The sequence below is a fragment of the Electrophorus electricus genome, chromosome 4 (genome assembly GCF_013358815.1).
Source record: "Electrophorus electricus isolate fEleEle1 chromosome 4, fEleEle1.pri, whole genome shotgun sequence".
In the NCBI taxonomy this organism is placed as follows: Eukaryota; Metazoa; Chordata; class Actinopteri; order Gymnotiformes; family Gymnotidae; genus Electrophorus; species Electrophorus electricus.
Genome location: NC_049538.1, coordinates 6641428 through 6712639, shown reverse-complemented (window position 1 = coordinate 6712639; position 71212 = coordinate 6641428). Strand labels below are relative to the sequence as shown.

The 71212-nt window shown below is 44.8% G+C and overlaps 5 protein-coding genes across 7 annotated transcripts in view; 1 reads left to right on the top strand and 4 right to left on the bottom strand.

Moving 5' to 3' along the window:
• Window positions 1–17588: 17588 nt before the first annotated feature.
• twist1a (twist family bHLH transcription factor 1a) lies at window positions 17589–19087 on the bottom strand. Its single transcript, XM_027001399.2, has 2 exons — window positions 18443–19087; window positions 17589–18186 (listed from the first exon to the last, which is right to left on the bottom strand). Exon 1 carries the CDS (start codon window positions 18977–18979, stop codon window positions 18479–18481), a length of 501 nt encoding a protein of 166 aa, XP_026857200.1. The 5' UTR covers window positions 18980–19087; the 3' UTR covers window positions 17589–18186; window positions 18443–18478.
• A 2035-nt stretch (window positions 19088–21122) lies between these two features.
• Window positions 21123–22076, bottom strand: LOC113572053 (pancreas transcription factor 1 subunit alpha). The gene has a single exon (XM_027001307.2). The coding sequence runs from the start codon at window positions 21603–21605 to the stop codon at window positions 21123–21125; it is 483 nt and encodes a 160-aa protein (XP_026857108.1). The 5' UTR covers window positions 21606–22076.
• Window positions 22077–39488: 17412 nt separating this feature from the next.
• Window positions 39489–42699, bottom strand: polr1f (RNA polymerase I subunit F). The gene is made up of 4 exons (XM_027001294.2): window positions 42377–42699; window positions 41646–41787; window positions 41008–41216; window positions 39489–40297 (listed from the first exon to the last, which is right to left on the bottom strand). The coding sequence occupies exons 1-4, from the start codon at window positions 42670–42672 to the stop codon at window positions 39841–39843; spliced, it is 1104 nt and encodes a 367-aa protein (XP_026857095.2). The 5' UTR covers window positions 42673–42699; the 3' UTR covers window positions 39489–39840.
• Window positions 42700–44496: 1797 nt separating this feature from the next.
• On the bottom strand, window positions 44497–49092 carry LOC113572111 (transmembrane protein 196). 2 transcript variants are annotated; one of them, XM_035525571.1, is made up of 4 exons: window positions 48634–49092; window positions 47662–47718; window positions 45310–45567; window positions 44497–45075 (listed from the first exon to the last, which is right to left on the bottom strand). In XM_035525571.1, exons 1-4 carry the CDS (start codon window positions 48796–48798, stop codon window positions 45007–45009), a joined length of 549 nt encoding a protein of 182 aa, XP_035381464.1. In that variant the 5' UTR covers window positions 48799–49092; the 3' UTR covers window positions 44497–45006. The 2 variants fall into 2 exon arrangements, with proteins under 2 accessions (XP_035381464.1, XP_026857212.2); XM_027001411.2 differs by having other exon boundaries at window positions 48652–49092.
• An 18803-nt stretch (window positions 49093–67895) lies between these two features.
• itgb8 (integrin, beta 8) overlaps window positions 67896–71212 on the top strand; it is a 14173-nt gene continuing 10856 nt past the window's right edge. Inside the window, exons 1-4 of one of the 2 annotated variants that reach the window (XM_035525356.1) lie at window positions 67896–68532; window positions 69070–69152; window positions 70374–70545; window positions 70770–71016. In XM_035525356.1, coding sequence (XP_035381249.1) covers window positions 68445–68532; window positions 69070–69152; window positions 70374–70545; window positions 70770–71016 — 590 coding nt within the window. In that variant the 5' untranslated portion in view covers window positions 67896–68444. Of the gene's footprint in view, window positions 68533–69066; window positions 69153–70373; window positions 70546–70769; window positions 71017–71212 lie in introns of both variants that reach the window. The other variant, XM_035525355.1, reaches the window with a different exon arrangement.

The following is a 71212-nucleotide window of genomic DNA, read 5'->3' as shown; positions in this document are numbered from 1 at the left end:
TCTCCTCTCTCCTCTCTCCCTCTCAACTCTCTCCCTCTCTTCCTCTCTCCTCTTTCGCTCTCCTCTCCCTCTCTTCCTCTCTTCCTCACTTCCTCTCTCCCTCTCTTCCTCTCTCCTCTCTCCCTCTCAACTCTCTCCCTCTCTTCCTCTCTCCCTCTCTCCTCTCTCCTCTCTCCCTCTCTCCTCTCTTCCTCTCTCCTCTCTCTCCCTCTCTCCTCTCTTCCTCTCTCCTCTCTCCCTCTCTCCTCTCTCCCTCTCTCCTCTCTTCCTCACTCCTTCTCTCCTCCTTCTCTCTCCTTTCTTTTTCTCCTACTTTTTCATTCCCTCTCTCCATCTCTCTTTTCTCTCTTTGTTTTCATGAGGTGATCATGTGATCTGATTACATTTTAAATGAAGTTTGGGGTGCTGTTGTTTTGGATGGACCATGATATCACTGCTCTCACATGTAAAGAGGTTCACGGCACACATTCCCACACATGCACCTCGCATGCACAAAGTTATTTTTAAAGTACATTTTTTTGTTTTGTTTTACAAGTGTTCGCTATGTGACTTTGTGACTGTATAATGTATTTTTATATATGTTTTAGTTTTATCTTAGTAACTTGTCACAGAATATGAACAAATCTATTTGGATTTGTTTCATGGTCCTGAAAATTCATTGTTTTAAATACTACATGTTTAGGCCTCATACTGCTCATTTTTTTTGCTTCAGGAAATTTTAATGGAAACAGTGAATGCTTTTTACATTTTTTACATTTCAGTTCAAAAAAATGTTTTTGATGAGTGTAGGTTTGGTTCACCTGAAGCAGGGATGGGTCGACACCATTGTTTTTTACCTGATTTTGCTGGGCCTACTCGCCAATATCCATACTTATACCAAAATGATTTAACTCATGAAGTGTCAAGCAATCAGAGGCACAATGGAACAGTAACGTTGTTAACATAAATTAATGCAGTATACCAGTGTATCAGATAAATAAAAAACAAATCTAAAACATTTAAAAAATCAGTGAGCCTTACATATAATTTGCCTGTTTACTTGCTGTTTTTATCTCTCAATTAAATGGGTGTTCTGCAGCTGACCAGTGAAATGTGGGGTACTGACTCAGATGAAGTTCAGGCCATGTGCCTTGCATTCAGCAAAATCATTACAACAGAGTCCAAGTCCAAATTCCAGGGTCTGGCATTTTAATTAGCCAAACCATTAAGTCTCCCCTGTACCATCTTGCTCCTGAGTAGGGTGGACAGACGTCTGGAATTAGGCCGGACAGTTCGTTCCTTCAGCTCCCTGTTCTCAGTCTAGCAGAACGCCTGGACAGACCCCCATTAGTCGTCCTTCTGGAGGGAGCTGGTAGATGCTTTGAAACAATATTATTTTACTGTGCCACTGTGTCACATACAAGTCAAAGCAATCACATTGTATTTAATTGGTTTAACAGATCACCTCACCTACTGGGTAACTGCAGAAACTCCCTGCTCTAATTGCTAGTCAGTCAGGATATTTGCAATGGTGTAAAAATAGCTAGAAGAAAAATGACTGAGTGATCAGCACATCCTTTCCTTTTAAAGAGAAGAAAAGATTAATTTCATGCCTTCTGTACCCTACGACACACTTAAATTGGCCAAGGCTGGTCTCTAGACATTTATCCTCACGTAGCTAGTTCATGCCAACTGCTGTTGTGTGCTGCGTTTGGTTTCACTTTAAGGTGTTTTATCAGGTCATCCGTATTGTTGGTTATTTGTATTACCTCCTCTTGATATTTGTCACGAGCACAGTTTGCCATTTGCTTTACTGCCATCATTGATTGTAAAAAAAAAAAACAAACAAAAAAAAACCTTCCAATTTTCTGTTTGTGAGTGTGGCAACATCTGTTTATATCATCCGGCATTACGTGGTATTGGTTGTTAACATTTTTACGAGGGAGTCACTGCATAAACGAGCACAGTATCGGACCATTTCTTGATATTAGTATTGGCATCAATGTGTCCCTGAACTTTTGAGTACCCCGCTGTGTTCAAATGGAGACTGAAGACCTTATGTCCCCAGTACTAACCCTGCATATACACACTTTAATAAGAGGTGTCCTCTTTAGAGTCTAGCCTATTCATACAAATGAAGGAGATAGCAGAACACTTCTGTAAGTCACTGGATACGAGCTGCTAGCAAATGTTGTAAGTGTAATATAAACACAAGTCTCTGTTCAGCTGTAATAACCCCAGTGAGCAACTAATGGTGTTAATTTCCCCTTTTCATAATTAGTGCTAGCTAAGCTTTGTACGGGATGGTTGACACAAAGGAAGTTCTCTGCAGGAAAGAAAACATACTTCCACCGCTCAGCAGCGCCTGTGACACTTTTGGTCACACACAAAGCAAATATATTGGTTTTATAGGCACATTTCCAAGAGAGATAATGAGAGAGAGAGAGAGAGAGAGAGAGAGAGAGAGAGAGAGAGAGAGAGAGAGAGAGAGAGAGAGAGAGAGAGAGAGAGAGAGAGAGAGAGAGAGCTGCACACCTGCAGAGTTTATTCGTTCTTACCCAGAGTCCCCTTGGACACAGTAAGGTGGTGGAGCCAGATTGTGTGATGAAGCGGTGACAGGAAATGAAGTCAGGCAGTGAGCAGGACCTTCCACACCTGGAACCAATCAGCTCTGTTCTTCAGATGGTGGCAGAGGTTGCAAACATGAAACACCCACCCCCCCAAATTATACAGGCACTTCAGGATGTAGCCCATAAAAAAAAAGATGCATTGTGGAAAAGGTGTTGGAGGTACAATGTTGGAGAGGGTATTTCAAGTAGTATGGCCTTTATAGTTTTTTGGTCTCACATTGTGAGCAAGGGACAACTCATGACATTATGAATTTGTCAAACAACTCCATCCAATTAAAAGTAATTCGAGTACTTGAGACAAAGGAAATTTCAAATACTGTTCCCATTACCGGATCCACGCACTTTCCAGGGCGCAATCTTTTCTCATTGCACTTCATAGAACCGAATTAACAATAGCTCATAGAAAAGTTGCCCTCGCGTCGCACTGATGGAGTGTAGGAGTCCGCGTGTTAACCACGACTAATCAAGCCGTTCAAGATTCCAACCGACCTCTTCAGGGAATGCGGTTCAGCCGAAAGTTTAGCACATCTGTCATGTAGTCGTGGGGTTATTTTTTTTCTCTGCGCTGCCTCGGTGCTCGGTGACGAAGGAAATCGCGGCCTTTCCCAAGGTTAACAAAAGAGAGGCAAGCGCACTCGCTGTCCTTCCCGGTGGCTCCGTGTCACGGAGGCCGCTGTTGCTTGCGCGGTGTTTACGTTAGACGTTTCCTTGCTGCCGCTTGGCTTTGGGGCAAATTAGACGTAGCGTTTCCCCCGGTTAAGAACGGTCCGATTGTGACACAGTTCATTAGGCAGGATTAGGATACTTCGCGCGCGTCCGGTAGGTTTGAGGAGCCGGACTCTTTGTTTGTTTTCGCCTGTCTCCTTCGTTCCCCTCATTCGTCTTGGCCCGCATAGCTCGCACGGTCCGAAGGGCGGGATGTGGGTCTGAGACACGGGAGGGCACGGTTGATTTAGCGGATCTGGTTATGAACTGTTGGCAGCTAATAAAGCAGCGAGTTCTCCAGTGAAAAAGAGGGGAAAGAATTAGAGGGAGAGGGAGAGAGAGAGAGATGTACAGAGTGTGCACTGAGTATGGGGTCCTTGCAGGGCAAGGATGTTTTGGGGGAAGATGAGAAGACCAGAGGGACTGAGAAGCGTGAAGGAGGGAGAGCAACAGGAGAGTGGGAAGAGAGATGATGTGTGTGAAAAAGAGGAAATAATGCTGTATTTATGTGATGGTGCGTGGGGGGGGGGGGGGTTGGGTTTGGATTGTGTGTGTGTGTTTGTGATGACCTAGATTTTAATATTTTAATCCTGCGGCTCTCCCCCATTCAAACTGTCCAATTTCTAACATGCTTTGGCTGATTTAATTAATATTAAAACCAGTGTAAGCAGCTTTTAGTGCCTTTTAGTGACCAAAGAAAATACTATTACTACATTCTAATACATGCGTACATGTCAGATATTATTACTATATTCTAATAAATGCGTACATGTCAGATACTATTACTACAGTCTAATAAATGCATACATGTCAGATATTATTACTATAATAAATGCGTACATGTCAGATATTATTACTATGTTCTAATACGTGCGTTCATGTCCTGCAGCATTAGTCCATATGTAACACTTCTGGGAAGTCACAGGAGAGAAGCTGTTTTCCATACAGATTCACTGATACTGGACCAAAACTAAATTCCAGCCCTTTCACCAAGGTACAAGAAGGGAAGAAAGACTTACAAAACAGTATGGACACTGTCTTTAATATGAGCCCTGCAAACCTGCTTGAACAAGCTGATGTACTGAATATGAATGAAGTTCATCCTCTGAATTTCCTTGTGCTGAGAATGCCACTGCCCCTAAGGACTAGAATGGAAATGAGAGGTGGTTTATGTATATGCATGAGTACGCTTTATGTATATGCACATATATCCATTCTCTGAGGCTGTCCTTTCCAGAGTCTATGTTTATGCACGTGTGTGTGTGTGCATGCATATGTGCATGTGCGTTGTGGAGGAGGACACCTCGTATATGCCTACAGTAGTGTGTGTGATTGGAGTGTAGATATGCATGTATTATTGGTGTGCATGTGTGTGTGTGTGTGTGTGTATGTGTACATGTGTGTACTTAAGTTTTTTTGCAGTGGGCATGTATGTGTTTTTGTCTGCATGCCCAAGACTATATGTTCTCTCTCTCTCTCTCTCTCTCTCTCTCTCTCTCTATCTATCTATCTATCTATCTATCTATCTATCTATCTATCTATCTATCTATCTATCTATATTTTATACGTATGTACATATACACAACTATAGGCTGCAGTGTGTTAGCGTGAGTGTGGACCTCAGCCCTCCTGGGTCTGTCCTGAGATGAAACAGATAAGATAATTGGCTCTAATGAAACCCAGATCTTATGGTCCAAAAACCACCTCCTCCTTTCGCCTCCCTTTCTCTCTCTCTCTCTCTCTCTCTCTCTCTCTCTCTCTCTCTCTCTCTCTCCCTCTCTCCCCTTCCCTCACACAGAGAGAGACATGAGCTCTCTAATTCAAACCAGGTCCTCGGTACTGAGGCTCAGCCCACTCTGAGGGTGCCCTGCCCTGCCCCGCTCCGCCCCCCTGGTCTTGCTCCTGTACTTCTGTTTGAAGTTGCAAGTTGAGCGCACTAGCAGTACCGCCGGCCTTCTCAGCCTGTCGCCATGGTTACCCTAATTGCCTCTGGTGATGTGGCTTTAGAGCACAGGAAGAGAGCCATTATGGCTTCTGTACATGTTCCTTGAGTTAAAAAAAGAGAGGCGGAGCTGTTGAGGTGGAAGGTCACCTGAGGTGGCCCGAAAAAGAGTCGCCTCATGTTAAGTCACCTTTAACCTTTCATGTTTTGCGTTCATGTTTGGGACGGAGGCCGTGCCAAGGCTGTGTACCAAATGTAAAGGGAAAAAATGGGCACAGGCATTTGCAAGCCAGTGAGCTTTTCTGAACACTTTTGGTGGAATAATTCCTCTAAGACCTGGCTCTGTTGAAGCTGTTTGGGTTTGGCACAGTCTGAACCAGAACAGGGAATAAAACATTGGCCCTCTTATAATTAGTGGATGATTATAATAAATGCATTTGGCGCTGTAATTTCTCTAAAATATTGCCATTAGAAGACAGTAGTGATACACGTACATATGTACATGATGCTGATGGTTTTTACAGTGGACATCACAGACAAGACCTTAAATCACAGATAAAATAACAAATGACTCAAGTAAATACATTCATAGATAATCTATCACCATAAATACTATAGTTAGTATTGTATTTATTTATAAGGATGATATGTGTCACAATGGGGAGAATGATCTTAGCATTAGTCTCTTATCATAGCAAACCTGTGGCCTACATTTGAAGGAATGGATTGTGAATGGATTTCGTTTTGAAATGAACGCCAAAGACCCCTAATTGCGCAGCGTCTGCCACTAAACATGACCTTTAGCGCTAGAAACGGACGTCTGGGAAGCAAAAAGGGCAAAACCGCAGTGGGAATGAGAGAGGACTTACTACACCCCCCACAGAGACGCAAAAGAGCGCGGCGGCTTTTAGCGCCCCTTATCTCTACCTGGCTCTTAAAAATCAGTCTTCACCCTTAGCGGGCTTCAGTCCGGCACCCTGCAGAGAGGGTGAGAGTGGAAGCGATGGGGGTCCCGGGGGGGTAAGGGCTCCTGGAAGCCCCCGCAGGGGCCGGGGAATGGGGTGTCGTTAGTCTTAGCTGCATGAGGTGGTGGCGCATCTGGTCCTTGGTTCGCTGTCTTACCTACTTAAGTCGCTCTCCCGCTCTCTCAGCAGGTACTACCTGCCTGCGACCCAGCGGACTTCAAGCTGTAAAACATCCATGGTCTAAGGATTTATGTGCCTGTAGATAAGCTTTATGAGGGAGTTGCTTCTGAACAGGTTAAGCATGCATTGTGGCAGGGAACAGTGACGCAAAAATCAAATGGCTTGGCTCATTGTAGCTGCTGTTGACTGTGGAAAACGCCTGCTTTTCAGTGATGATGAGAGGACCTGACCTATTTCAAAGGGAAGGAGAGAGAGAGAGAGAGAGTTAGAGAGAGAGAGAGAGAAACAGAGAGAGAGAGAGAGACAGAGACAGAGAAGGGATAATTTTATTTACACAATTCAAGCAGGATTACTCAAGCAACCAAGACTCCCATCTGTGGAATCTGCCCACTACTGTCATGCTTGGGAGCGTGTGTGCGTGCGTGTGCATTTCCCTTCATTAACTGCTCCCCCTTTAACTACCAGTGTGGCGAGCAGCACAAAGAGTGCACAAGCCTCCATTTGGTCCCAGGGCCAAGGAACTAAACGCTGAGATTGGAGGAGCCAAAAGCCACGGGGGGTGGGATCAGCTTAGCACTTCAGGAGACTCGCAGTGGAGGCTGGGAGGTCATCGCAATGAAGGATCAGCCTTCCCAACAAGCAACAGGGGCAAAAGATGCTTCAGAGGTGAAATATCCTCAAAGGGAGAGCAGCACACGAACGTTAGCATGGCCACGGGGAGAGCAATAAAACCTTAAGGCTGAAAGCAGAACTCTGGCTCCTGAATCATTCACGACAAGAAGTTGCTCTCCTCCTGTGTGCATGAATTCATCTGCGGGGAAAACGCATATTGTTTATGATTATGTACCAAACACTGTATAAGAAAGGCTACTCTGCTTAGTTTTTTGGTCATAAAAAACCAAAACAAGTCCACCGAGGTTTCCAGGAATGAAGAGTACTATGTTTGATTTGCCTGTTCCCAGTACAGTGTGAGTGCAACAGGGTGCCTCTTCGCTACCATTACTTGTCATGGTGCATCAGACCAGAGAACAAGCACATTTTCTAGAGAATTTCACCTCTTTGTGTGTGCATCTGTATGTCTCAATCTTTGTTCTGTCATGCTCTTTGGACTCTCCTTAGAAGCATGTCTAATCTTCTGAGTTCAAAACTGCCTTTCTGTGTGCATGCAGCTGCCAACAATCGTGCACACCAATTCCCATAACAAGCATATGAGACCTTTTCAGCACACACAAACACACACACACAACACCATATGCCCAAAGACCAATATGCTGACGAGCCAAAGAGCCATGAGGTGAGTCTCAGCCGAGTGTGTATTTATAAAAGTCACACATGTGTGTGTGTGTGTACTGTTTATGCTTGCTGTCAAGTGAGACACTAGTCAAAAAAACCCCAAAAACCTTAATTAAGGCTCAAGGCCGGACCACAGAGGGTAAAAGAGTGTTTGCAGGGTGTCACCAAAGGCTAATTACCCCCCCGGGGGATAGAGGCCTGGATTTACCCCCCACAGATACCCTCTGGGAGAGCCTGACAAAGATGCATTAACCAGTGCTGTACAAACCCTCCTTCTCACAGTGCTGAGCCTTGGCTTGGATCTCTGCTGGAACGGAGGTGATGCTTTCAACCTTTGCCTTGTCAGACGGCGTAATGCATTGCGGAGGAGTGGCGTTAGCTACAGGGAACGGGTCCATGTTCCAAGAAGGTACAGCCGCACTGCCCCCAACGCGTGGGCGCTGTTCACCGGTCCGGACTGATCGATGAGCACCCGGCAGCACACGGAGGATGCCAAAAGAGGCAGAGGAACTGCGCAAAATTTTAACACTTCATCTCAACAACATGAACCCCATAGAAAAAAAGTACAAGCATGGAAAACAACCCAGCATTCGTACATGGCCATTTATTTCACTGAACTTGGAAGGAAAGATGTGAATTGGAAAATGATGATTCCCTAAAGGCACAGTCTAGATGATAAAAGCCCGAGGCCTTGTTCCTAGCCATACCCAGTCACCATCCTACCCATGATCTAGCATCCTGGCCAGCCCCAGTGCCTGTAGAGTCACGCATGCCACACTATCTTTGGTTGTCCCACCATCTTTTTCCAATATGACATATGAGGGTCAGTAAAGAAGTGAGTGTGAGTCATCATGGGTGTACTTTATTGGGTTCCTGCTAATGCAACGACCGTTCAAGTGAAGTGAAGCAACATTGCACAGAACGTTTTTTGCCTCACAGATCTAAAAGGTCATCTCCGCTGTGTGCGTGTACAGTACTGTGCAAATATTTTTGGCAGGTGTGAAAAAATGCTAAAAACTAAGAATCCTTTCTAAAATGGAAGTGTTAATAGTTTTCATCAATTAACAAAATGCAGTGAATGAACAGAAGAGAAATCTAAATCAAATCAATATTTGGTGTGACCATTCTTTGCATTCAAAACAGCATCAATTCGTCTAGGTACACTTGCACACAGTTTTTGAAGGAACTCGGCTGCTAGGTTGTTCCAAACATCTTGGATAACTAACGACAGATCTTCTGTGGATGTAGGTTTCCCTTTATGTAATCCCAGACAGACTTGATGATGTTGAGATCGGGGCTCTGTGGGGGCCATACCATCACTTTAAGGATGACTTGTTCTTCTTTATGCTGAAGATAGTTCTTAATGACATTGACTGTATGTTTGGGGTCATTGTCCTGCTGCAGAATAAATTTGGGGCCAGTGATACACCTCCCTGATGGTATTGCCTGATAGATAAGTATCTGCCTATATTTCTCAGCATTGAGGACACCAATAATCCTGACCAAATCTCCAACTCCATTTGCAGAAATGCAGCCCCAAACTTGCAAGGAACCTCCACCGTGCTTCACTGTTGCCTGCAGATACTCATTATTGTACCACTCTCCAGCCCTTCAGTGAACAAACTGCCTGCCTACTGCTATAGCCAAATATTTCAAATTTTGACTCATCAGTCCAGTGCACCTGCTGCCATTTTTCTGCATAGTTGAGTCCCTTGACCTTGTTTCCATGTTGAAGGTATGGCTTTTTGGCTGCAACTCTTCCATGAAGACCACTTCTGACCAGACTTCTCCGGACAGTAGATGGGCGTACCTGCGTCCCACTGGTTTCTGCCAGTTCTGAGCTGATGGCAATGCTGGATATCTGATTTCGAAGGGAAATAAGCTTGATGTGTTTTTCACCTGCTGCATTGTTTCCTTGGCCGACCACTGCATCTACCATCCTCAACGTTGCCCGTTTCTTTGTGCTTCTTCAAAAGAGCTTGAATAGCACATCTTGAAACCCCAGTCTGCTCTGAAATCTTTGTCTGGGAGAGCCCTTGCTACCTTGTGTGTTATTGCTATGCTCAGTCTTGCCATGGTGTATGACCTGTGACATGAAACTGTCTTCCATAACCTCACCTTGGTAGCAGTGTTTGTCTGTTCCTCACTGAGTTTTAAACCTCCTGTTTACACAGCTGTTTATGTTTCAGATAATCACTGTTTCAACCTACATGTGAAATTGATGATGATTAGCACCTGTTTGGTATAATTGGTTGATCATACACCTGACTATAATCATCCAACTCCCTGACTTTGTGCAAGTGTACCTATAAGAATTGATGCTGGTTTGAAGACAAAGGGTAGTAACACCAAATATTGATTTGATTTAGATTTTTCTTTTGTTTGCTAACTTTGCATTTTGTAAATTGATTTTAAAAAATTATTATTTGTATGTTTGAAAGGATTCTTAGTTTACAGCATTTTTTCACACCTACCTAAAACTTTTGCACAGTACTATATGTGTGTGCAAACCTTAGAATTACAAATATTTCAGCAGACATCACATTTGGCACTGACTCCATAAATGCTGGAAACTGCTTGTTCTTTGCCCAGTTGATCAAACAATGCAACACGCATGACCATGAAATCCAATATATCCCATTTTGCTGGCAAAGAGGCCAAAAAAACTGGCTGAATAATTCTCAGGTCCTCTCTGATTAAAACATTTCATTTCCACTTTCCAGAGAATAGACTGGACCACTGCTGAAATGCAGCCATTCACAGAAATAAATTAAGGGCAGATAGACACAACTGTTCCAATCTGCACTCTTCTCCAAGAGAGACAGTGAGAGGAAACACAATCATACATCTTAGTCCAGTGCTTTCTCTCCAACCCCTCTCCACAGCCCGGTGGAACACATCTCGCATTCCTTCTCTCACTCTCCCAAAAGCCCATCTTTCACGATAGTTAACTAATGCGGTAGTTAACTATGCAGCCGACTTGCTTTTGCAGGCTGTTCCTCGCGACTTTTACACTTGCCTTTCTGCTTACGGCTCCAGGGAGCCATCACCATGTAGAGGGCGACCAGCAACCGCAAATAAACATCGCACAGAAACAGGAGGGAAAAGGCAAACCGAGGAAAGGAAGAAAAAAGGAAAGGAAGAACGCAAAACTTCTTTCTTTGATCACACGAAGGCATGCATTGCCGCTGTGTACACTAAGCACAGAGTTATGATTGCCTGTTTATTTTCTCCGAAACTGTGCTCCAGCCAATCAGACGGCTGGCGCTTGCGAGCCTCCCTGGCCTGCTGCGTCCTGCCAGTGACGTCATCGCGCTGGGCGTTCAGAGGCACTGACCCTGACACGGGCGGTCCCTGCCGCCCTGGTGGCACGTCACCCGGAGCAAACCACCCACGCTGCTGATCACAAAAGCACCACAGGCATGTTGCGGGCACATTGGAGCACATGTATGCTGCCTACACTGTACCTGCTTGGCCATGATGGTCATATATATATATATATATATATATATATATATATATATATATATATATATATATATATATATTCAAATTGCAGTGTTAAGACAGAGGTCCTTCATCCCTTCATCAGTTGGGAAGTGCTTCTGACATTGGAGCACATGTGCACTACCCATGTTGTACCTGCTTGCCCCTACACAACAGAACGTATGTTTAAAGCTTCTTCTTGCAGTGGCCACAAATTGAATGGAGCTAATGACATTCTCTGAACGTTCTATTTCACCCCGGAGATGCTCTACAGGATTCTGATCTGTGGACTGTAGAAGGGAAGCAAGGAAAAATCACTGTCAAGTTCTTGGAACCAATCCATGATTGTATGGCCTTTGTGGCATTGTGCATTGTCCTGCTGAAAGTGTCTCTTTGCCATAGGGTAAATAGCTTCCTTAAAAGGATGACCTTGTCAGCCACAATGCTTAAGTAAGCCCTGCCGTCCAAAGGTGCATCCACAGGTATCAGGGGACCTAGTGTGTGCCAAAAAAAACATTCCCTGACACAGGGCAAGCTCATCAATTCGTGCTGCTTGTGCCAAATTTTGACCCTCCTATCAGCATGGTGCAACAGAAATCTGGATTCATCTGACCAGGCCATGTTTTTCCACTTGCTCAGTGATCCAATTTTTGTTGTATTTTGCCTACTGGAGTCTTGCCTTGTTGTTTCCTTTATACAGCATTGGCACATGTCTGTTATAACACGTCTGTACTAAAGAACGACAAGTTGTGCATTTAGACACATTAGTCGGAGTGCCAGCGTTATATGCAGCTGCAGTTTGCTAGACTGATTGCTGCCTGTTCATCAGAACGGTCCTTGACATCCTGTTCTGACCTCTTTTGTTGACAAGGTGTTTACATCCACGGTATCCCCTTTCACAGGATGTCTTTCCTTGATCGCATCGTTCTCTGTATACTCTCAACATGAGAGAAGCCCACCTGGTTGACAGTTTCTGAAATACTGGCTCTGGCTGGTCTAGCAATGATGAACATGCCTCCTGCAGAGTCGCTCCTATCGCTGAATTTCCTCATTCTAATGTGGATTCACACTGAAAACAAGCCACAGAAAACTTCCTCACCTGATTTTATGCTGCACTCCACGTGTCTAATTTCCATACAGGGAAGCTCCATTCATGAAAGGGCCCATGTCTCTAATAAATGGGCCATTCAGTGTATATGAGATATATAAGAAGTATGAGGTGCAATTAGAACTGCTTTCTGTATATGGAAACAATTACTTTGATTGGGATGTATTGGGCAATGTGGCTGATTATGCTATATTTGTTCATGCATGTATGAGAGGGAATTAACCTGCAACATCAAATTACAGTTGACTAGTCATACAGGCATCTTGCTGATGGACAGAAATGCAAACACGCCCAAATCCAAGTTAGAAGACCGGCATGTTGAATGTCCAGGAATGGACAACCCTGTTTTCCAGGCTTTCACTGATGGTGTTACACTCCAGTGCTGCAAAACCACTCAAGCGAAGTAGCAATCCTGTGTGAAGATAAATTCCAATAGAATTGCTACCATTAATCCCAGTCCAAAATCAAGAAAAATGCAGTAAGATAGAAAGTGTTTAATTAACTCTGAAGATGCATTGTGTATGGTGATCTTGCTGTGGGGATTGTGATACCACATATGACTGACACCTGCACTGCCATTTTTAGATCATACAGTTTAAAGCATATACTGTTGTAAATATCTCCGATTCTTCAACAGGAATTACTTTGGCGGCTCACAGGCAAGCAGCTATGCATCCTGCTTGCACGCACACGCCACAAGGTACATTCCCTGGACAGGATTAAAACAGCAACGATATATCTGGATTCTCAACTATCCAGATAATTTGGACGCGAGCGGAGTCCATTTCTTCAGAACAAACCCGTTGTTCCCCCTCTTCCGACCAGAGCGTCAGGGATGATGTGAAGGCCCATGTGGTTCCATTTACGGCCCTGAGTGCTGAACCCCGTAAATCAGAGATGAAAAGGGACTTCGCTCAAATGAAATCATACATGAATCCCGCCTTCTAGCCCCAGACATACTGTTTCAGGCACGAGGCTTGGTGCCTCGCGCTGTTTCCGTGCTATGCGTTTTCTAATAGAAACACGACTTCAAAGAGTTCTGATAGCACATAGCAGACGACGGCGCCGCAAAACAACGGCGAAATATTTACAATATTGAAATAGCGGAAAATGGAAAGAACAGTAATATCCCATGTGGGGGAAATGGGGGGGGGGGGGGTGGAATCTTGTTTGTTTCTACCATTTAAAATTATTTTTAATAATATATGTCTGCACGTACTAGCCCTCAACTGAGGGATCCATAGCAATATAACAATATCCACATAACTAGAAGGCATTCAACAGCAAAACTGCAAAGAAAGGTGCAGTGTCCACCTTCTGAAAACACTGGCTTACTCGAAGTTTCTAGAAAAGATCCTAAATTAATAACAAGTAGGAATGTGCCTGGGTTCCAATGAGTCGCTTCGTGAACACCTGTTAGAAAACCTACAGCATACATAAAAACGAATGGAAAATAACGTCGAAAATAAGAATACATTCCTAAGGGAAAACATATTTTTCCCCCATCAGTTTCCAGTTATTTTACAGTAAAGCTAGTTAGTTCGTCTATGTAGTTTCAGAAAAGCAAAGCAGCAAAATAGTAATAACAACAACAATAATAGTAATAATAATAACAATAACAACAACAATAATAATAACTCTCTCTCTCTATATATATACATATATATGTATATATATGTATATATATATATATATATATATATATACACACACACATATATACACACACACACACACACACACACACATATATATATATATATATATATATATATATATATATATATATATATATATATATATATATATAATTATTATCTTCATTGTGTAAATCAGTAAAAACATTCATGGGCCTATTAAAGCTAGCTCACCAAGAATATTTAAATTATCAACCTTAATCATTTTCTGCATATTGACCATTGTAGCAGGAGGACGTACAGGCTACATTTAGTTCACAAACCTTGGCCATCTTAAACTTTACCAGACAAACATGATCAGTTACTTACAAATTTTCCAGTCATGCTAAGTGCCCGTTTCCACTTGAAATAAGTGTACAAAATTAAACAAAACTACGTTTTTTTTTTCTCTGTGCTTCAGCGCACGTCGATGTTAACGAAACATTTATGTAAGATGATGCGGACAAGTTGGCATGTTATATAAAATAATGTAATGAAGATTATACTATGTAACACATCATTGGGCCTTGGGACATTTTAGGGAAGGTGCAGGCCCAGCGGACACCTGTTGGATTGTCTCTGTCATCCATCATTCTGTTCACTCTGCCTCGCGTCTTCGGTGGGGTCGCAGGTTGAAACAGATAAAGACCAATTTTACGGTTTTTCACGTTTTTACTCAGTGGTCCGTGATGCCTTCGTCTGATTTCTAAACCACGAAATTTCCATTCATTCATTAATTTATGCATTGTGTTCGTGTGTGCGTATGGTGTGTGTGTGTGTGCCTAACAAAAGTCATGTTGGCATGTAGCCTAACAGATGAGCTGTTTTAGCTCATATCCTCCTATAGGCAATCTAAATCATGACAGCACAGAGCCTACAGGTCAAACGCTTTGAGACAGATAACGCAAATCAACGCTGTTCACTTCAAAGACATTGTCATGGGTGCATGTGTTTTTTCTGCCATGCGCGCTTTATGATTTTAAAAGGTCGGCGGTGCGAAGCACTGCCTTGCAAAGGAATTTCGTCCTAATCGAGCTGCGTGAGAAGTGTTACCGACAAAGGTGACATTCTTCCTTTCCAGAACAGCAGCCTCAAGTTTAAAGATAACACGGGCACGGTCATTTGAAGATGGTGAATCGATTTCCCTTGGTGAATCATATTGCCCCTCAGGTCACACTTGATGGTTTTACATCCGCATACGTCAAATCGTTTAACTTGGGTGATCTGTGTTGTGTATAAAGGTAGACTGTAAATGAAGTTAAAAAAGAAATTCATTTGATCTGCAAATGGGTCGCATTCTCAATATACTTTTGCTTGAGATTTAAAAAAAATCTCCCTCATTATTTATTTGTATTTCATATTTACGTTTAGCCCTTAAAAAGATAATTTTTACACAAAGAAGTGGGGAACTAAAATAATTGAGTTCAAATGCTGTTTTTATTAAGATGATTAAAAACTAACGTATAGATTACATTATGCGTTTCAAAATTTGAATGTGGTCGAACTTTTGGTTTCTCGGCATTTTACTTAGTTAAAACAAATGGGAAGATAATAGTCTAACCAAATGGGCCCATGCACTTGTGTAAGATAATATGTACTGGAAAATGCAACATTTATAACCACTAACCGTCAGTTTTTATAAAAGGTTTCACACAGGAAAAGTGCAATAAAGTTCTGATACGAGTCCGTCAAAAATAAAGAGGGCTACACAAATATTTACCATTTTCTTTGCTTCATGTTTCTTCTTTGCCACGGTCAGCAAAATTCCTACATAGTCCTCATTAAATCCCCCAGCCGAAGAAAAGAGGAAGGCGGAAAGGAGAAGGCTCACGCGAGTAGCCTTTAGTCCTCGCTCGCTTTTCCGATCGAAACGAAGGTTTCGGCAACAACAACAACAAAAATTAATTCCTCCAAATTCACGCGGACATTCCATTAAAAATAATATTCAACTCCTTTCTTTAATAACGACGTTAAAAACGAATTTCTGTCAGACGGTCTATCGCTATGCATGCATTCGAAGGCGGACCCCAGCTGCAACTCAACATCTGTTCGCTTCACGTGACTTTAAAGAAAAATACTAACAACATCTGGTAAAAATAAGTTTGATTCAGGTGCCTTGGTTCTTTCTCCGTCTCCAAGTCCCCCAGCCCTTAGGAATGCACGCCTGAATGTAACTTGTTTCATATATGAAACGTGGTTGAAGAGAGGAGTAGCGCCACAAAATACAGCAGAGAAAACTCCTTACAGAGGAAAATAGGCCTCTGTAGGTTTCTTGTGCTTCTTCTCATTTGCGCGGCCTAGATCTTGTCGAACTCGTGTCTGGTAAAAAAAAATTAAAAAAAAGCAAAAAAAAGAGCAATGTGAGATATCTTATGTAAAGGACATTTGTTTTGTGGCTATTTATTGACTATTACTATCTGACACATAGCTATATAGATGGGCGCTAATTTTCCCTCGCAAGCGGACCTAGATTTAAAAGCTGAATTACGTTCTCTTCCTTTCCTGACCGTTCAACGGAAATATGCTAATAGGCTAATATATCATAATGTTCTTCCTGTCTTAATTTAAAGGCTGCATTATGCCGCCTTTTCAAAACAGAACATTCGAAGGCTCAGTTCTGGACAATAAAATGTCGCATGGCGCTTGGCCGTTTTCACCCAGCGCACCTCCCCTTGACCCGACAAGCGCGCCCTCCATTTTATTGACATCTGGGAATTCTATACATGCTTCTGATCCCAATTACACACCTTCTTCAAATGGCACCGCGCTATGATTCTTCACATGATACTAAAATGGTTTCCCAGACCTGTTTTCGATCTGCCATACGAACCTTCCTTTTCTGCGGCACCAAACTATACATTACAGATAATTCCTACGCTTCTCTCAAATTTATCCACCATCAAATCATGGCTCCTTGCTAGTCTAGTTACACATAACTTTTTGTAACATCTTCTAGGCCTAATGCGCAAATGTGCAACCCTGACTGAGGCATTATAGTATAGTATAGTATACAAACACGATTTTATGAGATAATTGAATAAAGGTCACTGCAATGAAAATAATTTAATTAATAGTTTTTGAGTCGTACCTTTAATATTAAGCGGTTGAATAGTATGATGACATATCAAGTGTATAGGATAAAATTGGCCTGTCTTATTTATACGTGACTAAAAACTATCTGCAAGCGAGCCTGTTGCTTCTGTAATGCGCAAAATAAAGCTTTGGAATTGTTGCATTTCAGCAAGTGAAGAAACGTTTGGCGTGAAAAACAAATTCATATATACAAAATAAAAGTATCGAATTCAAAAGCAACCTAAGCAGATAATCATGATCCAGGGAATGTTTTTATTATTAATATTCACAGATTTTAAACGGCCTTGCTCCCACAATTATGGATTTGCTACAGACGTAACTTTAGTCATTTCAATGTACATTTCTCTTGGCTCGCTGATATCTACACTGCGATACACGAGTAATGTTAGGAATTTTTATTGGGATACTATAAAAGTAGGTACAAGACACTGGCCTATGAATTGTCCATAATTGCAAAACCAGCCTGAATTGTTATACTGAAACCGGTTTTATTGCAAAAAAAAAGCCCCCCCCCAAAAAACCCCCCCCAAATAAACCAAAATAAAAAACAAAAAAACAAACAAAAAAACAAACAAACAAAAAAAAAACCCTGCTTATTTACAACAAGAATCAGAAATGCATGTAGACACCAGATCCATCCTGCATCACGACAAGGATCAATAAATAAATAAACTTTCAAGAACCAGACCAAAAAGAAAATGTTTACACATATATGAGCCAAGTTTCGTTCACTGACGAAATAAATATGACGACAGTCACTTCATGGCCGTGTCCACACTGTCAGCCTGAAAGTAACTGCCTCCTGATGCAGTCTTTCTGTCTTGGGATGAGATGGCTAGGCTTCGCTACATGCACGTGTAGCCTACAGAAAGGATCAAGTTCCCACATTCCTCGTCGCAATCTGCAATCACAAGAACAGATCTGGATGCGCTCCCTCTTCTACTGTAATCGTTTTCGTAAGTGCTCGCAACGGCGCCACGTTCCACCCGCTAAAGATTGTCTCCAACATCTTGTCCTTATAATCCGTGCCTGGTTCGTCTGCAGGCTGTGTTGGTTTTGGTCCCTAATTCTTCTTGTGAGCTGCCTGTGTTCTGCTCAAAGCAGCATTCTGCCGCTCAAAGTTGGAAATCTGCACAAAGAAAAGTCAGATATATTAGAATCCATAAGTATGTAAAATCAGTGACAGTAATATCTGTCCCATAGCTAAAATCCTTTTAAAATCTATATATTATGAAACTTGCTTTTCAATTGGCTACCTTCTTCAGAAAGGAAGACAAAACTGAAATAATCCATATAATGAAACTGAAAATTAGTTGTGGGAAAACTTCTGCAACCCTGCCAGCCTACTTGACCAATCCAAGATAAAATTCTGAGGTTTGCATTACCATGCTCGCTAGAGCCACGGGTCCGCGCGGACACCGTTAGTGAGATGTTGACATGGACCACGCGCCTTCCATTCTCCAAACAGAAAACGCGTAGCTCAGTCTTTCGTGTGCCACATAACTGCAGCTTGCCATTCTGGAGTCCAGCTCGTCGCTCTGCAAAACCTGGCAAAGGAAATCAATGTACCGGGCAGCCAGCTTTAACGTCTGTATTTTACTCAGTTTGTCAGAGGGTAAGGTGGGGATGATTTTCCGCAAAGACGCGAATGCCTCGTTGAGAGATTGCGTCCTCTGTCGCTCGCGAACGTTCGCCATGACCCGTTGCGTCTGAAGATCCTCGAACGACTGCGGACTGCTGCTACACTTTTTGCCTCTTTTCCCAGGGGTCGGGCTATCTGAATCCTCCCCGTTTTTCCTGCTGCTTCTTTTCCTCCCTCCTCTCTTCTGCTGCCTGTCGAACTCCTCTTCGCTGTTACCAAGGCTGTCCACTGGAGACTCCGGGGAGCTCGACTCCTCCTGCATGGTCTCTTCCTCAAACATCGCCTTTCCGCGAGCGTCGCACCCCGTGCAACAGTCCAGAGTACCAGGCGCAGTGGTTTGTATTTCCCTCTTCGAAAACTTTAGGTGTCACACTCTCGCGCTGGCTCGTGCGCCACGGAGGTGTTGCTCAACTTCAGCGAAAGTTAGGGAGCTCTTATAGCCTGGAAGGCGCAAACTATTTGGGGAGGCTTGTGATTGGGTAAGAATGTGTGCGACGTAAGACCAAGGGGTAGGAGAGGCCAAGCAACTATCAAAAAGTTTCCGTTATTCGAAAATCTATTCTTTCAGTTAATGAACTCAGTGTAGAACGAGTAATAAGCACAGTTTAAAGAAAATAAAAGATGAAAAGAAATGTATTTGCCAACTACAAACATCTAATTAGGCAACCTGAACTGATAGAAATGGTGATTTATTGAACTATATTCTGTTATTTGGAAGATAATGGATTTTTATATGCATTATTAACAGTAAAATACAATATTCCAAGTAAATTCAAACCAGATAAACAGATAAATAAACGAAACTTTAGGAAAAACGTCAGTTTGACTAATAGCAATATGACAAGTAATTAAATAATACTTAGCTTTTAAATAATAATTCATCATTCAAGTTAGTATGCCTGATCCTTTATGGGCGTGGAGTTCTAGAACAGGATAGAAGTTTCATTGGATGAGCTCCTTATCCACGAAGAAACGCGTCCTCTACTTTTCGCATCAGAAGGGAGGAGCGGACCGAGCGGATAAACTCATGTGCAGCCCTTGTTAAAATATGACCTCCTCACGTGAAACAGTGTAGCGGAAATTCTTATCACCGTATAGGAATCCTATATTGTGCATCAAGGTTGCACCTATTTATAACTTTAGTAAGTTGTTGGGTTATAGGTAATGTATGAGCTGTCTTCGTTCATTTGTTCTGAGTATGTCAAAAATTCGAGCTACATCAGAGTCTGTTATCTAATTTGCCACCGTTAAAGAGAAGAGTAGGCTACGTCTGGATTTCCTAAATAGACCTCACTGTTTATCTTTACATGCTCAGGGTAGTTCTGAAATACATGCCAATGTTAGTATTTAGTCCACAGGGAATGAGAGCGAAGGCTGAGCATTTGAAAGCCAAAGCATACTCGGGTTTCCCGCTGGACGGTTTTATGCTTATCCGCGTACACTGCAGGTCGCCTAGAGCTGAGCAGACGACTCACCGACTGTGCGACAAAAACGCAAGGCAAACATTAAACTGAACGAGATGAGTCAAAAGAAAACAGACTAAAATGTCCTTAGCTGTCACATGGATTCAAAAGCTTGTTAACGAACCCGTTTCTGCCCTTGTTTAACACTGCTTAAAGAATTCAGATTGTAAGATAAAAGTCTAAAAAGCTTGCAGAGTATGCAAAGGTTTTCATCCGACGCTGAAAGATAAATGAGAGAAGAGTGTTTCAGGTCGCCAAAGCACCGCTGAGCTCCTATGCGCTCCTAGAAAAATAGGTTATGCCGCTTTTGAACACGCCACGGGGAGGCGCACCATAGAAAGTAATCGATGAATCAAAACCGAATCATTCCTTAGACCGAGCCACTCTCTGACGTCATTGTGTTTCGTGACTCATCACAACAGTCATCACAAAGCTCAAAGCAGCATCCACAGTGACAGCGTGTGAGTCGAGCGAAACAAACGCATTCAACGAAACTGTGCAATGCATCGTTTAAAAACGCAAAACATATATAAAATTAATCTCACAAACCTTCATGGCAGGAAAAAAATTCTCAGCTAACCACCTTAGTGTGTGAAAGCTGTCTGCAGGTACCTGTAGCGTGGAAAGCTCTGTCCGTGGTCCTGAAAGACCTGACACACCTGAGTACTGGAATGTTGGTTGGGATGAGGACGCACACCTGTTCAGTGACGTTATATGTACGCAGTAACTTAAAATTAAGTCTAAATTACCTAAATTAATGAAAGTCTAAGTCAATTTCTATTCGCTGACATGAAATTAAAGTTTAGAAATCGCGAAGGAGTGGTTATAATAATAATAATAATAATAACAATAATAACAATAATAATAATAATAATAATAATAATAATAATCGCACCAACCATCAATATCATCATTACTGAATGCACCAAAAGGTCCAATAATTTTTTTCATTATGTTTTTTTATTTTTCCAATAATTCCGTCATGAAAGAGATGTATATGATCGCAAGACGCAACGTTTCAATCCTCGACAGCCTTTTCTCATACGCGAAAGTAGGAACTTTCTTGCGAAGCTCGTCGAACGCTTCGTTGAGGCTGAACATTCTTTTGCGCTCCCTAATATTGGCGGCCTGGCGTTGAACGGTGGTAATTATTCGCTTTCTCTTAGTTCTCTCGCCGTGGGAGCTCAGGCAATAGACGGACGAATTAGCCAGAACCGTCTTAGCTTTATATTCATTTCGTCGAGCACCTGAATTCTCGACTCCCCGAACGGACGCTGCGTCTTCGTTGGATCCATGAAAGTCCATATGATACAAGTCCGCGCTCAGGCCATCTGCAGGTCCAAAGACCGAACGGGGTGGCAGTTCCGTGTAGTTTGTACCACTGATGAAGTTAAACGTTGGATCTAGAAAAGGCCTTTGCGTATCCATGTTTCTTATAGCCATTTCTTATATGTACAAATCACAGAAAACCATCCATTTCACTGATGAAAAGGTCCATAAAAAGGTGAACATGGTGACTATAAAAGCAAAAACACTTTAGCTAGAGTCGTTAATACTAACGTAGCTGTGGAGTAGGGTCTACTTTTCAATGGAAGAAGACATGGCGTCTAAGCCTAATGTGAGACAACGGCCAGTGGTTCGGGTCGCGTGGATGCCAATAACGCCGTAACTCACTCTTGCAATCCTGTCAGAGCGTTAAACTTAGTTCCTTTTTGGCAAGGGTCCAGTGGGTACAGTCCTGCTGTTTTAATAAGTCTGTAAATTCGGCCCGCTTTCATGTCTTTAGATGTAGACAAAATCCATTTTAGAAATCCAGTTTAAACCCAGTTAAGAGAGAGGTCCATCAGTCCTCCTGTGCTGGTTCTGCCATTTGATCTCAGGAGTGTTCGCTGGCCCTTAATGATGTTCTAAAGAGAAGAGACCCTTGACAAAGGGTCAACCAGTCGTGTTTACTCGGTTTCCCAGTGCACTGGAGGCTAAGTAATGAGACTTCTGTTACTTAAATGGCCAATGTTAGAGAGCAAATATAACATTCCCTAACAGTCACTATACTTGAGCTGCCTTTCTTTTGCAAATTAGTGCAAATAGTTGCCTGTTACCATGGAGAACGAATAGTTTCCACTGGTGCCTCTACAAATGTTAAAACATATAAATGTGATCTAACAAGGGTTATGTTGTGAAATAAAATGGCATTGGCTGTCATCATCCATAAGTCTATTTTTCTTAGTCATCTTCCACATTACAGCACAAAACCTTTAGGAACTGTGGTTCCTTATCCATGAGTCCTTCTACATAACCCAAATCAAGCAAATAATTGACCTTCCAGCATTAATTCTATATAAGGAACTTTGGGATCCTTATGTCAGTTGTAAAAGTGCAGTCATGTTTTATACTATACTGTCAATTAACCAACCTGAGGTGTCAAATTTAAGATTTCCACTGTCACACATTCTATTCAAAGTAAGTTCTTTTCTAATTTCATGCAGGTCTGGGAGAGCCTGCCAGGCTGTGGGCATTGCACTGGAGACCATTATGCCCACAAAGGTCCCTGAGGTCATGACGGAGTAGGTAACATGCAAGTGAACAAGACTTTGTGTTGACCTGCCTATGCACTTGCAGTGTTACCGCGCTCCCTTTCTCCCCCTCTGGGTGCATGCGTGTGTGTGTGTGCGCGTGTGCGTGTGTGTGTGTCTCAGGACAGAGTGGGTGCGTGGTGATTTAAGAGAACAGCTCATTCTGTCTTCTGTATCAAGCCTTTTTGCTGGTTCTTGTGGATAAGGGGAACTCCGTCTGGTGGATATTTATGCAGAGTAATCAAAAAGGTGTGAGATGATGGTGTCAGTACAGAATGTCAGATAGGCAGTAGAATTGGAAAAGAGAACCTTTTAGCCAAAATAATGCGGGTCGGGGATACTGAAGGACCCTCCCCCAATGAGACCACACACCTGACCAAGTATGCTAAAACATATTTTAGAATAAGCATTATAAAACATATTAATAAATCACATGAACTGTATCATAGATTGGGTGTCAAATGACAAGGATATTTGATGAGTTTGCATAGATATCTACAGAAGGTTAGAGTTTTTCTTCTCTCTCACTCTCTTGTTCTCTCTCTCTTACTCTTTCTCTTTAGTTCTCTCTTGCTCTCCCTTTGTGAGTCTGACTTTTCTGTTTTCCTGGTAGCAAGATAAACATGATGTGCACATTCCTGCTGTTGTCATGGAGACACTGAGAAAGCACAGCTGGACGCGGAGAATATGAGGTAATCCAGAGCCCCTGAGCCCTGGGGGCTGCTGGGTAAATATTGATTTTAAATAAGAAATAAAATAAGTGGAAATAAAGCAGGAAAAAACAAGCACATCTCAATTCACAGACAAAAACCATTCAGCACTTTTGCAGTTACTTGGCAGAATGCAGATACTGTAGGGCACCGCAGAACTTCCTCTTTATGAATGCTGCTTTAAAGAAGTCCCTAAAAGTTCATAAGAGTTCCTTGTACTGATGCTGGCCAATGTTAATTTACTTAGACCAGACAGTTAATATTGCCAAACAGATGTAATACAGACGCACACAACTTTCACAACCTCTTTAGATAAGATCCTAACTGTAGAACAATCTCCTGACTTTGCAATCATCATATAAGCAAGACAGAATTACCAGTGAAAAGATGGGAATGGTGTTTTCTGAAGTGGGAGTTGTCTCACAAGGGATCGAGTTCAAATCATGCATCCCAGAGAAAAAAAAACACTTTAGTGCTATTAAACTGATCGAGTCCCTTGAGAACGCAGGGCTGAAGGCCGAGCGCACAACCCGGGCCAGATCCAGCTCATTTGGCCTGGGGCTTTTGGAAGTGGACCTCAGATAAGACTGGTGCATGCACAGGAATATGGCTATCTGCTTCCTCAAGTCCCAAGTCGTCCCCCCCTCCCCCCTCCCCCCAGCACCCCCTGAGTTTCCTCTCACTTTGTTGTGCAAGATCTGTGGATAAAGTCTTTTAAAAAGAAAAAGAATATGGGGCCATTACTCGACTCACCAAAACACAAAACAAACAGGCTCTTAATCGCACCCGCGGGGAAAGATCATGACTGAGATGGGCATGAATGGTGAGGTGGCGTCTCAGGGCGGCGAGAGGGGGTGAGATTGGGCACGATGAGAAAGGGAGATGGGCTCGGAAGCTGAAGTCTGGGCCTGGGGCTGATGGAAGACATACGTGACATTCTGATTCACAGGGGGCTCACCTGGCACACCTCCGCCCCGTTACTACGCCGGGTGGACCACAAAAAACATTTAACTCAAACAAACTGGGTCTCGTCTGCACTGGAAACCCTCAGGTTTAGGCTGAGTGCAGAAATCTCGGCCAGAATCATATTCTATCTTGGAGTCTCTTCCCACAGTGTAGCTGTTCCAACCAAATAACACACACCAAGCCACTCCAAGTGCTTCCGCTGCTCCAGAATAGAAGTATCACAGTGCCGATCTGGCTGCTTGCTCCTTCTGTTTACATACCCTACGTCTGACAAGAAAGGCAAAGTCTGTAGGTAAGAAACATCATGATAAAAAAAAGCCAGTGAGTGATTTGTTAAATTAATACTGTTGATCTATTTTGATCACTTAATGGTGTTTTAATATAAAACCCCACCCATGTGCCGCCGAGATTTGATCCCTAAATCTCCGATGCGTGTGCTGAATGCGGAGATATAGACGTCCTAGTCTGATCTTGACGCTCTTGCGCTAGTGCGGTTTTACAGTCTCACTTTTACTGCCTCACTTCCTGTGGGTCATAGGCATAGCATAGTCTTCCCCCTCAGCACAGATAAATCTGAAATTAAATATCTGGCCCAGCCTCTTGCCGGGTCCCATGGTTCGTTTTCTCCCCCCCACCCCTCAGTTCTTGATACCATCACTTTACAGCTATTTTATGGTCTGCTTATAAAGCTGTAACTGTTAATGAGCTGTATTCACAGAACAGAAAAAAAAACTTGAATTACCAATAACCAACCCCCTAAAGCATCGACTGTGTTACACCGACGCAGTGCTACGAGTTTGGCCCGACTTGTATGCTAGAGACATAAACAGAAATACAAAAACGCAAAAGCCAATGCATCTGACAAGAATAGCAGTTTCAGAAAGCTGGAACACGTGGTGTTGTCTTACTTTATATTCTGCGTGTGGCCACGGGATATATTACGCGTAAGATTTATGCGTAAGGTATAGGTCTCTGAGAGGTGGAAGTGCCCCTGGCCTCATGCTCGTTCTCGGAGCTGCGGTGGAATTTCCTGTGCGTGCCCGTGCAGTGAAAGATGGGCTGTGGGGCCTTTTAGCGTGTTGCTGAGGCACGGCCATTATGCGCTTTGAAAGTTTATGCTAAAACAATTAGGCTCGCCTTTACGTTCGTTGAGCGAAGGATTTATGCTTACAGCGCCGCGCCGGCGGTTTACACGACAAAGAAGACTGCCTGTTTCGCACTTTCAGAAGGGAGGAGGCCAAGAAGTGGAGGGAAAAAAAACAAAACAAAACTTAAGACTGTAGTCAGTATCTCACGTGGTCTCAGGTGTCGCGCTCGCATTGTGGAAACAGAGCCTGTATTTTTCATTTGCATTTTTAAATTCAAATCCCATTGTATCCACGCACCGATCATACCACGCGAATAGCATAGCCTTGAATTGCATACGTTGCATAGAGCTGGATCTGGTTTTTACCTCCTCTACTGTTTTCCCGCGGTCACCTTCCGTGACAAGATGAAGTCTGTATCAGAGTCTTCCTGCCTTAATGGAAAATATACATTACGCTTACGGCATTTAGCTGAAATGCCATAAACGTAATAACAATAAACACTGAGTCCTTCATTCTGACTCCCTCCAAAAGACTCCTCTACCTACCCTGCTTTCCCTAATGAATAAGGGCATTGGCTATTTTTTTTTTGTAACCACAGTGCTTTCTGTCCTGTCTGGTCTCATATATCCTTGGCACGGTGGGTGGTAAATCCACAGGCTTCGCTCTACGTGTGCCTCTGCGTGTGATCTTGTGCAGGGGCAGAAAACTGGGGCCTCCTCTTCTGCAAAACGTAAGATCACACGGAAAAACGTGAGACGTCACAGCTTGTGTCTCCTGCGTCCCCGTGAAGCAGCCTCGCCTTGTGCCATCGGCGAGTCTTGAAGACACCAAGTCCTCCCTGTTTCACCGGGATCCATAGGAGGTGCTGCGGGTGCTGATAGCTTGGACTCCCACACTCCGCTCAGGTGCAGGAGCTGTGGTGTCCACCCTCCCACTCGCAGTGTTGTTTGGGAGCTGTGCCGAGGAGCTGGCAGTAGAACACGATCAGAATGGTGGCATCTTGAGCAATTTACACACAACCCGGCAGAAAAGTGGCAAAGTTTTTGCTGTTCTCAGCTCACAAACAGCCACGGTGGGTTAGCAGACAAGGCAAATCGCTGCATTCATTCAAAATATATTTATGTCCCTAGTACACCAACTATCATCCAACAGACTCTCAAGTTACTGTGTAATATTGTATGGTGACTTTGGCGCGGGCATTCACATCGTTTTGAAAGCAACACTTTAAACTAATGCTTCCACAAATACAGTGGTCAGACCTTGTCATAGTTTGTGCACCAACACATCTAACAATTAAAATCAGCTTTCACCAGTTTTGTTTGCATTAAACTGTATTTGGAAGAACACTGAGCTGTAAACACAGTCATTCTTAATCACATTGCTAATTTGGGACTACATAAACCACTCACTGTTCTTGGATGAAACCCCCACCTTGCTGATCCAGTCATACCCATAAATTCTACGGCCAAATATAACCATGCTTGTTACGCAGAAAGCCTTCCCGGATAAAACATCAGTTCTAGTGTTTAGAGTCTAAACATTTCTAAAGCTGAATTGTCATTGTATGCATTGCATAGGCATTTTTCCTTCAAAGCGTACCGCACTAGGAGTTACAGTTGCCAAAAATGGTCGAAGAGTTCCTGAAAGCTAACGATAGCTAAAGCTATTTAAGGATATTTAAATGTAGCAATAAAGTGTGTAAAGTGTGCATGTGAAGTGGAGAAGGTGGCATGGGGGCGTGGTTAACTGTAATGAGGTGGTAAATGGTGCCGGAGCAGTCACGCGTCAATGCCTGCGCCGTTGCATTTGCCCAGGAAGAATGAACACATCCAGCGTTCGATCCCTGGGCTTTCTGGACCTTTCCTTTTCCAAAAGAACACACTGTACGCTGCCGAAGGATCTCCCTTGCGCACACAAGCCGCCGGCCGAGCCGCATCAACCCCGCGCAGGCCAGAAATGATTGCTTTAAGGAACAGAGGCCCTCCTCCGAAGACGGAGAGGCTCGCCTTTGTCCTCCAAAAGAGGGATGACGGTGGAATATGAGGACAGAGAGAGAGAGAGAGAGAGAGGGAGAGAGAGAGAGAGAGAGAGAAGTCAAAGGGAAGAGAGTTACAGCTGAGAAGGGAGAGGCAGCCTGGGGGCAGGAGGAGGAGGGGCCGCGACACTCGGGGTGTAGACTGGACCTTTCTGTAACCGTGCCAGAGCGATTCCTCTAGAGACTCGGGAATGTAGGTATGAGCCTCTGTGGCCAGAGGAAGCAGGGAGAGAGATAGAGGAAAAGAAAGAGAGATAGAGAGAGAGGGAGGGAGAGAGGGAGGGAGAGTAATGTAGGCGATTTGTGGGTCGGTGCCTTCCCTCCATGTCTCAGGCTTATTGGTCTCCATTCTCCACTATAGGCCGTCCTGTGTTTGCACAGCTGGGCGGACAGCGCAGAGAGATGGACGGAGAGATCCCATCAACCCTCCCCCCCAACCTCCCTCGCAACCCCCCAAACACCCCCCCCCAACACCACAGCACTTGCACCGGGGGTTTCCACCACTCTTAGCTCTAAGGTGCTACAGACCCTGTTTGGAGTTTGTTTGCCTTAGCAGGCTACCTCACCATGACTCCAGCCTGCTTGTATTTTTACAGAACCATCTTTCGTTTGCCACGAAGATCTAACCACTCTCTGTTTTCCTTCATTATTTCCCCTCTGTCCTATTTATTTTGTTTGTGTTGTGCTTTTTTTTTTTAAAAACTCTCCTCTATATTCCATAAAATCCCTACCGCTCTGCATGATTTCATCTACGATGCCATGATTGTCTGTGTAGTCCAAGAACTTGAGAATTCAAGTGGGGACTGTTATTACTTTGGCCGGCATCGCAAGGCTATTGTGGCCGTCATTAAAAAAACTGCTCTGTTTTCAAAACCACTTCATGCTAAGAGGCAATCCAGGCATGGCAGACCACAGTGACTGTGAGAAGCATTTGTTCGGATGAAAAATACGTACTGTAGAGTCAATCTCAAAATAGCTTGTTGAGTGCAGATTAAAATAGTAGTGGGGTCTTTAGCTGTCATCACTGGCAGTGATAATGGTATGCTATACACATATGAATTCACCTCTAATCTGTTAGTCCAGCTCACAAATGGGGAATGTTATTTATTTAGTAGAAGTTGCTATAATCAAAGTGATTTTGTAGCTTTGTGGTGTAAGATTCTAATCTTTTAGTTAAGCAGAGTGTGTGTGTTGGGGGCATGAAGCTTGTTTAATAAGACTAGATGGCTCTAAGAGCTTCCATGACGGCGCCTATTTGGTTAAAGGGCAGTGAAGTTGCTTACTGTTTGATGTGTCTGTGTTGGCCTGCCACGGTCTGCCCACGTGTTCTTATCCCACCTGTGACTGAACGGACAGTGACCACAGGTGGAACAGCTGGGCAACAGATGTGCTCGTTATCCAGCGTATGCCCCCCCTCCCCCCACCCGCTCGCAGCTCTGCTGACCATCTTCTCTCATCGGCATGTGCCTTACGATTCCCGTTTCGCAGGGGGAGGGGCCCATGGAAGCGTGTGGGAAGGAGTTCCGTGCGGCGGGAGGCTGTCCGACGCGAGGGCCGAGGTTAGTCAAGGCCTTTCAGCACTTTGGTGCTCCTCTGGATCCGTTCAGTGAGGAGCCGGCAGAAAATCCCAAACAGATGTCCGTTTCTCCCGTTTTTGGAAGCATGCATTTCCAATTAGCCGGCAGCCTCCGAAGCCATGTGGCCTTGTGCGGCCCACGCGGTCTAGTCCTGCACAGCCGCGCGCTAATGTTCAGGAAGCCTTACATCACTGAAAAATAAACTGGGCTGGGTGTAAATATGTTTGTGTGGCTAGTTAACAAACTATAAATAAACCTATTACTCCCAAACCCTCTTAAAATTCTCCCAATGACTAATGTCCGTTACGCCTAATATTGCTGCGTTTAAATTTAAGCTCTGCCAGCAAAGTGAGCACCATATATATATATATATATATATATATATATATATATATATATATATATTCATAAATGGACTATCCAAAGCAATGAAGTAAATGTAATTTAGGATTTAAGGGCCATGGGTGAAGGTGGGTATGCTATTTTGCAAGTCTGGCTTGCTAAACTGCTATTTAATACATACACAAGTGTTTTTCTGAACGAAAATAGACTGAGAGCATACGCCTGGTTATGTGGAATGAGCAACTTCCTTCTGAAGACTTGGTTCAATCAGGCCCTTAGTACACACATTCTGCAGCAAATTTTTTAAAAGCAAAATGAAGCTTTTTGATTTTAAAAGCCGAACCCTCGAGTGATTACAAAGCACTTTCTCAGCTATTGTGCATGTAGAGAATGTTATCTTCCATAATTAGCAAACCTCAGCACTAATCTGAAACGCTCGACTGCCACTCTTGCGCAGCGATGGCGGCGTTTGGTGCCGCACCGGGTTTCCGCGCGCCTTCTCCCATGAGTCCTTCCTACAGCACCACGGTGGCGAGAAAGGTCCGCCCAGTCCCCGTCCGCTAACTCCCCGGGCCCTCTGCTGTGGAAATTAAAAGTCCGCACCCGATAGCTCTGACTGAGCGGCCTCCAGTACGGGAGTGAGTCCTCGGGGTCTTAATTTTGCAAAGTGAACAGGAGGCGGGGGGCAGAGTGGGAATAGTGAATACGGACATGCACTGACTGCGGGGAACAGGGGAATAATAACTCAAGAAGAGCAGAGGGAGAGAGAAGAGACAGCGATATTTCTTCTCTCCTCCCCAGCTGTGGAACCTCACATCTGGCGCGGTGCGGGCCAGATTGATGCCAGGCCGGCAGGCAGTGGTGGCCCTACCCCGCCGGCGCTGAAATGTTGTTCTTGGACTGCAGCACTGCCCTCCGCAGGCTCGGAAAGACTCCCTCCCCACCTCAGAGACTCTCTCCCCTGCCCCCTCCACGTCTCCTTCCCCCAGCTTGCCAACACAAACCCCCAAAGCCGCAGCCGCTTCACTGCTGACGGGCAGAAATTAATCGTGAAGGCCTTACATGGAGTGATTTATCAACGGCCACTCCAGTTCACAGCCTGCGGTCAGGCAGACTGGGGCCTGGGAGCTCTGAGGAACCTGGCCACAGGGAAAGTCCGAGAGAGAAACAGCCAGACAGCCAATCAGAGAGGCAGATTTACCGTTAGCGTTCACCAGGTACCAAGAATCTTTGATTGAGTAAAGAATGGATCATGACTAAATCAATGATCCAGAAAGGAAAACCGCATGTCTTGCACGTCTGTACTACCTTTAACATGTTCTAAACATGTAAACCTGTCTCCAAGGAAACCAACTGTGACTCAGATCGAACACAAGCCTCCCCATCTGCCTCCAGCTGATCTCACTGCCCACGTAAACACCGTGCTGGCTTCTGCCCTGGAGACCGTGGGCGACATCCCAGAATAATCAGTCACTACGATCCCTGGAACAGTAAATAATAATGAAGGTCCCTGGAACACTGAAAGTTTTATCCTTTTAGGCTAGAAGGCAACACATGGACTTGGCTAGCAAAACATCCAAGTCTTTAATCAAATACTGTAACTTCAGAGGACATTGTAGTTTCCCACAGCGACACCTCGAACAGGGAAAAATTCGATAAAGAATGGTCAATCAGTATGAATGGCTTCTCTCTCTCTATCTCTCTCTCTGTCAACCTTGTATACTTCGGAGGTGCAAGAAAGGAGTCATCATTCTGGACACAGTGATGGCCTGTCCAGCATCCAGCCGGTCACATTTTGAGTTGCCTGAGCAAAGCCTGGACCCATTGTAAAGTTTCCTGGGCTGGGCTAGTCCAGCTGGGCCTCCCTGTGCTGTTCTGGCCCAGCCTGGCACCTTTGTGCTGGACTGAGCTGCAGTAGCAAGTGGGCTCCTGTGTGTTGGACACAGCTGCTGTTGCGCAGGTTTTTTTATGCAGGAATCATCTACTGTAGTACGATTGTGTGTGCTCCAGTGACCTACTGTAGCTAGCACTGTTATATGTACTGGTATTTGTGTGCTGGACTGGGCTACTGTAGCCTGGTATCTGTGTGCAAGACTGGGCTAATGTGGGCTGGTACCTGTGTGCTGGACTAGTAACTATAGCCTAGTACCTGTATACTGGATTGGATTATGTAGCTTGGTATTTGCGTGTTGGACTGGGTTACTGTACCCTTGCATCTGCGTGCTTGACTGGTCTACTGTAACCTGGAATCTTTGTTGCTGGACTGGGCTAATGTAGCTTGCAGGCTTCTCTGTGCTGAACTGAGGTTCAGTGGCCACAGTGGTCTGCCCTCTCACTCTAGACAGGATCCCCTCTGTTGCCTACACAGGACACTCGGTAGGCAGTGAGCCCATTGATCATTATTGCCAGTCTTGGGTATCTTGGAAGGAACAGTGTAGCAAAAGGAGGGTATTTACAGAGCTTTAAATGGCCCATATTAAACGGTGGCTTACCGCAGTTTAAAAGGTTCTGGTGCATTTTACGCAAGTTAGCCAGTGGTTAAGTATGTCAATATTTAGGGTAATTTAGCCTGCCTAGGCAAAACTAACGCTGTGAATAGTGGTGCAGATATGAAGGGTCTGCAGATGTGTTCATCTTCTGGCACCCCAGGTAGACACTCAGGTGTCACCTTTGTAAATCCTTCCGTGCTTGCTGTCCCGGCACATTTATAGGATGTGGACAACTGATCATATATTAAAAAAAACGTTCACTGGAGGTTATTTGCGATGCAAGGCTGCCAGGTTATGATGTGTTCACTGTGTCTGGTGATGGAGATGTATTTTTCTACCCCCTCATCTCTTTTTGTGTACTGATTTGTTCACTGTGCCTTAGTGAGGTGGTCTGAGGACCTTTTGGTCAGGTGACTTCTGTGAAGGTGTGAGAGGTTGGCTGGGCGGGGAGTGGAGTTTTCTGCATGGTGCTGGCTGTTTCCTGCATAGGTGGAGGGCCTACCTGTGACCTGTGGCCCAACCCCCTTCCCCCCACCCTGTTAAAGCACATTAAACACACTTCACCATGAGACGCACCATTTAGAAACAGGTCCAAGGAAAGGTATTAGAGAGGAGACGAGTTTTCCACTATAAATCCAGGAGGGCTGGGTTTATGTGGGGAGGCCAGGAGGGAGGGAGGGAGGGAGGGAGGGGGAGAGAGAGAGAGAGAGAGAGAGAAACAGCCAACCAGCCAGCTAGTCAGAGAGAGAGAGAGAGAGAGAGAGAGAGAGAGAGAGAGAGAGAGACAGACAGACAGACAGAGACAAGCTCAGGTTATATGAACTCAGAACTCAGTGAGATCCAGAAGCTGCAAAACAGCACTTAAAAGATGAAAGAGTCCTTTCCAAAGCATCCTAGAATAACCAGACCAATAAGAGAGAGCTGCACTGGTCTGGGCCGGCTGTTTGTGTGGTGGACAGTACAGCTCTCTTTTGGCCAGTTCTGGGACCTTTAAGTACATTTTTAAAATCAAACATTTGAACTCATCTATTCTATAAAAGCTATTAATTTCTATTAATGTGTGGTCATTAAGAACACCCATACCCACACACACTTTCTCTCTCTCTCACACACACAGGGGTGAGGGACTGTGTGTGTGAGAGATGATAATGCTTTAGATGGATGGGGTGAGGGTAAAGGTCAGAGACAGAGAAGGGCAAGGGGAGGTGCTGCTCACTTTACAGGAGCATAGGGGATCTGCTGTGGTCATTACTCCATTACACACACACACACACACACACACACACACACACAGAGGACATCAGAAAGCCTGCACCTGCAGGACTGGCCTCTCTCGGCGTCTGCTGTTGTAATCACGGCGCTGGAAGGCTGGCGGGGGTCTCTGGGGCCGCATGCCTGCTGCTGGTCTCATTCCTCGTTTCTGCCCACAGATCCATTCTCAAAACACACACAGATACATCAAGCACGCTGTCGACGAAAGCCAAACACACGTACCGCGACAGCAAACAAACGCTGGAAAGAAACGCCACTTTGTGAGAAGGTCTCCGAGAACGCTCAGAACCTTCTGTATCACTAGCTATTACCGAACTGTTAAACAAATATAAAACCTACAGGACATACTGCCAGCGAGGAAATCCTCTGAATCCCTTATGTCACGGATCAAATTCACAGCTCCACACACAAACGCTCCCAGTAAGGGAAGGAGGCCGGGAATGCTGTACCCTTGTGCTGCACTTTGGACAGTTACTCACCAGCCCAGCATACACACTCCGTCTGTGTCTCAGGACATCATCGTCTTGTTTTCTCTGACACTTTGAAATGAGGCTAAGCTAATTGTAATTTATAATGGATGTGGTGAATAGTATGTATTACGAAAACACACTTAAAACTATCAGCTATAAAATAACCAGCTAAGTAAGCATCTGTCGCTGGTAAGCATCTGTCAGGCACATATTTTGTGTGTGTGTGTGTGTATGTGTGAGGTGGTCGTGACCAGAGTCTCAGTCTCTCTCTCTGTCTGTTTCTATGAGCCTCATAGCAGCAGCTCAGTGTGTTGACATTACTTGAATACAGTTGTGTGGTATTAACCCCTTGTGGTACAGTCTCGTGGTATTAACCCTTTGCTTCCTGCTGATGCACATGGCTGGTCTCCAGTTTCCCTTCTGAGCCAGCAGGTCACTTAGGGCACACGGAGCGAGAATTCCAGCACAGCATCACTGTGACATAATGTGATGTAATCCAGCAAGAGGTCATAACTGGGACTTTTCCTTATTATCTTGTAATAATTGAAAATGCATCCTGATATTTAAAATGTGTAAAAACTGTGATTTTTCTCGCAAATGATATATAAAGAAAAAAATCCATGTTCCAGTAAAATAGAGGTTGTAGAGTGTGGAGTCAGCTGCAGTGTGTGTCTGAGCCTGGCGTAAACAGTTCTGTCCCAGACCCCAACGTGTCTCTGAACGGCCCCACATGCGGCTTATGTTACCGGGTCTGCCGGAGCCTGGCCAGTGTTGTTGGGAGTGTGTCGGCACAGTCCGTCAGCAGCATGCTGCGATGTGAGCACACACCCGAATATTATCTGGGAGACAGAAACACAACAGCATAGACGTTAACTGCAAATATAAACATAATAGTGTTTTGATCTCCATTTATCAAAACTCTTGAGAAAATATAATTTAACATATACAGGGTACGCCTATCTGAATGATACTACTAGCTTATTATCTGTGTGTGTGTGTGTGTGTGTAGCCCAAGAAGACACCTCCAGTATGTTTACATCACTGCAATAAATCATGTCATGAATTAAGGACGCGGGGCCCTTTGGCCCTGCATATATCACCCCAAGTGGGGTGGAGAGTGATGCGGCACCCTGGAGAGTGCAGGAATGCTTCTGTTCCCTCCCTGCGATCACACACACCTCCACAGACACACACGTGCAGATAAATCCCCTCCTATAGGTCTTCCTCCTCCACGGCTGGGTCTCCGGGACGTCGAGCTCCTCGTTTCTTTAGTGGTCCCGAGAAAACGCCCTCAGACAGGTCGAGGTGTTGCTGATATAATGGTGGGGGGTGGTTGTAGGGTGACAGTCCAGCCAATTTCTTCTATTAAGACATCTTTGTTTGTGTTTTTGGCTTTCGCATGTCGGAGTAAATACATTTATAAAAGAGAAAAGGCCTGAGCTCTCCAGGCTCTTGACGCAATTAAGCTTTGTCTAGACATCTTTAAAGCCTGTGCATTCCAGTAGATTAGAAAGCCCAATTAATCTAGCACAGTTTGGCCCAGGGACAGGAGGCTGAATAAGAGCTCTAAAACTGCGGTCAGGCTCTCCTGGAGAAAAACATCAACATTAAAACAGCATTGGAAGAAAGGGAAAGATCAACAAACAGTGCTGAGTGAAAAGCCAAAAATAAAAGCCATTCATGACAAACCAGAGAATTAAACTGATGTCCTGTCACTGTTTTTCATTTTTATGAAGGAGTTTGTCCCCCTCCCCCTAATCACGCTAGGTGATTGCAATGTATATCGGCGTGGTTTGAATCCTCTGTAGGGATTCTATGGGATGACACGGGGAGTGTTCGCACTTGGCGATGAGACTTTCTGGCCACGCACGGCCGGACAGAGCAGCTGGAGGAACAGACAGAAACAGCTCGGGAGGACCCGTCATAGATGCTAAAAGCCTTGGTGTGCTGATAGAGCCAGACACCTTATTAACAAGCTGAGGGACAGTATGGGACTCAGAAAATACACAAAACACTGCCATCCTCACGGCTATCTTCAGGACAGACGGCAACGTGTTGGGATCGTCTCCATCCGTGTCCAGTCCATGAAAACATACAGCCTTCTCACTTCCCCTACACACTACTATTTAGGGTTCTTTTGTAGGGATGTACGGTCAGGCACTAATGTTTCGTAAAGGTTACCATGCTTAATGGTCTTGTGGCTGAACTGGTGAATTGGAACAACAAAAAAAGCATAATTCAGTCATTATCTGGAAACTGAAGAAATAAAAACACTTTAAACTGTGCCGTCACGCAATATGGATTATCTGAAGTGGAAGAAGGAACTTTTCTTATGGAAGTCATGTGTGTGCTGTTCTTTTCTTAGGAAGTCATGTTTGTGTGTACAGACCTAATTAGTCAGTTTGCAGTTTTTCACACACTCTCACTCACAGAGCATTAACGCCCTCTTGTGAATGGACAGCACACAGTAATGTGAGCAGTCCGCTAACAGCTGGGACAGCCATGACGCTTCCCACTCAACCAGTAGAGAAAAGAACCGTTATGACCCGAAAGGTACTCTACCGCTGCATAGTCCTGTGCGAGCCCGGACTGAAAAACTAAATTTCACCGTTCATAGCTCTCTGCCAGAAACCAGTAAACTCGATAAGCGTGATAAACAACTAAGAAACAACACAAGCAAACCAATGGCTTAAGACTGATTCAGGACGGAAAAAAACATAGGAATCCAAATATGTTGGGCCAGAAGCGGCAGTACACAAAGCAACGGTAAATTTGCCTTTGGAAAAAAGAAACATAAAAAGATTTCATGGATGTCAATAACCCCCAGGAAGGGCCTTTGATATGATTCAATTCTGGCCCCTTAAGCCAAGATACAAGTCTGTGCTTTGAAGAAGAAATACAGGTCAGGCTGTTAGAGTACTTAAGGGCTTTTCCCCCGTTTTTATGGCTTTCCAGTGCTGGGAGCTCTGTGAAGGCCTGGTCAAAACTGCTTACGAATCCCTAATTAGACAGAGGTTGGGGTGACAGAGGGAATTGGTTGGGGGTGGGAAGGGGCGTGCCCGTGAGCCAGGACCTCCGCGTCAGGGCCGACGGCAGTTTCCCCATAAATTCTTGCTCCTTTGTGTGTGTGGTTCAAAGCTCGTCTGGCCTGGAAAGTCTGACACAGGAGCCGTGAGGAGAGCCAGGGCCAATTAGCGCACTCATCCTCACAGTCGGGCCAGGACAATGTGGATGCTCCACGTGAAGCCAACTAGAGAGCACACGAGCGCGAGAGAGACAAGACGATGGGGAGAGCCAGGAGCTACCAAACTCCTGAGTCTCCCGCCTAACTTATTCCAGTACGCTCGACAACTGGCCCTAAATCGCCATTTTTATTTCTCCCATGGGTCCTTGTCCCCTTAACGACTCACATCACTTCGAGCTGAAGCGGCCAGTGGTTGGGCTGCTTGAGGCTTTAATAAACCAAACAGCATTTACTTACCCCCGTCAGGCCAACCTTCCAAAAGCTGCACTCCCCCGCACGTTAAAAACGGACCGTTTGGTGAAGCGCCTTAACGTGATCACTCGCATACCAAGAAAGCCTAGAGGAACAGGTACTCAGGAGGGAGGTAACGAGTGGGCATTAATCGCCATGGGCCCTGACCACTGAAGTGCTGCCTCTAAACATCTTTTCTCCTTTAAACTTCACATAGCACAATGGCAGACAGCTGAGCCAAACTGGACAGCAGGCAGGAGGCACACACGTTCTTCCTCCAGCTCGGAAAGAATCGCTGCGAAGAGATCGGATATTCCGGCCAAGTGGAAACAAACAAACAAGTGAATCAATGGGGCATGCTCAGACCGAGTGCTGATGCCGTTTTCTCCCAGGTCCTCAAGGACATCATCTTTATGTAAACCGACATCAAAGGGCAATGCCAGATCTTTGAAGGCACGTCGATGACTATTAGTTGCTGTGTTTTTGTTAGTATGTTACCAAATAAAAAGGCCTCCCCAGGGGAATTAAACACGAGTGGTATCCAAAACAGTGCCATCTCCATGGAGACCCAAGGGGAAGAATGTTTTCTGAGCAGGATTATGGGCTGTAACGTGTTTGGATGTGGAATCCCAGGCCTCGGAGACGGAGTGGAGGGTTGCGCTGAGTGCATACGCATCGGCGGGTCACACCAGGAAAAGAGGTGCAGCGTGGGGAAGGCCTGGCGTGCGGCTGTGCGGCTGCGGATGCGCAGAGCTGGAGCTCCACTACGTACCAAGCTCCCGTCAGTTTGTCCTTTTATGCATCAAGGCAAAATTAAAGACAAGCAACGAAACGCAAGCAGCGAGTTTCCAGGGCCGAACCCACAAAGCCGTCCTAGTCTTGGATTACGTCGTCAGGGAATGGTATGAAGGTGAATATAAATTCCTTTTCGTCTATCATAACATATTTTCCACCATGGCGATCATCAATGACAAAATATTGTTAGAGATCTTACAAATCTCATACACATGTAGTACATCCAGTTTTACTCAAAGTGTGATGAACCATCTGTGGTGTGTCTGGTACAGGGACACGATGACTTGCTGAAGGTCAGCGTATCCCCCAAAAAAGTCAGAGAGGGTCTGTTGAGTGGGTGTTACGGCACAGACTCGTAATATTAAGACGTACGCCAAACCCCTCCTAGCTAAATCAGCTCAAAGAAAAATCTTTATAAATGGTAACAAGAGAGCACGGGCCACTTAGAGCTGGGGGCCCTAAAAAGCCACCAAGCGCTCAGCCTTACGACCCCCACGCTCACTTGCCACAGGTCCCAGGCAGTGGAAAAAAGAAAGCAGCGACACTTCAAAATACGAGCGCGCCTGGCCACCTTCCTGCAAAGCGACTGAGGCTGGGCGTGGGGAGTGAATGCCTCCCAAGGAGCATTCTGGCTCTGGTGCATTCAGGGAGCCAGACTACCATGAACTTATGAAACACCTCACTAAAACAAAAGCGGCAAAAGAAAAACACAATGCATCAGTCTGTGCATAATCCCCAGTGACTTGGAACAGAGTTAAGGCCAGTTTTACACACACACACACACACACACACACACTATAAAAATAGTTCAAAACTGTGACTCAGCAAAAACGTGGAGCATTTGATGGGAGAGGAGCCCAACATGCCTGACTGCTCAGACAAGAGGAACATGGACCTCAGATTTAAAGCATTGACACAGGCCTATCAGAGCACACTAGAACAACAAAGTCTGTACAAAAAGTACCACCTCTAACCACACACCCGAGTCCTCAGATGACTTACCTGTTGAAGAACAGGGGACACGGTCCATTTGGGACCATTCTGTGCAGCAACTTCTTATAGTGTCTCACTGCTACAGAACCATACCAGTCCCCAAACTGAAGGCAACATGAGTATTACACAGAAATCATACAAACATGAATCCCTGCGTGATCTTTGTCACGAGGCTCCTCGAAAGCAGACCCTCTGGCTGGTGAGGCGAAGTAGAGAGATTTCCTCCAAAGCCGCAGCAGGGAGAAGGAATGAACACCTGCCAATAAGTTTTTCCCTTTCCCCCTCCCCAAAAAACTACCCCAAGTTCCAGTCTCAGGAACCCCTTTCCCTGGGGTTTGGAATTGTCCCGCGTTTCCTGTTCACATAAAATTCTAAACTTTATAACTTCAACATGAGAGAGCAAGTGTGCTGGATTTGGCATCGCTGATCTGGCAGGGGAAAGCCCTCACAGACAGGAGCCCCACAGGGACACAGCATTGGACAACCCTACTTGTTTTCAGGATCAAGATGAATTTGACTACAAGGTGGGAGGAGTGTCAGATCAATTTTTTTTTTTACCCCATGTTGTTTATTAAAATTATTCAGTAAACACCTTATTCAAAGTTAACTTTGCAATAACAGGTGCAGAAATAAACACATTATGGTAACTTCACATCAGTTCTTAAGCAGGGCACTTTACTCATTATTGTGAAAAATCTCCAAGTCTTCTCATGCTAAATGGACATTTGAAAACATACTGCCCCCTATTGGTGAAACGACAAAATCACGTCCCGTTACATATCCTCGATTCCGTCCTCGTATCCGTGTAATCCAACACATCTTGGTTTATTAAGGCACTTTCAAATAAAACCTGGGAATTCCTCAAACACAGTAACATGGAAGCAGGGAAAATATCACTTATTTTTCTTCTTCTTGGCCACAGGCTCGTTGGAGTCATCCTGCACCTTCCTCTTCCGGCTGCTCTTATCGCTGACATAGCCACTTGAGTCACTCCCTGGGAGGTCAGCAGGTGGCGGCAGCTCCTCGGAAGACTCCTGCCATTTATCCTTCTTTTTCTTCTTCTTCTTCTTCTTCTCCTCCTTAAGCTGGCTGTCAGGACTGGAGTGCATCTCCGTTCCGTTACCATCGACTTCCTCCGCTGTGTTCCCGTTGACGTCGAGGGTCACCTCGCTGCCTGCACGCTCTCTGCTCTCGTCCTCCACACTCGTCCATTTGTCTTTTTTCTTCTTTTTCTTTTTAGGCTTCGGAACGGCGACGTCCTCTGTGCTTCCATGGACGGCGGACGAGTCCGGCTCCGTGGCTTCCTCCAGAGATCTGGCAGTGCTGAAGGCAGCAACTAGCTCCTCCACCCTGGGAAAACACCCACATGGCAGAGCACTTAAATCCAGCAGGGATCCAGTTCACAGGACTCAAGATTGACTGTTAACTGACAGCATAAACATGACAATACCTGCAACTGCGCTCAAAGATGCCTACATGTTAGAAATCACTTAAATCAGACAATTTGTATTGCGCAAATGACGCTTGGCTTAAAATACTATGCTCCAAGTCTTAAGGAAGACAAGCATCGAGACCGCGCTCTGTCCTGGCTCCTATATAGTTAAATGAACTTCTGCTCGCTGTCCGGACAGCAGAGTCCCTTGCAGTCTTCAAATGCAGACTAAAGACCCATCTATTTGTGGAATATTTAAATGACCACTGACCCTGCTTCTATGTTGATTAACAAACTAGTACTTATTGTAGGGTATTGTTTATTGCACTGATTGTTGTGAGATAGAGCTTATGTATTTTGCGCTTCTAGGCAGCATTGATTGATTTCAACAGCATTCTAGTTTATTGGTATCTTGGACTCTAACCTACTGTACTGGCTAGGACTAGGATGTATTCTATGAGTAAATGACAAAGTAAGTCACTCTTGATAAGAGCATCTGCTAAATGCTATAAATGCAAAAACCTAAGAGGAAGCTAATCAATTTTTATTCTGAACATAAACAGACCTGTCTTTGTTGGTTCTCTGCCCTCGTTTAACTTGACATGCTGACAAAGTGGACCCATCATACCTGGATCTCTCCAGTCGTCCCCTGATCAGGAGGACACCGGCCACATCCGCGTCCAACTGGAAGACTTCGAAGGTCAGGCTGCCACCCACCCTCAGCCCCGAGGCCCTCCACTGCTCGGTACTCAGCTGCGCCGGCTTCAGCACGCAGGCGTTGAAGCAGCCGTGCACCAGGCAGCCCACGTGGCCCACGCTGATTTTGTTGATCACGCCCTAAATGACACACATGATAAACATGCATCGTCTCTGCTCATCAAATAAGTCTCAAGGTGTAAATGCAGAGTGAGAGGGGTGCAGAAGGGATAACAGGGTTAAAGGTAGCTGATTTCCCCTTTTTAGCTACATGTAGAAGCATTAAACACAAAGCTGTTAGATTGTATGCACCATCTACAGCTTTCTTTGGCATAAGAAACTTTTGAATAATAAATCCAATTTAATAGTTTAATAAATCTAACCAATTTATTCTGATTGTGCCAAAAGTACAACTGTGTAGGAACAGTGGTAAATCTATTAATCCAACAAACCATTTATCGTTAATCGTCTGATAAAATGAGAACAGTGGCTATATTGTACATTAAACAATGAAGAAACCAGCTACCCTAACGCTGTGAGAAAGCAGTGGGTTTCCAGGTATGCAGTTACCAATAGTTTCTCTCCATTCCTGGGTTTGAAGACCACAAACGAAGCCTCAATGTTTAGGTGAATGTAGCCCTGGTCGTCGAATATGTCTCCGTGTCGTCCCAAAACCTTTATGCCGTCGTACGCCAGTGGGACACCTTTTAAACTTAGAAGAGACACAGGCTATTCAAACAAACTCTTTTATAATCAAGTTTCAACATCATAGTGTCAGTAGTTGCTAATGTTAGCGTTATTACGCGTAGCTCGCTAGCATAATAATTGTGAAGTATTTAAAGTAAATACCATCGTCTCATTTCACGAAACTACACTGCTCCTTGCCTAATTAACTAACCTTGGCCAAAAATATTAACCAGCTAGATAATCTGGCGAGCAGGTAACTAGTTAGCTAGCGCTAGCTTAGCTAACTAAGGTTGTACAGTACTGACACCATCAGCCAAACCTCAGTACTCGGTTATGCTGGCTAAGACACTGGTCGTCACGGCGGAGACAGCCCTGGACCCCAAGCAATGTGCGGTTTTGATGTAAATACTCAAGTTATTTAATGAAATACTTTACCCAATGATTGCATTTAGCACACTGGGCAGTGTTAGTTCGAGCTGCAATAAAGACATGTAGCTAATTAGCTAACTATCGGGGCCAGTCCGATGTTAATCTGCTATATCTTGGGTTTGACAAAACTCACAACAAGCAGTCTTGCACGCACTGATCCCTCCCCCCAAAAACCTACTAAATACCTCATAGAATACTTCAAAAGTTCAGCATTTAGCTCCTCCTGAATCCCTGTCTTTTTCTTGTTTAGGTACATTGGTGGCAAGGCAACGTGCCTACGGTGCGTCTCCATAACCAGACATGAGTACGGGGCTGCGATAAGTGTACAAGCCTGTGCGAAGCCTGGTATCAGACAGGGCGCCGCGGCAGTGTCTGTGGCGTCTTTACATGTGGCTTCGCCCGCTCCTGAAGGTAGGACAGCTGACGCAGAAGTTGCCTCTGTAACCTGCACCCCATCGTCCAACTGCTTCAGATTTGCCATCTTGCCTAGTAAGGGAACGTGGTTTATTTCCTCGAGTGTAAAAGAAAGCGTTATTTATTTATTTTTTAAGGCTTAGGAGGTTTTACCGCCACCCAGAGGAGAGGAGTATGTTCACGCAGAGAAGACTAGTAACCCCTCCCCAAATAACCAGAAAACAAATCTAATGGCTTGGCTATTTCTGTCTTCACAAATTCGTTATGTTACTGAATTTTACTTAGATCAGATGTCAAGGTGAATATGCTGCAGCCGCCCAGGGTCTCACCTAAGGCTCGGCCATTTCTAGATTACTGGCTGGTTTTCCTTTTTCTTACTGCTCCCACTTCACTACAGCATGTGCCTGGTCTGTAATGGTCATCGGTTTATTTACTTTCCCCAGAACACAGGCTCTGTGAGCTGTTAACACTTTATATTTATGATGCTTTATATTTATATTTATGACACTTTAGAAATAATTTTAGAACAAACTGCTTTAGCTGACTAACTTAATCTACAAAACTGATAAATACCAACAAATTCACACTTGCATACTGAAGGCCAAGATGGGACACTTTATGATAGCACGATCACAGCACAGACACATCCAAAAAATTTAAAAGCAGAAAGTTAGAAGTGGTCCAGTTTTGATTTTATTTTAAATATCTAATGAAATATAAAATACGGTACTATACTTCTAATTTAGTCAATGATATTACAAAGCCAAACGTTGCCATTTGAGACAAAGCTGTCAGAAATTCGGGATGCTGTTTGAATGATGTTAATTGGTAGCCATTTGGCCTACATGCAGAAGAAAAAGCAATATTCAGTCACCAAACACATTAAACTACATTTGAAATAAACAATCAATGTAACCTTTCCACTGCTCATCACACATGTAAACATGGCAGACAAAACTGATGTGACTGAGTAGTTTCCCTCTCTTGTTTGAGCTTCAATATCCCTGACCTCCTTTTCTTGACACGGCTGTGACTCACCTCTTTAGGCTGCTTCCTGACCAGGCCAGGGTGGGGTTTCAAAAAGCACTGAACCACAGAGATCATCATTAAATGGTAGCGTGAGTATCAGTCTGAACACTCTCTCTCTTCGTTAAGATGATCCTAACACTACAGTGATTTGGGGAAATGAGGACCTGATTTATAAATCTTTCATAGCAGTCTAATGTTTCTTATGTATAAGCACTTTTGCCAATGCAAACGCACTTAATCGGACAACCGCTTCCTAATCACTTTGCTCACAAGGAAATTCTTCTATGTTAAACATAAATCAGGCTATTATTGCTTTTATAGTACTTTAAATCTATTTTGCCCAAAGAAATCAAACTAGAAATATAGTCTTGTATTTTTGATTTTCTTTGGAATGTATATAGCCTTCTGCTGTTTGTCTGTTTTCCTAAGGCTCTCTGGGTAGGAATCTCTACTAAATGTCTCAGGGTACAATCTAAGTACATGGATACATTAACCCTCTTAGCCATTAGTGCCAGACTTCCTGTATCCTCAGAGGTATCACTGAAGGTCAGTTAGGCTGGTATGTGTGTAATGGCCAGAGTGAGCTCATTATTGTACTAACTGTCCTGTATGCTGGCAGGTACCACAGTGACAAGTAATGACAGTAGACTTTAGTCAACACTGACAGCCAGGGTATATTTGCTGCCTCACCCACCCACCCAACCACCCACCAGGCACCCAGTACTAACTGTACTGGCCTGCTGTCAAACTCTGGTAAGCAATCCATAGTCATATATATGAATGTTACTGTGTTTGTGTGTGTTTATATTGTTGTAATCAACAATGACAACTCCATAAAAGTTAATTTCAGTCCTTTTTTTTATTATTTAATTTTCATACGAAGCTTCTATATAAAAATACTGTAAATCAGTAAATGATTGTTTCCTTTACCAAGCATTTTAAATTGTGCATTTTGTATATTCAAGGACAGAGCATTCGATATTACAATTTCAACATTACAATTTCAGAATCTACATTCTCGTAACATTTCATCAAGAGTACTGGAGAGATGCATCATGGGATAAAAGAGCAGGTATGAGAGACAGGAATCTGAGGAACATGCTAATCCTGCACTCCCTCGTACGGCGCCCTGCGCAAGCCATCGGTGCATTGCATTCGCTAACGACCGGTCCCTGACACGGTCGGTGGGTAACTGAACTCTGATTGGTGGCCAGTCTACAGAGATGATCTCTTTTTTGTCACAGTGGTGTTACCTGACCCAGGGCCTGTAGTCTGCCAGGAGAGCTGAAAAACATCCGACTGTTGGCTGACCCCTCCGGTCGTCCCCGGTCCTGTGTGCCACTGAGGGCCAGTCCCGCTAAGCTCACGCCTGTCATGGTGAGGCACTCCGCCCATTGAAAGTGATTTGAGGCATGCCGTTGCTAGAGTTATCCAGCGTTTCCTGTTTTGAAAGAGCAGGAGTAAGAGAGATAGCAGGGCGAGAGATTGATTGTCTAAAGCACACTAAGCGATGGTGTGCGTTACAGCGAGACAGCCATACTATCTATATTTACCCACGAATATTATACATGTGAGAGTGTGAATGTGAGGATGTGAGGAATGTGAGAGTGTGAGACTTGTGTAGTATCACTACCCCCCCCCCAACCCTCACCCCTCTCCCCTGATCCCTCTTTACCTTCTCAGCCATCTCGTGCGAGTGGTGCAGCGAGTGCTCGCGCTCCAGGAACATGCGCTGCTGCTCGGTGCCCGCCAGCCGGCACGTCAGCCAGGCGGACAGCGTACAGCCGCTGATGCCCAGGCACGCCAGCGAAATGGCGGCCAGGTGCAGGGAGTGGGTGGCATCGCCAGGCCGCCTCGCCAGCGCCCGCACAAACTGCACGTTCAGGATGCCGCCGATCAGGCCGCAGATGCAGCAGGCTGAGAACAGGATCATCTTGGGGGGGGGAGAAGAGAAAGAGATGATGATGTAATGAAAAAAAACGTCTTACATCACCATTTAGTAAAGTCATAAGTCATTTCCTTTAAGCCTACTCTGGACTAAACTGCACTACCAGTAGTGATTCCTGATTAAAAAGCTTTTTTAGTGCAGTTATAGGCTTACTGGCACAAAGCATAAAAATCAATTTAGTGTTACACTAAGTACAAGCTATGGACACTGTAGACACTGGCCTGTCTCCAGCCACCACACTCCAGAGGATCTTTCAGCCTTCCAGAAGCCTGAAGTTATAAAATTGCGTATAGAGAACATTACCGTTAAAGTGTGCTCAGCAAAGTTAAAAGAGCCGAATGAATGAGACGCAGAGAGAAAAGTGGGCAGATGTGAGAGCCATTACAAATTGTGCTTGGCCATTTGTTTTTAATTGTTCACAAGGCATGCTGGGAGAGCAGTTATCTAATGTCAACAAAGCGCAATCTCATCACTTTTCCTGCAACTTCAAATTACACCGAGAGAGTCCTCTCACCCCTTGAGTTGTCTGGCCATGGTCATGACTCCCATTAGCACTTTGCCCTAGATTGCAACGACACGCTGACTCTTACTGCTGTGTCACTACTGCTGTAAACACTCTGCACACATGTGTTTAGGAGTCATGTCTCCACGTTGGAGAACTGCCCCAGCCTGGTTCCAGACAGAGAAGAACAAGGTCTGATGGGTTATGGGAAGCTCTCCTGAGAGGAGATGCTTGCATGATGCTTTCTAATGACCATACGGCAAGCTTGGATATGAACTCATGCCATTATCATCTCACCTCACCAAGATGTGCTCCACCCACTTTGATGCCACTATGGGTGTGAGCTACACAACTGGCTGAAGTTAAGCTCTCTGGATGCTGATCGTATATGCTGCCCTGCTTCTGAGGAACAAGCAGGGTCTAATGAGGCAGTGATCAGTGTGGGAGTGATTTACAGTGTACGCTAGCATGGTAGAGGGCCCTAAATGCCTTCACAAAGGGCCATTATGGAGCGAGAAGGTGGTGTCAATTGAGTTGTTTTCCATTGTGTGGAAACAGCGGATAAAATAAATTCAATCAGCGAGAAAGCGGGAAAGAGAGAGAGAGAGGGAGAGCGAGAACTGGGGAAATGGATCTATAAGATGGCCCAAATAGAAAATGATGATGAAATAGTAAAGTCAAGATGCATGGATGTTTGAAGACACAGGACGAGTGACCATGACAGAGTGAAGGGAGGACGTAGAAAAAGAGATGAAGAGGGAAAAAGTCAAGCAGTCAGCAGAGATGGAGATGTGAAGTCCTTCCAGACTGGGTTTCACGGTGCTATCGATTTGTCATTAGCAATCTCTCCTGTGGCTCCTCCAGGTGCCTAATTGAATCTCCTCCCCCATGCAGTAGCCTACAGTAGCAGGTTTATGCACACGGGCAGGCAGCTCAGGCCCCCTCTCTGTGGCTCAGGGACCGGGGAAACGCCAACGCCCTGTAAAGCACTCTAGCGTGGCACCCTAGACAAACGCTGCCAGTTAGAATGGGGTGTGTTAGGGTTGGTTATTGGCGTATTATGGACCAGATGTTTTGGTGTTGCTGCCCTGAATCGTTCTGCTCAGGTGTTTGGCTTGGTCCTTCCAGAACAGTGCGTGGAGGGAACAGTGCCACCTGCGCATGGTGTTGCGGTGTTGCATGGAGGGAAGTGGCTGGCCTATTTCCCACTCAGACTGGGACTATATGCCAGTCCACTGGCCTCGGGTTTGGGGAACGCGACCTTACCACTGATATTACACCACACTCAACTAGCACCAGCACAGCATGTCGACAAAATTCAAAATGGGAACCTGCCATCAGGTTGACCCTAAAAATGAAAAAACAAAAACTTATAGCTTAGGTTGTGTCAGGTCTGTGTCCCAATTTTTGCTATAGTACATCTGACAGCCAGTAAGGGCATCTGGTATCTGGTGGTCTGTCGGGGTCTGTGGTGGGCTGTGGTGGTCTGCGATGAGCTGTGGTGGTTTGTGGTGAGCGGTGGTGGGCTGTGGTGGGAGTAGCTGGGACAGATCGGTGGTGGGGGTGGGGGTACTCACAATCAGGCCAGTTCGTTTTTTTGCGCACAGCATCCCACATAGTCCACAGATGAGGAACTAGAAGAGGAGACAACAGGCAGGCATTACCTTGGAAAAAGTGCCCTCAGTCCCACTGTGGCTAATTGTGGCACTCAAATTGAAGGCAATTTATGTTTAAAGGACATGGCTGAACAATGGCTGGATGGTTATCTATTGCACACTCACACACTTTACAGTGTTAACACGTTGATTGACAAAGGTGTTGCACTTGCAATCGAATGTGACTGTCCAGGCGTCAATTTACAACCTAACCTGACAATTGCACTCTTTAAAGCATTTGTGATATTTTAGGCTATGAACCAATAAAAGGCTTTTATTTTGGAGAAATGCCGGACAAATGCACCTCTGAGTTTTATGCTAGAGTTTCTAGAACAGAGTTTTCAATCAGGCTACACTATTGTCTGTGCAGACTAAGAGAACCCGGGTTCCACGTCGAGTTTGTGCTGTGGGTGTCAGTGCCCCAGAGAGGTGCTGAACAGTATACACCTTTGAATTTAGCCACAGTTTGACCAAGGATGACTCTGTGAAATAATGAGGCCACTCATTCTGCAGCACAGAAGAGGAAGCAGTCCTAACCTCACTGGCTCGTGAATATGACATCCTGTTCGATATACCACAGGGTAAAGCTAAAGTAGAGATTCCCACTGATCCAACTACATTCCTGTGCTTTACAATTCTGAAACATATCAATGACATATTCTTAATACAAACAATATTACAGTATCAAGTTCAAGGAATCTTTGCAGGCTTTAAATTAGTTTACCGACATAAGCATACCTATTGGAAGTATGTGGAGCTGTTTAGGGAAAAAGATATGTGCATGTAACAAACTAATCAAAATTATTAAACTTAGAGCTGTAACTAGAACATTCGATGCTGGATTTCGCTATGATGGGAGTAGTATTTTTTTTAAAAAATGAAAGCGACACGTACACACACCCCACTCCATACCGGGGAAGCGTCGCCTTGTTGAGTCGCGTGCTGCGCTTGCGACCTGCTTAAGCCAACGGCGCCGAGAGCGATGCTGGATACGCCGAGTCCTATCTCCAGAACGGAGAGAAACAGCAAACTCCAGATGATCTTCCGGCTGGTACACATGCTCGCTTAGACATCGTTCCTGCAAGCTGCGAAGAATACTGTCCGCCTTTGACTTGGCAAGAGCGGCGCGCCTTAATCCATGCTTAAGGAGAAACTGCTCGCGTAGTTCCAGAGAAGTAGGGTGATTACTGTGTCGTTGTAAATGAAATAGTTTTCTCCAACCACTTTTCCTTTATAGTCGATGAGGGATAATGACCATAGCGAAGAGCGCGCGGCGGCGCTGTCCACGGTGCTTAAACTCCCCTGGATCGTCCCGCCTCGTGCACGACTTCAGTCCCTCCTCCGGGGCATCGAAGCCCACGTGCCAGTACTGAGCGTTGAAAAAGCGGTCGTACAGTTTGTGCGGTTTTCACGGTTTTTCCCCTTCGGTGCTGTTTACGACTTTTTCGGGCGTCCCACGTGACTTATCTGTAGTTTTTTGGTGATTCGCAAAGGCCACCCCTTTACCACCACCTTACGCAACTCCAAGCACACTTTACCGGGCAAAACAACCGTTTCCGGACACTCTTGAAATTGTCACTACAGATAAACAGACGTGGACAATGGGCGCCCAGAGCTGCAGATCGAAGGAATTAGAAAAGTGTCGTTTGTTATGACTGGGGATAGAATACGTTGCTCCTTTAGCCTCTTTGTAATTCACGGGACAATTGGACACACACACACACACACACACACACACACACACACACTCTCTCACACACACACACACACACACACACACACACACACACACACACACACACACTCTCACACACACACACACACATACACTCTCACACACACACACACACACACACTCACACACACACACACACTCACACACACACACTCCATAAATAAGGAAATAAGGAAAGGTCAGCGCTTCACATATGCACTTTTATCCGACAGTTTTGCTGCACAGAGTTACTGTGCAATGCGCAGTGAAGCTCACAAAAGCTGACCGTACCAAAATTTTACAGTCCGCAGTGGCATAAGATGTAAGACCTTACATCCTCAAACGCCGTCAACTTCGACGCGCAATAATGGCTGCTGGAGCCAATGGATTGATCGGGAACAGGTCTCATCAGTGGGTCTCAAACGAGTGCAAGAACATCTCGGGTAATTGGTGGAGTAATTGTGTCAGGAAAGATTACAGTAGGACACTTGTTTGTATAGTAAATCCATCCGGCCATTCTGTTCTGCAAGGTGCTGTTGTCGGTCATTAATAAAATCAACTGCAGAATGCGGTAGGCTGCCTGTTTTGTGAATGAGCATTTAAACGGAAGATGGTTTTAGCACAACAGATAAGAAAGAATATGGCATATATAATAGTCTAGCTGATTTACACACCACAACTAACATTTATTCATCCAGTGTAACTAGTGACTTTTTAAAATAAGACTGGTTCATGTCTTGTTTTTCACTGATTCTCATTAATTGACGAGTATGCGCTACGAGCTGAAGTGCCCGAAATGGACCACACTGCTCCTGTCTTGATGATGATAATTAGCAAGATAAGAAACATCATTAGCAAGATGCAACTGTTTTAATAGGTTTATAGTTTTTATAGGAGGGGGCATCACGTCTAGGCAAACCAACTAATCTGTTATGTAATATCATCTAAATATACACAACACAGCTAACACCCACAGCACTGGGTTCAGCAATTTCCCCCAGTATCAATAATGGATCTTATCTTATCTTATTCACCCCTAAAATGTTCAAGTTCTTCCATACACAAATTAGCATTCCACGAGTTGATTCAACTTGGATTTGTATCTTTGTCTGTGGTAAAGTCTTAGGCTATGTCACATGTCTTAAAGGCCTTCATTCAGCTGCCTTTCAAATGACAGGTTACAGTGTCTGATTGCTGACCATAGAAACAATAATACTAGCCAAAAATAGACATCACTGTCTGCCATGGAGCCTGACGTTAGCACTGTTCCCTATATTTTAGCTGAATTCACCAACAAAATATATACAATTTTAAGCCTAATTATAATTCAGGGGATGAATAAACAAAAAAACATGGAAATCAGATGAAGGAACTCCAGATTCCTGACATGTAACTGACTTCCAGTAATCAGAATCGTCGTCCTTGTATTGATCACCATGGCTGCTGATTTTATTTTTCCAATATGAATGTTTTCTGTGAACAGTACACAAGAGGTCATTCTCTGAGCTTTCACATTTACAACTACCGCAGAAATAGAAGATAATACTTTAGCAAAACCATTTCCAGTTCCAGAGCACTGACACCTTATGACATCTGACACCACTAAACCAGGGCCCAGAAATCAAGTTCAACACTTGGATATCCTGTGGTGTCATAGTCTCTCCCTACTTACCTAGCCATTTCCCACTAAGATCCATGGGAACTCTGCCTGGCTGAAATCTCATTATTGATCCCATGAAAAGGGCCAAATTTCTACTGCGTCATCAGTGGCGTTTTCGCCACTTAATGTGTTTTCACAAACCTGCAGGCTTTGTTTCCTTTCTTCTCCCATCTCTGAACTTTCTTCTCTTCTCTCCTCTCCGAAGTGTTAAAAATAAAATGAGAGGATTTGATTGCCAGCTTGAAGGGCCAGTGGTGAGCGGAGCTCTGGAAATAGCGAGAGAGGAGAAGGGGCAAGCAGTTATTTATAGAGTTCACTGCCACTCAGTGTTGCACAATGAAAGGAGCCCTGGTGGAGCCGGAAGGTGTAGTGTCGCAGATTGTTCATACAGTTCACACTGGTGTGTCGGGTGGAGGAGGACAACATTGCTTCACTCTTTTGTCCCAAGCTACCCTTCCCACACACACACACACACACACACACACACACACACACACACACACACACTCACACACACACACACACACACACACACACACACACACACACACACACACACACACACACACACTCACAGAGTATCACTTTCTGTTCACAGGGCAAAAAATTATTTCCTCCGACCTGCAGAGAGCACTGTATGTGTGTGTGTGTGTGTGTGTGTGTGTGTGTGAGTGTGTGTATGTGTGTGTGTGTGTGTGTGTGTGTGTGTGTGTGTGTGTTTATTCATCACGGCTGGTGTTTCTGTCCTGCTGTTCTGTTCTTCCACTTATAGGCCAAGTCTCTGTGCCATATTACCTTCTATTAAAGGATATGTTTGTTATTTTTCATACTGTGCCTGAACAATAATGTTTCTCATCATCTATAATCATGACATGACAAACCCACTCTGGACTGGGACTGAGAGTCACATTTCCTCTCTGCAGCTTCCTCCTGGCTTTAAACACATTCCAGTGATACTATTGTTTAAGTGTTAAAAGACCCTCACATGAATGAAATCTCTTTTTCATAAATCTTTTATATATAGTCACATATAGTTTATGTTTATTTAGAACTTGTTTTAATGCTATGTTTGAGTTTTGGCTACAGAGCCTCTCAAACCATTTGTAAGCATTCATACAAATAAAGTTTATGCAATCTGGTAGAAAATGTATTAATTATTTATTCATTTGGTGGAACATCTGAAAGCCATTTAATGCTACATCCTTTAATGCTACACCACTGTCACTAATCGAGGCCTTGACTTCTTACACTGCTAGCCATAAAGCCACCTCTCGAGCCGGCCTTGGGCTGGTGTGAACAACTGTTCTGGGCCCAGCCTCGGGTCACGCCTGCCATAATCATGGAGCGTTTCGGCCGAACCATGCGGATCGTGGCGGACCGCGGCGGACCGCGCCTGCTGCCTGTGCGTTATCCACTCAGGGTGGAGCTGCAAAGCTAGACCCGCGGCGGGATCGGTGAGGAGAGAGCAGAGTTGTGGGTCTGGGGACCCCTCTTTGTTCAGCCCGGCACACAGGCACTCATTTATCTGCTGCTGACAAAATTGGAGAATGCAGCAATAGCTGAAAAGTGCACAGTGGACTCTAATGAAGCACCAGCATGTAAGTCACACTGCTGTTGTTCACTGCAGTCCAACTCCTGGTTCATCTGAGCCAAGAAAATGCTCAATCTCATATCTTACGTGTGCTTAGAGACTATGGCCTAGATGGTACAAGAAATCAGGAAAAGAAGGAATTTTGGGGTCTCTGAATTACGGTATATGATGTAAGAAAATGTAGATGTGGTGAATACGTTCACAGGCTACGACACATTCTTACTAATCCATCCTCATCAGTCAGCTTGTCAGTGTTTCCTCAGTGGAAAGCCACAGTATTTGTTAGGATTGAGTGCACCTGAGCTGTGATATTTGTGCTCCAGCAAAACCTGCACTCTCACGACTCCTATAAATCTGATCACACATGCAGGTCAGACCTGCTGCCAGCCTTTGTCTCGTGCTGCACTGCAGTTTGACTTGACACATTTGTCACGGCGTGAGGCACAAAGACCCACAAAGAATAATGTCCCTCCTGCTTTGCACAGGCAGATGGGTCGGCAGCCGTATACGTCGATGTCCCCGCAACTCCATTTATCTACAGCGACCTAGATGACACCGGTTATCTGCAGGGTGGTTTCAGAGTCACACTGAAGGCTATCCAACAGGTTCTGTCTGGTGACAGTCTGACTTACGCCTCATGACCCCAGTGTAGCTAAGGAGGGTCACATCAATACATTGGCAAACACTGCAGTGTTATGGGACATGCCAAGAGTGGATTTCAATTGGTTTGACCCAAGCAGCACACAGTACCTTGGTACTAATTAGAAAGCAGAGGCATAGTTGCACTGGAGAGGTATGTTTTTACATTGATTAACTTACTACCAACTGGGGGATATCAATACTCTGTTGGGGTTGGCTGCGTAAGGTCCTGTGTTACTGTGTTACTCTGGGCACTATTTTGTATAAGCTAAATAGATCCTCCTTACACTGACAGCCGAGACCTAACAGAAACAATTACTTCGATTCTCCTAAAGCAGCCCAGGTGAAAATGTGTCCCATGTTACAAATATTTTTTAGCACCAACTAGGCAGGCTGCGAGAACATAAATTAAATATGCACGTGTGCACACAAACACACAAACATGGAGGTCACAAGGTTAGTTAAGGACACAATGTCATGCTTGAAGTCTACAGCAAAGCCACAAAGGTCTGTGCAGTAACAGTGGATGTCAGGACCGTGCAGTAACAGTGGATGTCAGGACTGTGCAGTAACAGGGGATGTCAGGACTGTGCAGTAACAGGGGATGTCAGGACCGTGCAGTAACAGTGGATGTCAGGTCCGTGCAGTAACAGTGGATGTCAGGATCGTGCAGTAACAGTGGATGTCAGGACCGTGCAGTAACAGGGGATGTCAGGACTGTGCAGTAACAGGGGATGTCAGGTCCGTGCAGTAACAGGGGATGTCAGGACCGTGCAGTAACAGTGGATGTCAGGACTGTGCAGTAACAGGGGATGTCAGGTCTGTGCAGTAACGGGATGTCAGGACCGTGCAGTAACGGGATGTCAGGACCGTGCAGTAACAGGGGATGTCAGGACTGTGCAGTAACAGGGGATGTCAGGACCGTGCAGTAACAGGGGATGTCAGGACCGTGCAGTAACAGGGGATGTCAGGACCGTGCAGTAACAGGGTTGTCAGGTCCGTGCAGTAACAGGGGATGTCAGGTCCGTGCAGTAACAGGGTTGTCAGGACCGTGCAGTAACGGGATGTCAGGACCGTGCAGTAACAAGGTATGTCAGGACTGTGCAGTAACAGGGGATGTGGGGTCCGTGCAGTAACAGGGGATTCTGGAAAGTCACACCTCAAATTAGATGTCAATACATCAGCATTGGACATCGGACCATCAGAAGAGCTTTCTTTCACGGACAGTGAGACAGAAACACTTCGTCTGTCTGTCCTTGTCTGAGAGAGGGCGAGACAGGAACCCATAGGTCACACATATCGTACTTCTCACTTTGAGCGTGTCAGCCCACAAGCGGTTCTGGTCTCTTACATACAAAGGTGTATGGTTACATTATGCGTATGGAGCCAGTAGAAGGGGTTACGCCATGTCTCACATCTTTAGATTTCAATTACAGGGACTCTATAAAGACTTCAGCATGCTGCTATGAAACTGTTTCATCATTTTCCCGCTTGTCTTTTTCCACTCTTTATGCAGAGATTCCAGCTGGCCATTGTTAGTGTATGTGTCAGCACAGATTTTCCTCGGACAAACTGACCATGCTAATGAAAGCGCTAAGGCAGCTTCAGCCAGGTCCTCGGACCACGCAGCGCCTCTCTGGATGTTGGAACCCCCGTTGATCAGCCGGCCCCTGCCTCGCACAGCTGGGCCACAGGCCTGCCTCCCACCCCCTGCCCTGCCTTTGGCATCCAGGGCTGGAAGGGGGAGGAGGAGGCCAGGAAGTGTCCTGTTACACTGCCCCTGTGTGCTTGATGACTTGGAGAAAGTCACTGAGCCTGAGCAACACTGGGAAGAGGAGCCAGTCTGCTGCTGCTGATGGCAGTATGGTGAGAGGCAGGGCTGGGGGTTGGGGTGGGGAATCGATGGGGTGGGTCAACTGCCAGGATCTCTGCAGGAAGAAGGGCTGCCTGGAAATCAATCAGCGTGTGGGACTGAATGCGTCCACAGCCCAAACCCCCTTGCGGACGCTCGAATGAAAACAGTCACACAGGAGAGAGGCAGTCTGATTGGCCAAACACCCAGCTGCACAGAAATAAAGCTGTCACTTACAACAGTTTAATGGGCCCATTTCTGTCTCAGACAGGGTTAGGCAGTAATAAAGGGCATGAGGCCTTTTTTAAAATTCCTTCTTACACACACACACACACGCACACACACACACACATTGGCCATGTACATACACTGCAGTTTTCTTGAACTGATTTTCTGAACTGGGTCAATAAATTAGTGACAGGCTTTAGTAATATATCCTAGGATAGGGAACATTTATAATTAGGGTATATTTAGACAAATCTATAAAAAATATTCCTCAAATATTACTCAGATATTTACCTGACCCAAAGTTCCATGCCTCCCCTCAGACTATACGAGCACTGTTGTATGTTAACAAGACAAAAGTTTCCATGCAAAGAGTAGAGGACTGGGAATTCTGAATCTGTGGTGGCATACACACACACACACACACACACACACACACACACACACACACACAGTGACTAGAGGACACTCCATATATTGCTGGTTGTGGTTGGAAAAACTGCATCTCCACCCTGGACAGCCTTCTTCTTTAGAGCAGAAGACACCTCCACTGTCCTCAGGAAATTCACAGAATGAAGCAGTACTGTGGAAACCTGGAGATTATTAGTCTTAAAAAATGTACAATTCATATAATTTCCTCTACTGTGCCAAAGATAATATGCGCGTGCGTGTGTGTGTGTGTGTGCGCGCTTTGCTCCAGAACCGAGAACCCTCTAATGGATGTTGGATTATCTCATGGTTAGCAGTGCACCAGGTGTATCAGGCCAGGGTGAACAGCTGTCTCGGGTCATCACACCCTGCAGGACCACATGCACATCCTGGCACTGCTGAGCTGAGAGGAGCTGGGACATCCTTACACTCGCCTTCCGACCAAACCAGCAGTCTGCGACGTCAAAGCCCTCCAGGCAGGAGTGCAGGTCAGCCACTATATCTCGACTCCTGCAGAGTCGAATTAAACAGAGGGAGCTGGGCCTGAGTCAGCGTTTATCACTTGGAATGGATCTATCTAGAGCTGAGCCACAGTCAGCATTTTTCACTTGGAAGCACTCTATCCAGAGCAGAGCCTGTGTCAGCATTTTTCACTCGGAAGGGCTCTATCCAGAGCAGAGCCTGTGTCAGCATTTTTCACTCGGAAGCGCTCTATCCAGAGCTGAACCAAGGAGCAGCCCTGGAGCAGAAGTGTATCCTCTCCCAGCAGCACTGCAGAAAAGATGGAGTGGTAACCATAACAACACTTCTGCTAATTAATCAGGAATTAAAGGTGACTTGGCATGATTCGTTTATAGCCATTCTACAAATTATTGTATTATTGAAGGGCAAACATAATTCTATCAGTTAATTCAATTATCAATTAATTCATTGTCACTTAATTATATCATGTTAATAAAAGCACTAATAATAGCCGCTCTGTTCATTGGTGAGAAGCAGGAAGTGGTGTGGTTAATCCTGCCTTTAACATGACAGGAGTGACCACTTGGCCCTTCTTACCTGAAATGCTCTTCCACAGATATCTGCTGCATGAAAGGAAGTCAGCGCAAGGTCCATTAAGGTCAGCTGCTGAGCTCATCCCTCGGGGCGGATCAAACAGCTGCTATGGCTGGACATACTCAGCTCTGCCAGGAACACACACGGAGCTCTCCGGTCTGCGATCTGCCTTCAAACTCTGACCACGTGTTGGTTGGGCACCCTGGCCGTGTTGAAGCTGACCGAGTTGAGAGCGATGGAGATGATGATCGTGCAGTCTGCAGTGGGGGAAATCCACGAGGCTCCTGGGGACACGCCGCCCTGCGGAGGTGCATTCCCCTCTGACAACTCTGGCGCCGATGACGTCATAAATGAACAAAACAGTACAAAACATCTGTCTCCATGATGAGATGAGACGAGCTCATGTTTTTGGTTTTGATCAAAGTGAAAACAGCTTGTAAGATTCCTATAAGGGCAGATCAGTGGCGTCTGCTTTTTTCTGTTTCGTAAACTGTAAACAGCTGTGACACTTAAAACGCTGACAAATGAAAAGGGTGCAGACTGGAAGGTGGGAACTGAGATTGCGGGGCCCGGTAAGTGTGATCGTGTGTGTGCGTGTATGTGTGCGTGTATGTGTGTCGGTGTGGTGCAGTTGAGGACGCATTTATGACTCACAAGCTTGATTGGGTCTCTTGAACCTGTATATATTCATTTTATATTCATTCATGTGAATCCAAAAGCAAAGAAGAAGTCTGCACTCACTGAATCACTGATCACACAATAGCAATAGCAAAATGGTCCTTGTATATACATATTAGAAAATGTAGAGATTATAAAGCAATCAGTGTTGCACCTGAATTCCACACCGTGCTGGTATATAACCAGGCTTAAGGAACAGAGGACCTGAAACACTTTCTAGGACTGTGTAGCTGCTCAGTGATGTGAGGACGTTTGGTGTTGCGCATTCAAATGTACTGACTCCCTTAAGTTTGCAAACAAAAGCCGGGTCAGCCCATATATGAACACGACTGGAGAGGAGCCTAGTGAGGTGAAGCACAGCTGAACTCCTCTGCCAGCAGGAATGGAAGCGACTGCACTGGGAAGCTTCATAGTGAGACAGGAAGTGGGGGAAGCCTGAAGGAACTCATAAAACTTTGGCAGAGGGAACAGCGCCGCGCTGGATGGGGCAGACTTTTGCAGGGCAGACGCAGGGTCGCCTAAGCAAGACTAGCACGAGCCGTCCACGTGTGCGCAAAAAAGTCACACGATGTCGTCTGATTTAGCCTGATAAGTCATTTACGCACTGAAAATGGAGCATGAAGTGACACTCGAATTCTGGAAGCCGGGCCTTCAGGCAGGCTCGCGATTAAAGGTGAGAACCTCCCGCAGCAGGGCAGGTAATGAGACGTTCAGACAGGGACCCCCCCCCATCCCCTCCCGCCCCGTCCGGGCTCCCCATGCTCACCTCTGCTGAGCTGGCTCCTGCTCGCTGCTGCTGACAGATATTTAGATCAGGCCTGGCCTCTTACTGCCATTATTAGCCTGCTGACATTCCCCAGTGAATGTTATAGCTGCTTCCGCTGTTCTTCCAGAGCCCAGACGATCTGTCCTGCTTTCTGTGGCTGGAACGCAAGCACTGCATTATTTACATTTTTTATTTATTTATTTATTTTGCTTGCACACTCTCGTGAATTGCCATTTAGCCACTCTCTTCCCTTGGTGGCTATGGCATGTGCACATTTGCACACGGGTGTATGAGTGTGTGCGCGAGCAGTTACACGTGCATGCACGAGCGTGCGCGTGTGTGTGTGGCTCAGCTGGAGCTCTCGGCTTGCGGTCCAGTGTTCACACACTGATAATGGACTCTTAAGTGAGCTCAAACTGAGCCTAGTCCAGTGCGTCCTCCTGGTGGGCGACACCACAGGATACCTCCCAGCTCACTTTGAATTACTAACAGCCCTAGAGCAATTATAAACTAATTAATAATAGAACCAGATAATTAATACCTGGATTGAGGACAATCCTCAATAGATCAGCTAATGAATGGTTAAAACCATCAAACCTTCACTGAAACCAACTTCTGCTTGTTCGTAACCGCACTGGTGTTGCCTAATCATAAGGCCTTTTTCCAAAAAAAAAATCCACTGGTTTTGTAACCATGTAAATGCACAAAATACTACACGAACAAAAAAGACAAACGTGTGACCTGAGTCTGTGTTATACTGTATGTAAATGTTGCTTTTGCTGTCCTCAAGTTTGTCACTAAAATTGTCTATACTACTTAGGCTGACTTTGGGTTTCAGTTCATCACAGGTCTCCTCAGAAGCACACCACAAGCATTGCCCTGCCAGTGCCACTTCAGTCTCTGTTCATTTCCTGTGAATGTGCTTGCCATCTATAATCTGTAAATAGGTACAATGGTTTCTTATCCTAATATTTTAAGAACTTCAAAAAAATGCATAGCTCATGTGACTGACTCATAAAATGCAGATGATGACAGTCCCTCTGGTTTCTGACATAAGCATGTAGTGACACATCTCGTAACTCATGCTTTACAAGACTTCGGTATGTGTCATATTGGTGAGGTTACTGTAAAGTGCATTTGTATGTCCTTTGAGAGTTCTGGAAAATGAATCCTTGTTTGTGTAGGGTATGTTACCCTTCAGATATAGAATGGTTACAGCATGACGTCATTGATAATAATTGCGGAAGTCAGACCATCCAGAGAGGAGGTATGTCAGTTTCTGTGAGCTCTGTGGTATGTGCTGCGTTTGTGTATGTGTGTTTCTGTGCATTTCTGGCTGTGTGTTTGTGAGCGTGTGTTTCTGTGCGCATGTTTCTCTGTGCATGTGTTTCTGTGCATTTCTGGCTGTGTGTGTGTGTGTGTGTGTGTGCGTGTGTCTCTGTGTGTATCTGTACGTGTCTCTGTGCGTGTGTCTCTGTGCGTGTGTCTCTGTGCGTGTGTCTCTGTGCGCGTGTCTCTGTGTGTATCTGTACGTGTCTCTGTGCGTGTGTCTCTGTGCGTGTGTCTCTGTGCGCGTGTCTCTGTGTGTATCTGTACGTGTCTCTGTGCGTGTGTCTCTGTGCGTGTGTCTCTGTGCGCGTGTCTCTGTGCGCGTGTCTCTGTGTGTATCTGTACGTGTCTCTGTGCGTGTGTCTCTGTGCGCGTGTCTCTGTGTGTATCTGTACGTGTCTCTGTGCGCGTGTCTCTGTGCGCGTGTCTCTGTGTGTATCTGTACGTGTCTCTGTGCGCGTGTCTCTGTGCGCGTGTCTCTGTGCGTGTGTCTCTGCGTGTGTGCTGAGCTCCTCAGGGCTGCGGTTCGTTGCCACCCCTCAGTGTTCTTGTTTCTCTGTAGCTTTCCCATCCTTGTGCACGGACCAGTCTGCTCGGTCTCGGCTCCTCCGCTCTTTCTCTTGACACATTTACAGGGACATCTGCTGTGTCAGTCCTCCTCTCCTGCCAAGTAAACAAGGGCCCTTATTAAGTATTCATCACTTTTGACAAGACAAACGGTGGCTTAGGAAGCTTGACTTTATGTGTTGGACCGCCACTGGGTGCTGAGGACTTCTTCGGGAGATTGCGGCATGTGGTTCGGTGCTCAGCGAAATTTAAACATGCTCCCGCGGGTACAGGGCAGGAGAGGCGGCGGCGGTGGTGTGTAGTAAGCCCGCTGCCCGACGTGTCGAGGCAGCGGGCTCGGCGAGGATGGCAGAAGCGGAAGGAAAGTGGAAGGGACGCCGCGATCTACACTGGGGTAGCTTTACACTCTCTGTGCTTTATTTGGGACCTTGGATGTGTTCCATCAACGGAAACGCTGCCTCTCCACTCTCATGAATAAAAAAGACAACCGTGAGGGGGCCTGTGACCCAGTGCCTGCACCAGTGCACGCAGTCATCAGCCTTTACACCCACATGACAGCTCTTAGTGAAGATGACTTGGACTCTGGGCCTAATTTCTTCATTGGCAGTGAACATAGCGAAAAGGGATAAGGAGCATGTGGCCTATTTTAAATTCTTAGGCATGTCCCAAGAATCGACAATTAATAAAACACCTTTTAGAAGGTTTGTTAATAAAATCAAGGTGTAGCAAACCTTCTCTAAATACTGATCTTGCACTGATCTTGAACCATACCTTATTAATGCATTTCTGTATTAGTACCATTACTTTAAAGTGGACAGCCCATCAACTACATGTCTAGAGTAAGTTTTTGATAGAGGTACATTGCTTAAAGTTTCTATGCGTTAACTATCATCTATGCGTTAATTATCATTATCATTATCATTATCATCGTCACATCTGTTGAGAAGTCCAGGCATGGGGTGTTTTTGTGCTTTTCTGCTTTAACACACATGCTTCAACTCGTCAGGCAGGTATCGAGTCATTTCTGAGTCAGAATCGTAATTCCCAGGACTCGTCCACAGAACCACATCCAGTTCTTGTAGCATCAGTGTGACTGAGCTCCCGCTGTGCACTCTGGTCACAGTTTACGGCTCTGGATCCAGCTGCAGACCTGACAAAACAGGCACTTCATCAAGGTGATTCATGTAGAAATATCTGCAGCCGACTCGGGCCTGAACAGAATTGCAGTCGCATCGGGAAAAAACGAAATGACAGCGAAATCCCTCCTACGGCTTGTGCGGTCAGGTGGGTCATTACGTTAGGATAAGCGAATAATACACGACATATGGATCTAATAAGGGGGAAAATATGCTAGCGAAAGCAAACTGGTCTTTTTAACAGTCGCCACATGATGGCGCTCTCTCTTGGCCCGTCCAACACTGTAATGACAAGACCATGACTGCCTATTAGTTATGCGTTAGAAACGACAACACGCTAGAAAACAGCTACAACGAAATGCTAAAGACCCTAAAGCAAAATAATAATAATAATAATAATAACCCCAAAAACAGCAACTATGGATGTGTCAAGCTGTAGTAACGAGACAGCATGTTAATAGAAAGCGATATGAGAACGCATATTAATAAACTACTAATAACGCAACCTTATAAGAACGATGTATTGGATAAATAATAATATTTCGGTTTTTTCGTAGTCCTCGTTCTACTTTCACTATAAATACCATTTCAAAAAAGTATTTTATGAATGAGCTGAGACATCTAGCGGTGGTTCTCTTGTAAGTGGGGTAAAGGGTCCATGTTTAACTTATGGCGCAGTGCAGCGATAACGCACATGCGCACGTTTAATGCAAACTTAAAAGAATCAGAATGTGACACTAGAGAGCAAAATATTTTTGCAGCGTTAAATTTCCAAAAAATGTTGGCGGTTAGCGTAAGGAACGTACATAACATCATCCTTGAGATTTTAATTCTATGTTTACCAACCACGTATCGACTTCCAAGGAAAGTCCCTCAAACTCCGTCCGTCCCACTCACTCAGCTGGAGCAGGCATTTGTCACAGAAAGGAGGTGTAGGTCAGGGCTGTCCCCTGCAGGCCTAATGAGCCGTTCAATTTCAGCCTTTTTTGCGTTTGTATTTGTCCGTTTCGACTGCGAGTAAGGCTAGCCTTGTATTAAAAAAGCACGCTCCTACTTGTGCTTTTTTTTCCCAGGAGAACAATTGTGAAATACAGCCAGATGATTCAAACTGCAGTAGAGTCAAAAAGTCAGAACAGATGCTAGTGATATAATCTCATACCGACTCTTGGGTTGAAATTAAGTTCACTGTTGAAATTAAGTGAATAAAAAACAGGATATATATATATATAGTGTGTGTGTGTGTGTGTGTGTGTGTGTGTGTGTGTATACAATATATAATTTCATGAAACATGCATCTCTATTGTAAAAGTTTGTAAAAACAAACTGTGATATATATATATATATATATATATATATATATATATATATATATATATATATATATATATATATGCACACACACACACACACACACACACACACACACTATATATATATATATATATATATATATATATATATATATATATATATATATATATATATATATATATATATATATATATATATGTGTGTGTGCATATATATATGCACACACAGAGGAGTTTTTCTTAACACACATATAGACACATGTAATGTGTTTCTTGTAAGAACATGAGTTGAACATGAACCACCCCCAAATGCTATTTGGAGAAATTCCAGTTAGCCTCACTGTGGCAGATGTAATTCCCATGTTTTGGCTTCAAAGCCACAAGTCCTTCCGGTGAAATAGGAAGGATTTCTGGTACAGTGATCTACCCACTAATGACTGCTTTTGGTTGTTGACTAGCTTTATAATGATAAGGTGTTTTGCTTCAGTTTCCAGGGGAAAAGTACATTTCTTTAGATCAATTGTTTTTATTGAATTATTTCTTCTCTAATTAAATGGGACAACATGTTACAGTGTTTACCATATAATAAGACTTTACTATGCGTCATATGTGTTTGGTGAATCTTTTTCACCCAAACCCACGGTAATGTGACAGGCAATCCACTGTGCTGTGGTCAGGTTCATACAGTGCATACCTCTGTGAGTAGCTGGGATTTCATATTCACTTGGGAAATGATGCAGCGATGAGTCGGACTTTATGGAGGCCGAGGGCCAAAGCAGCGATTTCTGTGTGGTAAAAACCTGATGAATCCCACAGTTTGTGGCCATGACACAGTGTGTTTATAGCTGCTTGCATATAGGTACACACTGAGCTCAACAAATAATAAGTTGCATGCATATCTTGCACTGTGTACTTACCAAGAGAAGAGAGTGGTGTGGTGTGAGTGTGTGTCCACGGCATACATGGGAAAGCGTGGAGTGGGCCCTACAACCAGGAAATCGGTGGTTTACTTTGACTGGTATAAGCTGTAAAAGTGATGCGATGGCCACAAACCAGACTTGGACTTCACCTTTGGCTGTTTTTCAAAGGTGGTTTTCTACATGCAGTGACAAGATGGGACAACCCAGCGGACATGCAGTACCTGATCAAGGTTCATTCATCTGTTACACTGTTTTAAAACTGGTCTGGCTGGGCTACCTGGAACATTTAGGCAGATGGGCCATATCACTGCATTTAATGGCACTACTCATTGCCTTAATGCTTCCAAACTTCTACATTCATCTTCCTATGTCAGTGAAATCAAAACAAGGAAGAGATGGTTACATTAATAAGAGGAACATTAGAAAGGGGAAATTATGCATTTGTCATTTTAAAGGCATCAAGGTAGTGTGTCATAGGTGCACTACATCTGATGTCTGTGCACACGTGTTTTATAAATAATTTACTCTTCAGAATTGTGGTGGGGTCATTTTTATGTCTTTTATTAGGTTAAAAGGTTTAACAGTCTCTTACACTAAAAAAATGTCTCCGTGTAATGGGGAATTCTGTGCTTCTGTTGTCTTTCAACTAGATTAAAAGAGGAAAATCCATGGGCTAAACTGCAATGAGGATGACTGTAATGTCAGGCTTCAAAAGTGCCCCTGAAGTGATGTCAGGCCATTTTTGTGTGAGGGTTATTAGTGTGTGGCTAGTAGAAAGGCCCTTCAAATGGAGCATAAATGTTATTTTAGCCTGGGGCATGTTTCTTTAGAAACAGTTTTACAATTTACAGTGACTAGGAGCAGTCTGTGGTGAGAACGTTTGAGAAACTGCTTCAAACCAAAACAAGAGCCACGGTAATAAATGTTGGTAAGTCAGTCTAATTAGAACGAATGCAGTTGGTTTATGACGTCTTTCGTTTTAATGTAAACGTTCCCCTGCCCGTGTTATTCTTTTAGCTCATGATCTTAAGGGTCCGTGTAGAATCACTATTGCTTCCTTACTGCTAATGCCAGTGTGAAGCAGAAATCATATTTTGCTTCCATGAAATTACATATTTTGAAATGAAACAGTATTTTATGGCAGGTGATGATTTTAGCAATTTGACTGGGATGTGAAAACCTGATGCACTATTATTAATTAATTTTTAATTATATTATTTCCTTGGCTTTGATGACAGAAACAAAATCAGCAATCACACTGGGAGCTGTGCAGAGGTTGTTGTAACTGAAGAGTATTAAAAAGGAACCCAACCTTCTAAACGATGAACCATACACAAAAACACTAAGAAGGTAACAAAGGGTCGTTTTCTTTTCAGGTTGACTTAAAATGATTTCAGCCATTGACTGTAGTTCATCACATCGCGATTTGTCAAGCGAGATGTGGTGGTAGCGTGTAGATCAGAGCTGACGTGATGGATCCATCTGGGTCCTCACCACTAATTACACAGACATAAGCGCTTTTTGGAACTGCTGGGAACTGCTGGACATTCTCAAGGTGACCTCTGACCCCAGTGCACGGTTTCTTACAAAAGAAGACTTCGCCAGAATACTGACACGGAGACATCAGCGGCCTCTTACTGTTGCTCCACTTCCCCCTGTTTCGTTGCTTGCCCTCACATGCTTCCATTGTGGAACGTCCCTTTTAAGGACTTTACCAAAATTCCCATCCGCAAAAGAGTGCGGGTGCCGTGTGTTTGAAGCCGGCGTGTTCGGACGGTGGAGAAATGCCGGACGAGTCAACAGACGGCCATGGGCAGCCAGGGAATGCGATGCACACAGGCAGTGAGATTGAAGTGGTGTAGCCTAGTCAACCAGTAAGAACAACAGAGTGGAGCCAGCGACATAGAGGGGGAGGGTCCCTGGGAGCAGAGGCAGGCTGTGAAAACCCTGTCCGCTCTGGACCTCTAAAGTAGCGAGGGTACAAGGACAACACTTTTGTTTCTCAACCCAGCAGAAACTGGCCGGTGACCCCTAGGGTCAAGTCTGTTTTTGTTTTTGTTTTTTAATCAATCTAAGAAAAAATCTAGATTTTAAAACCACAGTAGGTTTAATCTTTGCACTCGGATCCGACTTGCGACACGATGCCAAGTTTGTTTCAATATAAGCATTACGTTTTGTAAAAAAAATAAGCTTTTACAATTAATTTCGAGTACCAAAGACCCAGGTGGCAATGTCCTCTCGTTAATGTTAATGCACCATGGTTGCTCCCTTTGCCATGTTCGCTGTCTCTTCTGTTCAGTAGGGGTCATCTCCCTGTCTTGCCCCTCAAACTTCCCCTGGCCCAGTCGTACCATCAGAGGCTGGATCCCTTCCCAGATCCTCCATTCATGCTGGTTTCTATGGGCCTGTCATCTGGGAATAGGAGAGTCTATTGTCTTCCCTCTCCACCCTAGCACCACGCAGGATTCCAGAGTGGCATTTGGGAGTATTTGGCTGACATTTACCTAGTTAAGGTAAAAAGGTTTGTGTTACATAAATTTATGTGGTCAAATGCAGTTGGCACTCAGTAAATGGTTCCTATTGAAACCCGCAGGGTTTGTTGGTGAACAAATAAACAAAAGACCTTCTAAGTTCTGAACTGCACAGGTCATATTAGACTCTGTTATGAATCAAAATTATTCAGATTTTTATGGTGATTTACAGTAATGAAATGGTGAAGCTCATGTGAAGCCAAACTCAACTACAGCAAACTAAAACTTTTTTTTCCATTAGCAAACTTGATGCTAAGTTGTCATATATTTAAATTAGAGCTTCAACATTGTTTGGAACTATTTCCAGTATAGTTTTCCATAATTCCATAATTCCTATGACAGGAACAAAACCCAGATAAACTGTCTAGTCATATTACAGTTCTCTTTTATATGCAAAACTAAGATATAATTTAAATAGCAAGTTTACCAAAAAGGGAAAGATGATCTGTGAAAGTACAGTGAGTGAGAACGGTCCACAATATGCCATAGAAACTGTATCTTGTCTATATTAAAAGAATAAAAATATGGTATTTTGGTAGGGACTACATGAGCTGTCTGTGAGGTTACAAGAATGCATGTCTATGTACGGGGTTGGATTTCAATTTAATTAAAAAAACATCCGCATGCTTTTTAGGTGAACGTTTTAATACATTCAAATAAATGTCAAACTTTGGTTTTAAGAGGTAGTGAATACACCTGTAAAGTGTTAAATATGCACTATGTGCATCCCCTCTACAAGTTGAAAGTAGTGCTATAATTTGAAAACACATGACTCATGATTCAGACATGACTTAGGTACAAGTGCAAAAATAGCTATAAATATGAGGTTACGAGATGGCCAGACACTTTTAGTCATCCATTAACACAGAGATAATCGCAGATCAAATAAATAAAATTCGATAAAATGTGGTTTGTCTTAAAAAACCACTAATGGCTAGAAAGATCTCTTTGCTGTTTAGCTCCACCATCAGGTCGATAATTAAAACTTGAATGCAGTGGAAACCTTCTCCAGAGTTCAGTTTGACACGTATGAGGGCCGGCTGTACGCCTGAGTTAGAGAGTCTACGAAACTATAATCATACCTCCATGCCAACTGTTTGGCAGGCATGCCAGATGTAAACCTCTGCTGTTCTCAAACCCAAACATAAAATCCTAGATTGGAACTGGGCCTGCTGTATACAAGCTTTTTCTGAATATGAGTTAAAAGTTCTTTAGTAGAAATGGGGAAAAGTATCAGTTTTCCTCTTTGTAACTAATTCTGAATATTTCAAAAATCTATATACATATAAGCATCGCTAACTTTACCAGCGTCATCAGTAACTCAAGAGGTCAAAGAGCGCCAGTGAGCAGAGTTTAAGGTAATAATCGCAGCTTACACGAACACAAGTGGGGCTTTTATCAAGTTTATGTTCCTGCTTTTTTTCCACCACTAAAAGGTTTTTTTTTTCCCCCCTCGACTGTTACCAACAGTTGGCCTTTGTTCTTTTGACGGAAGACCAGCCAGCGGCTCCAACCATAAATGCTCATGGATTCCTGCTGAATAGAATAAATCCTTTGCCACTAGTCCACCTAGACCCTCTCAGCCTCACACAAAAGCAGTAAATCACGTCGCCACAAAAGACGAGTGTAAACGCCGCCAAAGTGAGCTACGTGTCCGAGGTACCCCCCCCCCCCCCCCAACCCGAAAAAAAAAAACAAAAAACCCGTGTCCTCCCGCCTACCCGCTTAAGTAGGCAGTTTTACAGTAGTCGACCCTTCCCTGCTCAGCAGTGAGGGGGCAGCGGCGTTTCCATAGTGCCGCCGCCTCAGTTCCGATGAATAAAGGATGTCCATACTTTCAAATGCCCTGAACGAGAGACAATGTTTGTGAGCTCCTCACACGCAGCGTGGAATGAACCGCGCAAAAAAGAGGATTCCGCGACGACTGCACTTCGTTCACACAACGAGACGCCGCTGGATGCGAGGACGTCCAGTGTCGCACACCACCTGCGCGTCCGCTAAATGGAGCGAGGGCAGCCTATACTTCGGCGCACGGCGCGTGTTTTCGTCCTTCCGAAGTGCGCGACTCGAACAAGCGGTCATTGTGGTTCTCCGTGATCATCGGATTTTGGGAATGGGAACGCCGCGGGATTAAGCGGTTTCTGGGCAAATGCAGAGACGTGTTACGATGCGGCTTGAACACTTTGGGCTCCGTCTTTTGTTGCAGGGAGTCTAGGGTTCCCGTTTTCCCACGAGAATTCTTAGTTGCGATTTAAAGTACCTGGCGTTTGTCTCGAGTGTCACTTCTTTCCTTAAAGCTGCTATGACGTCCTGGCTGCGTAAATACCATAACATAATCCTTCGCAGCGTGCTGGCCATCACTGTGGTAGCCCTCGGATCATCTCATTCATGTAAGTATGACGAAGGATATTTTTTTATTCGTAACGACTTGGTAAAACCGGTAGTAATGTAAGTGGGTGTTATTTTCCTCTCGAACATGTGATGTTTATAACTTAAATGTCAAAAGTGTTGTGAAGAGCTTGTCTATATTACTAAGCCTGCGGAGGTATCGGTACTGGGCCTAGCGATCATTTGCACGATAAAGATTTTTGTGCATTTTCCAGCACAGTATCAATAAAATAAACTGAATCCATCTGGTCTTGCGCAATGTTCCTGTTCCTGTAACCGGTTTGCTTGACACTAAATCCACACTGAACTTATGCTTCGTTTTACACTCCAGTATAACAGGTGCAGGGGCAACGCTGCCTCCCTTCTTCACTGTTTTAACAATCTCAAGCCCAGCACTGTGCTCTTAACCCCAGCACGCTGGAGACGGAGGCCTGCCTGCGATTTGTCCACGTCAGCCGGAGGAGACCTGAAACCCAAAGGGCAGCTTTCTCCACATTCATGTGTAAATTTGCCCTCTCTGTTTCCCTGTGTCACAGCAGACAAGCACTGCACGTTGCCCCTCGCCGCGACATGTGAAGAATGCCTGCTCCGTGGTCCCGAGTGCGCATGGTGCTTTCAGGAGGTAATGCACGGCACTCAGCCCCCCGACGCGTCCGCGTTCTCATTGTCTGGAACGCGCGGCGCCCGTTCTAGACGGCCAAGCGGGCTGCGGGTCTGGGAGGGTGGGTGGGTGCTTGGTCTGACGTGGGGACGGCTGACCCCGGAGAGTCACACGCTCCATGCCGCTCTTTTCCCCTGGCATGCCATACCCTGGTCTCCATGGCGTTCTCCGGTCTCCATGGCGTCCCCCTAGGCACCCTCTGAACCAGCCCGATTAGGGCCGGAGCGAGGCCGTGAAGAGGCAGCCTGAGGAGTGTGTGAACAGAGCCGGCAGTCAGGTGTTTTCCCAGCCCACGCATGGGGCACAGCTGCCCTCTTTATCTAGAATCCGGAGGCTTCACACTGGGAGAGATATTTTGACCTCTCGAGAAGGCACATGACGAAAGACACACTTCACTCAGTTCAGAAAGCCACACGTAAGTGGGGTTTTAGCATTTATTTTTAGTAACCTTTTTACTCCTACACACATCCACCCGATCAATAGGGCTCAGACATTTCTTGATGGAAACTTATTGGCGGTGTTTTTCCAACATCTGTGTTTGTGTCTTCAAAGAGGGTCATATATTCTCTAAAGTGTGTGTCCATTCCCCATATCAATCAGATGTTTATGAGGCAGGATGGTAATTATCCACATCACAATCTTTGACAACTTTTGACAGCACTAATGCAAAATATATTTAATATACCCTTATTCTTTTTTATGCAGTATTACATGTGAATAGAGTAAGTCATATCTGGTATGGTGAGAAGTTCAATGTCATTAAGTGAGGCGTCTGTCTGGGGTGTGCATACGATCTGTGGTTGGTTCTCTGGACATGTGCAGACTGGGAAGAGACTTATCAGGGTGTCCCTCTCTATGTTACAACGTTATGTGCAAGGAAGTTGTGTTGTGTACTGTGGCAATCGAATGTTTAGTTCTACAATGCATGCACTCCACACCCCTGGTTCCCTTCTGTCATCAACAGAGGTCTCATAATGAAGGCTGTTTGTGTGTGTGTGTGTATGTGTATGTGTGTGTGTGTGAGTGGGTGAGAGTGTGTGTCTGTGTGTGTGTGTGTGTGTGTGTGTGTGTGTGTGTGTGTGTGTGCATGCGCATGTGCAAGCTTGTTTGTGTGTGTGTCTGTGTGTGTGTGTGTGTCTGGTATATGACCTTTGACCCCTGACCTTTTGCCTGACCCCTCAGAGGTTTCTGGATGGAGCGGGTGTGAGTGAGAGGTGCGATTCTGTTGCTCGACTGCTGCGTAAGGGTTGTGGCGAGGAGTTCATTGATAACCCTCGGGTGAAGGTGGAGGTGAATGCCTCTCCGAGCAGCTCACAGGTGGCTCCCAGAGACATCTCCATCCTGCTGCGCCCAGGTGAGGAATAAGGCTCAGACTGCACCGCATTCTTGTACTAAGAGTGACAAATGCCTGATCTAAAGGAATTTTTTTGAACTGTGAAGGTTTCATCACTGTCCAGAAGTGTCATTAGGCTACATACAACTTATAGTTTATTTGTTGTTATTTAGAGTTCTATATTTGTGTTTTATTGATCGTTTCTTGGAAGCAGTGGTCAGTAATGACATCATTTCCTGTCTCAGGCAGTGAGGCGAGTTTTCTTGTGGAAGTCCAGCAGCTGGAACAGTACCCAGTGGACCTGTACTACCTGGTGGATGTCTCAGCCTCAATGCAGGACAACCTGGACCGACTGAAGACCGTGGGGATGACCCTCTCCCAGCGCATGAAGGAACATTCCAGCGACTTCCGCGTGGGCTTCGGATCCTTCGTTGACAAGCCAGTCTCGCCGTACATCAATGTGCACCCTTCTAAGATCATTAACCCTTGCAGGTAAGCGGGAGCCTCTATTCCGGGATTTATTGTCCTGACAGCACCTAATAAATTGCGTGATTGATAGATAAAATGACTTATTTTCCATCAAGCTTTATAGGCTAGATATCTCTATTTATTGTAATTAGGACTTCTGGGTCCTAATTAAGATCTGTGGTCAAAATTATGTATAGCAACAAGAAGTTATTACTTTCCT

Coding starts and splice junctions, on each gene's coding strand:
- LOC113572053 (XM_027001307.2), bottom strand. CDS start 21,605: ATGGCTATAAGAAACATGGATACGCAAAGGCCTTTTCTAGATCCAACG.
- twist1a (XM_027001399.2), bottom strand. CDS start 18,979: ATGTTTGAGGAAGAGACCATGCAGGAGGAGTCGAGCTCCCCGGAGTCT.
- LOC113572111 (XM_035525571.1), bottom strand. CDS start 48,798: ATGTGTACCAGCCGGAAGATCATCTGGAGTTTGCTGTTTCTCTCCGTT. Junction 45,568..47,661: donor AAAAACGAACTGGCCTGATT/GTGAGTACCCCC, acceptor CCCCCCCCCAAG/ATGATCCTGTTCTCAGCCTG. Junction 45,076..45,309: donor CGCACGAGATGGCTGAGAAG/GTAAAGAGGGAT, acceptor CTTTCAAAACAG/GAAACGCTGGATAACTCTAG.
- polr1f (XM_027001294.2), bottom strand. CDS start 42,672: ATGGCAAATCTGAAGCAGTTGGACGATGGGGTGCAGGTTACAGAGGCA. Junction 41,788..42,376: donor CTTTTGAAGTATTCTATGAG/GTATTTAGTAGG, acceptor GTCTCTTCTAAG/TTTAAAAGGTGTCCCACTGG. Junction 41,217..41,645: donor GGAATGGAGAGAAACTATTG/GTAACTGCATAC, acceptor TGTGTCATTTAG/GGCGTGATCAACAAAATCAG.